This window comes from Rutidosis leptorrhynchoides, chromosome 4 (assembly GCF_046630445.1).
Source record: "Rutidosis leptorrhynchoides isolate AG116_Rl617_1_P2 chromosome 4, CSIRO_AGI_Rlap_v1, whole genome shotgun sequence".
NCBI lineage: Eukaryota > Viridiplantae > Streptophyta > Magnoliopsida > Asterales > Asteraceae > Rutidosis > Rutidosis leptorrhynchoides.
In genome coordinates this window covers 541,548,551-541,620,639 of record NC_092336.1, presented here as the reverse complement: position 1 = coordinate 541,620,639, position 72,089 = coordinate 541,548,551, and the positions used below count along the sequence as shown (strand labels likewise).

The window sequence follows — 72,089 nt, the reverse complement described above, 5'->3', positions numbered from 1 at the left end:
TGAGGATGAGAGGTTAATCGCTTCTTGATTTTGCAAGATGCCAAACAGGTTATGACTAATACTAAAGTCGAAATAATGATGGTGCTAATATCACTAGATGAGAATCTCTTGGAATAAGTCAGGACTTAGAGTTATGTAAGAAAGAGCATCGCTCCAACAGGTGTGGCAAATAAGATCCCTGGGGTAATGCAATAATTTTGAATGATTTAAGTGTTAGTGGATACCCGAAGGCTCTACATGACGTGGTAGTAAGTGCCTTCATCACATACATACACACACATGAATTTCTTAATTTCGACGGTTGTCAGTCTTCATGATGACTTGGATACGAATAAGCAACGAAAAATTTTATATAATAAGCAACGAAATTTTTATAGAAATTAGTTAAGGTGACAACGTAAGAAAAGAAACAAAGTTATTAGCAAACTAAGGTTATGTACAACACGTACCATTCAAGGTAAAACATCTTTTGAATAAAAGATTTGATTTGTAAAAGTGGAAGTAAAAGTTCATATGTATTAGTCAAAAAGAAGTAATTATTTACTTTATTTTATATAACGTATACGATTTCAAAAATTTGCACGAATGGCAAATAAAATAAATTTATTTTTATATAGCTTTGAGAGGATCGCACAGTAAAATAGTGTAAGTAAAATTTTGCAAACAAAATTTTCATATTTCGGAGGTTACAAGTTGGAAAAAGATTGATGAGAATCGAGTAAAAGACTTTTGAAACTTTCGGGTGATATTTGAGCAAAAATGTTACGAGGTAATGAAAACTGTTGAATTTAAATGTGGTTGATGACTATTAGTAGGGCATAAGTCCTTTGACCAAAAATGCTTAAGTGTGAAGTTGTTGCTTATAAGTGAGATACGAATTGGAGAGTATGAGGATGAGAATTAACCACCCATCGATTTTGGGAAAATTTCGAACTGGTATGACTAATATCGAAGTAGGAAGGATGATTGTGTAACTATCATCGAATAAGAAATCTCTCGAGATAAGTTAGGATTCAGATTCGCGTAAGAATGAGTATCAAATAAGATTCTTGGGTAGTCCTTAATATAGAATCTGAATTGTTGAAGTGACGGGATACAATTTCCTTTATGTATCGTCGTGCAAGTTTGTCCATTGTATCGGTTTCTTTCATGGCTAGAAAGTGAGCAGATTTGGTAAGACGGTCAACAATAACCCAGATAGTGTCCTAACCGCCTACCGTTTTTGGTAGCTTCGTGATGAAATCCATTGTTATTCCTTCCCATTTCCATTGTGGGATTTTAGGTTGTTGTCATGCAACTAATAAGGTTCAGCTTCGGGCTACTTCTCTCTCCGTAACAGTTTACCATCCTCGCGAGGTATACGAATAATCTTCTCACTATAAATAACTTCTGCTTTCATCCTTGAAAGCCAGTCCGTTCCAACTATTTAATCAAGCTTCCTAACTTGATGAGTATTAAGTTAATCATAATGTCCATTCCAGCCATTACTTCAAGCTTCCTAACTTGATGGGTGTTAGGTTAATCTTAAGGTTCATTCCAACCAAATCTTATTATACTATCGCGAAAAATTCTATCAACCTTCTCAGATAACATCTGCTTGTGCGTAGGTAACTAATCTTTTCCAACTACTACTTTAAATCTTCTAAGTTTTATTGACATGAGGTCATCTCCAATTGACCCACCTGTTAATTTTAAGGTACTACCTTAAATTATTCCTCTGCCAGCTTACCATTAGCTTGTCCTATAGAATACTTAACTCTCATGGTTGTTAATGGCTTATTAGTCATAACACTAAGGTTCTTAGATATAAGGTTTCTATCGTTCTAGTATTAAACAACTTTGAGACAATGAAACGTTGTGACAAAACGTTCCCTAACTAAAATCAGGATTCACGCGAGTCTCCATAGCTGAGATAACGATTTCTCTACCGCAAGTAAGTCCAAAGTTTTTCCTATATGAGAACTTTTTCCTATCTGAGAACTTTTTCCTTAAGTGTCCAGGGTGTCTGTATCTATATCAAATTTTCGTGTTATCAATCAAGGCCCTTCTGGTACAGTATCTAGGCTAAGTGGTTATTCTTTCCCCACCTCTAACAGACCATAATGCGTATACTCAAGTGGTTCCCATCAAAATTTTCTTTGAATCAATTCATATTCCTTATATAGTAACATTGGGAATTCTGTATGATTCACTTCAATATAATCACGCTGGCCTGGCATCATTATGATGTACTAAATCGTACGTTCATTTCAATATCACTCCATATGGTCAATGCAACGTGACCACTTCCAGTTCTACTCAATTTCATCTAACGGTGCTTTATCTATGCTATCTCAAGACAAAATCTACATAATAAATCTCACGGTTTCTCAGTGTAGGTGCGTAGGTTCCGTAGGTCATGCATCAGTGCCTAAATGTCCCGAAATTTCTTCAAGATGTTCGGGTTCAGGTAACGTCGTTGGGTTCCTTTCTGGAAATTCAATCTGGGTCTCGTGTCGAGTTGTACGTGTCACAAGTAGTAATACGATATGTCTTGAGGTGACTCCCAAGTCTTTGGGTATGGCTGAGCATCAGTAGAAGGCACTCTGACCTTTTGAAAGGAGATGTCCTCCCGACTTCTCCAATGCCAAAGAGTGTTGGGGACCTAAGTCCAGAAGTGTCGTTAGATCGTCGAGTAGTGGTGAAGAATGAAAGAGATAAGTGACGGTCATGAAAGCGCACGGGATACGGGTCATATCGTGGAAACTGAACAACCTTCAAATGTTCATACGTTGTACGTGACTAATTAGAGTGAGCTCGGGGTGCGGTTACTCTGACAAGTCCTCTCATATCTCCTCCTCCGAGGATCAACTTTAACGGGCGTGTAATCCGAGGGGTACTCCTTCTAGATTGCGTGAAGTAATGTTTCGATCTCTGAAACGGTGGATCAGTAGTAACAGGTGGATTACATTACTAGTTCTTAGGGTTAGACGAGTGGGAAAGTAGTTCAGAAAAACATCTGAACTGGGAAGGATAAGTTCTCCAAGTCGGTACAGCGAATAGCAGCCATGTAGCGAGCACGCAATCAGAAATAGTAACTACAGCAGCCTAGATCGTCTATAGCAGTACATAGCATGGCAATAATAACAGTATCAACGGAAGTAACGTGCAATCAAAAGCAGATGGTAGCATACAGTAGTGAGAATAAGCAAAAGCATACAACGAGTTTACATAGCAGTAAAAGGAAACAGTAGCATGCAGCAAGTTCATACATCAGTAGAAGTAAGCAGTGGCATGCAGTAGTAATAAGCAGTATGAAAATGTTGAATATTTGAGGTAGTGTATGATAAAATAAATTTTGCAATTTTTCATTTCTAGTTTAACTCGTTGCGAGCGAGAAGATATGACCCGTTGAATATTTGAGTGAAGTTTATTTATGATTATTTATGAAAATGTTGATTTAACAATTTACCCCCTGTTTTTTTGGTGGGGGGTGGGGGTGGGGGGGGGGGTTGAATTTTAATTTTTGAACAAAGTGTGGTGGGTTTTTTGATGAAATGAAATTTAGTAAAAGAAGAAGGTGGAAATGATGAAAATGTTCTTGATACTATTTTATCATTTTTGTTTAATAGTTAATATAGTAATATGTACAAAATATTATACACAAACTACAAAACAAAAAAAATTAGGTTCCAGTTTTTGAGCTTCATGTAATGCCAAGATACCAACTAACGGAATGTTTGACGGGCCGTGCCAATCTTCATCAAAACTGTGATTTATGCCAAACCCCTTGGAGGTGAATATTTCACGTGGTAGGGATTGGCCTTAATTAGTATTATACTATATACTAAATATGGACAACGCCCACGAATCATATCTCGCCACCTCGTCTGAAAACACTGCAGCAATCACTGTAGCTACTGTAGCATTTTAATTTTTTTTTATTTTTTTTTTGGGTTTTCCCTTTCCACAATGGAGTATAAATTTTTTTTTCTTTCCCTTACCACAATGGAGTATAAAATAAAAATCTTTTGGGTTTTCCCTTACCACAATGGAATATAAATATAAATCCATAGATAAATAAAGTTGCTTTGTATTTTGCAACTATAAATATACATATTATGTATATCGATATACAAACAAAAATTTGAGTCGAAAAACTATATATATATATATATATATATATATATATATATATATATATATATATATAGGGGTAGGATCAAGAGGGAAGTAACCAATCGGGGGGAAGCGGGGGGAAGCAAAAACTTTTTTTTTCATTTTTTGAAAAAACTTTGTTCACGAACATTATAGATGAGATGAAAACATGAACATTTAGTAGAGACACTTTGTGATAAATGTTTTTATTTTGGCGGAAAAATGCTCGAAGAAGTAATATATAACACTTATCGTATTTTTCGAGTGTATTTTGAGGTTTTAGCTATTGTGGTTTAGATATTAGGGTTTATAGGGTTTAGATATTAGGGTTTAGAAATTTAGGGTTTAGGGTTTAGATTTAGGGTTTAGATTTAGGAATTAGATTGAGTTTTTAACACGAACGGTTTAGAGTTTAGGATTTAGGGTTTAGGGTTTAGGGTTTAGGGTTTGGTGTTTTGGGTTTATTAAACATGAAAAAAAAACGTTCATATTCTTCACGAACAATATTATCTTGAATGTTATTTTTGTCAATCATTTTCCCGCCTAAATAATAACATTCATCATGAAGTGTCTCTTCTAAATGTTCATATTTTCGTCTGATCTTAATGCCGGAAAAAAAAATTTCAAAAAAAATGAAATTTTTTTTTTTGCTTCCCCCCACGATTGGTTACTTTCCCATTGATCCTGCCCTTATATATATATATATATATATATATATATATATATATATATATATATATATATATATATATATATATATATATATATATATATATATATATATATACATACATACATACATATACATCATAGCATAATTTTAAACAAACTAGATTAACTAAAATGAAGTCGTGTGGCTAAAAGGATTATACAACAGATCTAGAAACCTTCAATATTCCAAGTATTCATAACGAACTAATTTTAATTACCTAATTAGATATTAGACATTTAGTAGATGATAAGTACAAGAATAACAAGAAAAAGAAGGAGAAGGAGAATGGGGAATATGGGATGAGAGAAGGGAGAAAGAACACTGGAGAAATGAGTTAATAAATGGAAAAGTGATTTTGTTTATATAATATATAGTCTGATTAGGGTTTTTAGCAGACGGGCCAGCCAAGAGGCCCATTGGTGGGTTTTGGAGGTTAAAACGTTGGTCGAGTAATTGAACAAATGATTTCTTTGATTTTTCTTTAAAATATATAATTTGGTGTGCACAACAATACAACAACAAAACTCAATCCCACATGTATGGGTTATAGGAGAGGTGAGACGTAGATAATCCTTCATCTATCCTTGAATAAAGAAAAGTCGTTTCTTCACCCTAAGTGAAACACTCACAAAAGCAGAGAAAGTCATCTCTCTCTTTGACGGTTAGAGAGATTGCTTCCAAAGAGACATCCGACCAATATGAAACCAAACATATACAAATATTACATACAAAATAGAAAATTTGTTTACTTTTTTAAGTATTATAAAATATTGTTATATGTTACTCATCGGTCCAATATTAATAGTCTTTAGGTAAAAATACACAGTTTAAAACATTACATTCATTATATTATACTTTTTATTTACTTTACCATTTAATCACTTACTTTTACCTATATTTGTATCTTATATACAAAAGGTAATGATTATTTTTATCTATTTTTGGAAGTCGACTTATAATTTACCTTATTTTATAACCCGTTTATTTATTATTGATTAAGAAAAGTATTGAAATTATATGTGTATGTGGATTTGATCTCCGTAGCGAAGCACGGACCTCCAAAACTAGTTCGAATCTATGCTAGGAAATCCTAAAATCCCAAAATTCCTATTCCTGTGCCTAAAATAAGAAAGCCCAAACTTGTGCATTTAAGAAAGCCCAAACTTGTACATTTAAGCTACAAAGTTTAGACGAGTTGGACTTGGGCTCTAATACAGATTCCAATAGTTCGATCCTCCCGTCGTATATAAAACGTAAGCTTTTCATTCCCCCTAAATTTAATCCTTCTTTTTCTAGGGTTAGGGTTTTCATCACTCTCCCAAAATTTAAACAAAAAAATCCTGCAGATTAAACAACAACAATGTCGTCGTCGACAACTAAGGTGTTTGTTCTGAAAAGCTCCGACGGAGAAACCTTTGAAGTTGAAGAGGCGGTTGCGTTGCAATCACAAACGATTAAGCATATGATTGAAGATAATTGTGCTGATACTATTATTCCGATACCTAATGTTACTAGTAAGATCTTATCGATGGTAATTCAGTATTGTAAAATTCATGCGGAGTCACCTAAGAATGATAAAAAGTCCGAAGATGATTTGAAAACGTTTGATGCTGACTTTGTTCAAGTGGATCAGGATACGCTTTTTGACCTAATTTTGGTTCCTTTTTTTCCTTTATTTTCGCCGTTAGTTTTTTTTTTTTTAAAATTTTATTTCATTATTTATCGATTTATTTACTAGAATACTTATGATTGTTATATGTGTTTTGATGGTTTTTGGATATCAATTTCGTAATTATTACTGTATTGCGAGTTTTACAAACAGAGACACACACATATTGTTTATAAATACGAGTATTTGAATTATATTAATGGTAGAGGATTATATTACTGAATAATGTGCTGGTTTTTTGCTTTTGACTAAATTATTGTGTTGCTTGTGTTTGTTAAGGGTTTTTGTTGTTTGTTGTATAATGTGATTTTCTAACTCCATGTGCTGTATAATAATATTATATTTGTTACACGGTGTCTGAGACCTTATTACATTGTTTCACTCAACAAATAGTTAAATTTGCTGCATTTGTTCGTTAGGATAGAATTTGGTATGAAGCTTTGTTCGTTTTTTGTCTCTTATATGGGTACTGTAGTAAATTACGTCACCGAATAATGTGTTGGTGTTTGGGATGAATTGTGCTTAACTCCATATGTTGTATGGTATGTACTCTGTATGTGTTAAGCAGGATTAATATGAATGTGGGAGACCTCATTACACTGCTTCACTTAATTTCTGCTGTTGCATTGAATCTAGCAAAAAGTTATGTTTAATCCTAATGTCTGTGTCTTGTGCTTCTATGAACTTTTGTTATAATTTACTTTTCAATATGATAGTTAAGCATCAATTAGCATCAATGTCGTCTTTGCTCTATAAAAAAACACTGCGTGTGCGCACACATAATAGATGCGCACCCCACTTATTTTTGTCTAAGTCACTCGAACATATATTTATATACCTGCAGCATCTGGTAAGTTATATAGTTTATAGCAACTTTTTACATAGTTTTTGTGTACTGTTATTTCAATATTGTTTCGAGGTAGGTACTGACTTGCAATAACTGGGTTGATATTTGTCAATGTAGCTCTGTTGGTTGGATTGCATTTTGCTTATATATCCTTTTTTGTTTCAGGCTGCTAATTATCTGGACATCAAGAGCTTGCTGCATCTGACATGTCAAGGTGTGGCGGACCTGGTAAAGGGCAAGACCACTGAAGAGATTCGCAAACTTTTTAACATCAAGAATGATTTTACACCAGAGGAAGAAGAGGAGGTTCGCCTAGAGAATGCTTGGGCATTTGATTAAGTCCGATTTATCTATCTTTTAAGTAGTAAAGTAGGAGTATATAGTTTGAGTCTTATGTGCTTTCTTTAGCAAAATTTACAACTTCCTGAATGTGGTCTCTTTCGTATTCTAATGTACTCGATATTAAATTTGCTACCTTTTTGCCATATTTTCCGGAGGTTATGGCTTGTTTTTTTTATTTAACGTGTGGGGCGGTCAAACTTTTTACGAACCCGTTAACTCAACTTATTACCCACTGAATAAAACGTTATCTACGACTTTTAAGAAGTGGAACATAACTTTCTGATTTTCTTTTTGGGAAGTAACTGTTTAAATATGCTCTAAAAAACGATATTACAATATATGACCCGAGCACGAATCACGCACTACGCATGATGCGCGTTCATTGGTGTGTGACGCGTTTAACCGATTACTAAACTAGAAACAATCAGTTGGTAACACATCACACATTAACCAACTATATACATGTATGGTGTGTGTCGCCCGTTTACTTGGGCGTGTATTTCACTTTTAAAATTAACACACAGACAAGCACTCAAAGCGCGCACCTAATGACGATTTTTCAAAATTCGTTTGGTTCATCACTTTTCTTGCTTGTTACACTCTCGATCGCTGTTAACATTCAACCTACAACCTTGATTACACCTTTTTACCCTTGCTAACACGCAAAAACACAACATAAAATCCACTTTCACGTTTGTTGAGCGAAAATCCTTGCAATCCGAGGTATAAGAGTTTTTGATCAAGAAGTTGGACAATTGAACAATCTCTAGATAGGCTAACAATAATGTAAAACCACTTTTCTAAGTTTTTAATTCATTATTTGTTATAGACATTTCGTCGAACACTTGGTGTGCATATATGTATAAACCGTTATTAATTCATTATTTTTTTGTTGTTGTTCATGTTGTTTAAGACTTAAATTTGTTGTTTTATTGAATACAAACAAGAAAAACTATTTTTTGCTTCATACGACCCTTATAATAAACGCACTATGACCTACACGCACTACTCACCACGCACTATGCACCAAGCATGGTGCGTGTATAGTTTGTGCATGGCCTTGTACTACAGTTTATCTGTTTTTTTTCCTGTTTAATTTATGTTCTTTATGATTTGTTTTCAGAAATATTTACTGGCTAATGAAACCACACAAACAATACAGCTAAAAGATTGTCATCATAATAAATCATAATAAGAAGAGTTGATGACAGTATATTATAAAAAATTCATATAATGTTAATGCGGAATGTGTTGAATAATATAGTGTGGATACATGTGAACTAAAGGTGCCTACAATTGTGGAAGACAAATTTGAATTGACAACATTTACTACCATATAGTTGTCAACTTGATCACAACTAGCACATGGTTGTCAAGTTGTTTACAACTATCATATGGTTGTCAAGTTGTTTACAACTATTGCAACTTGTTTACAACTAACACATAGTTGTCAATTTATTTACTACTTCTTCCATTTTCAAGTAGTATAAATAGGACATCATACATGCACACTTATGCATCCCAAAATCAATTCTTGCTTCCTTGTATACTAAAGAGTTAATAGAGAGTTAGTGAGTGTTAATCTCTTAATTACAAGAGATATAAAGATCAGTGTTTATCCTTGTAATTAGAGAGAAGTGTAATTCCTATTATTCTTATTAGTGAGACGTTTCTTTCCTTGTCCGTGGTTTTTTATCATATTGGGGTTTTCCACGTTAAATCTCAGTGTTTCTATTATTGTCTTTATTTCAATTATTACTAGCGATTTGCTATAATTCGGTGTCACTTTTCTCAACAAGTGGTATCAGAGCTAGGTTCTTATATCTAGTGTGTATTAATCTACTTATCTAAGTAAGATTATTTTCACTCAATATAAGTTTTCAAGTACTATTTCTCGAAAAATAGTGTTGTCGAAAAGAAGATTGTAATTATAGCAATATATACGAAATTTGAAATTGAAAAGTTTAACGGGAGTAATTTCTCGTTATGGAAATTAAAGATGAAAGTTATCCTGAGAAAGGATAAGTGTTAGGCGGCAATCAGTGGACGGTTGAAATGACTCCAAACCGTTTAATTAAAAACCAATTAATTTATTATTATTATTTTTTAAAACAGGAGCGGCACTTTCAATGATAATATTGCATTTGTTACACGGTGTCTGAGACCTTATTACATTGTTTCACTCAACAAATAGTTAAATTTGCTGCATTTGTTCGTTAGGATAGAATTTGGTATGAAGCTTTGTCCGTTTTTTTTTAGTATGTACTCTGTATGTGTTAAGCAGGATTAATATGAATGTGTCTATAATATATCACTATATGGACTCTGTATGTTTAATCCTGATGTCTGTGTCATGTGCTTCTATGAACTTTTGTTATAATTTTACTTTTCAATATGATAGTTAGCATCAATGTCTATTTTGCTGTCAAAAAAACAGTGCGTGTGCGCATACATAATAGACGTACACCCCACTCATTATTGTCTAAGCCACTTAAACGTATATTTTAATACCTGCAGCACCTGCTAAGTTATATAGTTCTCATTATTGTCTAAGCCACTCAAACTTATATTTATATACCTGCAGCACCTGCTAAGTTATATAGCTGATAGCAACTTCTTATTTAGTTTTTATGTCCTGTTATTTTAATATTGTTTCGAGGTTGGTGCTAACTTGCAATAACTAGGTTGATATTTGTCAATGTAGCTCTCTTGGTTGGATTGCATTTTGCTTATGTATCCTTTTTTGTTTCAGGCTGCTAATTATCTGGACATCAAGAGCTTGCTGCATCTGACATGTCAAGGTGTGGCGGACCTGGTAAAGGGCAAGACCACTGAAGAGATTCGCAAAGGAAGAAGAGGAGGTTCGCCTGGAGAATGCTTGGGCATTTGATTAAGTCCGATTTATCTATCTTTTAAGTAGTAAAGTAGGAGTATAAAGTTCGAGTCTTCTGTGCTTTCTTTTGCAAAGCTTACAAATTCCTGAATGTGGTCGTATTCTAATGTATTAAGACAAAATTTCGTCGTTGGTTACTCAACTTCCTATCAAACTTTGTTGGTGACTTTAAAATTTTTTTTTTTTTTTTTGACTTCGTTGATCTCGAATTGTCAAAAAATCTCACGGGATGATCAGATAACGAAAGTTAATTTTTTCTTGTTAAGTTATAACACGTGTACAGAACGTGAGGGTGTTTTAGTCCGTCCACATTTATCCTTTTTAAGAAACAAGCACACTTCATACTCAAATATGAAACAAACAAGATCTAATACAAACACAACCGCATCCATATTATAAAACAAGATGTAACAAACAACTCATTCATTACCCATATTTAATATTTTAATTTATAAGCTTTGAAGGAGTCTCAAAAATGAAAACCCACGAATGAACCTACTAAATGCAAATAAAACCCGGAAGAAATTTGAAACAACAAAAATTGAAATCTACATTAAATTGCAAATCTAGGTAGTAGTTATACAAGTGACGGTGTATTTAGGAAGGAATAGAGAGTCTGGAAAGAAGAAAGATGCTGGAAAAGGAAAATAACGAATTTAAGAAAACAGGAAGGAAGTTAGACCACTTCTTACGAGGCGTTAAATGGGCACCGTTAGTTGACGTGTAAAAACTGACTGGAACTGACGGCCGTTAATGGGGCGTCAGTTTCCGTTAAATCGAGGCGTTAGTTACAAATTTGACATAGGAGATGGATTTCGTTAGTAACGCGTGTAACAAGCTCATTGGGCCACATTTCCACTTCAACTCCAACGGCTATAATGCCGTTAACATACTTATTTATTTATTTATTTATTTTTAATATATAATTTATATATATAAATACCCCATCTCCCACCCGTTTTATACACACCAAATCAACCTTTTCTCTCAATTTTTATACAATATAATCTAAATATTATGGCATCCTTTTTACTTGGTTCCGATTCTGATTCGGAGGATCTTCTAATTATCCAACTTATACAAGAAATGGACGAAGAATCTGAAGTCGAGTCCGTGCCTCGTATTCCTAGAGTTCGAAATTACATTCACAGAGATCGCGAGTCAGCTGCGACACGATTGTGGAACGATTACTTTGCTGAGCCACCAATTTTTCCGGCGAAGAAATTTAAACGTCGTTTTCGTATGAGAATAAATTTATTCCTCCGAATTACGCAAGGTATATCATCATTTGCTAATAACTCTACGTATCTTGTTCCCGAGCATTTTGATTTTTTTATAGAACGTCAAGATGCTACCGGTAGGCAATCGTTTACTATTTTACAAAAATGTACTTCGGCTATACGTCAAATGGCGTATGGAACCGTCCTCGATATGTTCGATGAATATTTACATATGATTTAGTCGAGCATATATGGAATCTTCTGGCTTCTTTTCGAACTACGAATTAGTTTTTCTTTATGTTATCTTTTTTAACTATTTTTATTTCCTTTGTATTTTTTATATTTTTTAAGTTTTTTTTTATTTAATGAATTTTCTATTTTAAGTTTTATTAAATAATGTGTTAGAAATATAAAGAAAATGTAAAAAATAAAAACTGGTGGACCCTACTGAAAACTAACACAAAAAACTGACACTCACTATTAAAAAAGGTCAGAAACTGACCCTGCTGACTCACAGGCAATTTGTACTTTTTAGGCAAAAAGTGCAGAAACTGTCTGTGACGTCACATGCACTGTAAGAAGTAGTCTTACGTATTGCTCCGTGTTTGTACTATTAATGAGATGATGTGGATTGCCAGATCATAATTCCATATAAGCTTGTAAAATATGCAAGACTGTCTCAACAATTTAAAGGCCTGAAACGAAAATAAAAATGGGCTCACATATACGTTATAATTTTTTACTATGCATAAACAATAATACTCCAATTTATCTATTTATTTATTTACATTGTATTTAACTATTAAAAACAAGGTAATTTAACTTTAATTGACAATTTTTTATTTGATTAATTAAATATTATTGAGAAAAATATTTACATAGTCAAAATTTTGGGCATTTCTAAATTTTTGGGTCCTAGGCGGTTGCCTATATTGTCTATTCTCGAAGACACCTCTGAAATATGTTTTGTAAACCTTAGACCACTCCCAACAACACGCCATACACCATGTCTTCAACACCTTCATCCGATGGTGCCGATGGCAATCATTCCGCCTTCGAGCCGCCCTCCACCGCCCTCGGCCTCCTCGCCCTGGCTCATTTTCTCACGAAGCATAATCGATGACATTCAAATTCTGTTTATTTGCACAATTTTGTTTATCTTTTCTGAGTGTCAAGCTCCTTTAATAGAGTATGTTCTATTATATATATATATATATATATATATATATATATATATATATATATATATATATATATATATGATGAATGTATATATAGAAATGAAAGAAGATGAAGCTATAGTGCATATATAAATTATAAATTATAAAATATATTATATATTACTTCGTATAGTATAAATGAGTGGTCTAGAATAAATAATAAATATTTAAATATTATACTTTTCCCTAGAACATGCTTTAATAAAAAACTCTCAAATATTATATACTATATAAATATAAATCATTCGAATCATTACAACAACATAAGTTAAAAATATAATTATAATAATAATAATAATAATAATAATAATAATAATAATAATAAAATTTGAGAAAGTATGTTATGGTTGACAATGATAGTGTCATGGGAGGAAGTGGTGAGGAAGGTGGAGAGAGAAAGCTGATGTACCGCTGAGGAAGTGGTGAGGAAACCCGTCATGGTTGGGAGTGGTCTTATATAGACGTAGAATTTCACTTGTTTCTTAAACGTGGATGGACTAAAATACCCTACGTGCTCTACACGTGTTATAACTTAACGAAAAAGGTAACTTTCGTTATCTTCAAGGTTATCTGTGAGATATGTTGATAGTTTGAGGTTAACGAAGTCAAAAAAAATTTTAAGGTCACCTACGACGTCTAATACGAAGTTGAAGGACCAATGACAACATTTTGTCATGTATTAATTTTGCTACCTTTTTGCCATATTTTCGGAGGTTGTGACTTTTTTTTATTTAATGTTTGGGGTAGTCAAACTTTTTACCAACCCGTTAACTCAAACTTATTACCCAATGAATAAAACGTTATCTACGACTTTTAAGAAGTGGAACATAACTTTCAGATTTTCTTTTGGGAATTTGGTCAAAATGTCCTCATTTTCGAAGCTGTTTAACAATATGCTCTAAAAAAATCGGGACTACAATGATGCGTGTGCATTGATGCGTGATGCGTGTAACCAATCACTAAACTAGAAACAATCGGTTGGTAGCGCATCAAGCACTAACTAACCATACACACGCATTGTGCGTGTTGCACGTTTACTTAGGCATGTATTCCACTTTTGAAACTCACACACACACAAACATTCAAAACACGCACCTTACGGCGATTTTTCCAAATTCGTTCGGTTCATCACTCTTTTTGCTTGTTACACTCTCAATCGTTGTTAACACTCAACCTACAACCTTGATTACACCATTTTACCTTTGTTAACACGCAAACACACAACATAAAAGCAACTTCTGCATTCGTTGAGTTAAAATCCTTACAATCCGAGGTATACGAGTTTTCGATCAAATAGTTGGAAAATTAAACAACCTCGTAAAATCATTTTTCTAAGTTTTTAATTCATTATTTGTTATAGACATTTCGTTGAGAACACTTGATTTGCATATATGTATAAACCGTTTTTCGTTAAAATGCGTGGGTGTATGTAACATATATGTATGGTATGTATTGTTTATCCGTTGTCCATGTTGTTTAGGCTTATATTGTTGTGTGATTGAATACAAATCAAGAAAACCTATTTTTTGCTCGATACGATCCTTCTAATAAACACACTATGGCCTACACGCACCACACACTACTCACCACGCACTATGTACCAAGCATGGTGCGTGTATAGTTTGTGCACGGCCTGGTCACTACACTTTATCTGTTTATATGTGTGTTTACTGTTTGATTTATGTTCTTTATGATTTGTTTTCAGGAATATTTACCGGCTACTCTTACCCTCAAGAATAGTTTGGCTATAATAAGAAGCACAGCAATTCGGTTGTGACTTAAACACAACGACCTATATTTAAACAGATGATTTTCGAGCTAGGGTTAGATGTCCGATCTCCATACAATGACCCGGGCTATGTACATGCAATGCTTCAAAAGAAGCTCAGACGGGCCACTAGGGCCAGTGCCCATGCAGCTGAAGAAGGTGATCTTTGGTATACGTTGTCCCGTAAGCATACTACGAGGTTTGGGAAATGATAGTTTTGTTTGATGACATGATTTAGATTCAATTCAGTGCTATTACCGACATGAACCACTACATTCCTGCGAAGTTTGAGGGGACCAAGCCTCCCATTAGAGTTCGGTGTTTCCCCGAACGTGACACCGATAGAAAATTGACCGTTTGTGATCTCAATGCCCGTTTTGAGGATGATAAAGTAGTGATGAGGATCGCGTCAGGCTAGCTATTATCTTCATTGTAGAGATAACGTTTATGGGTAAACAGTCGCATTATAAGGTTGACGATGCTTAGCTACATATGATCGAGGATTTAAATGGTTCGGGCCATTATCCATGGGCTTCTCGTATATGGGATTTTACTTACAAGTGTATAGCAAACCCTTGGAAAAGGGAAGACGATGTTGATAGTCAGATCGAGCGGGTGCTCGTTAAGGATATGACCTACACATTGAGAGGGATCGTTTGGGCGTTTAAGGTACAAATTTCTATATGCCTTGTATGTTTTATACTATTCTTTGACTATAATTCCTAAATTTATTGATAAAATACAGACTTGGATTTGGGTGATATACCAAAACCAACCACGCGTACAACCTTATGCCAAGAAGGAAGATGATGGGATTTTAAGGTCATTATACTGAAAGCAGCTGAAGAAGGCACTCAAATTATAACTTGTAAATTCACGGCATTAAAATATAAAATACAATTAATTATTATTGTAATGTTTTATTCAATAAATATAATTAATAAGTAAACAAATCAGTAGATTTTAATGTAATTAATATTTTAATATAAGTTTTAATTATTACAGAGTAATACATTTTGGAAACAGCTGCTGCATAAAATTTGAAATCCGAATTGACTGTTTAGTTAGGATATTTAGGGATACATGAGTCATTATAAGCTCTTTGTCAACAAATCTCTTTTATATATAATAACAAAACCTAAAATAGATTATCTAAATAAGAAAGAATTAATCCTAGCCATCAAAAAAGATAATCTACACTAATCTGAACCATCAATTTTTCTTAAACTTGATTATGACATCATAATTCACTCCATGAATTGTTTGATTACCAAAACACCTTTGAAACACAAAACTAGCGGGACAACATGGTAAAATAAGGGATCTGTAGAATTGAATTCATTCACAACCAAACAATAGTAAAAACACCCTATTTTCCTCTCAAAAAACCCTAACTTCAAAATCCAATTGGAAACAAATTCAGAGCTATTAGATCTCTACACACATATACAAATCTGATGTTGTTTTTAATTTTCATTCTATATAGTTTAAGCAAACAGTTGGATTGCAAACAAAGAAAATGATGTTGGTTTTTAATTTCATTACAAATATTGTAAGGAAGATGGGTCATTTCAATTCACGGTATGCTTTGTTTCTAACAGGTTGTTTGAAAGGTTTACTAAGAAGAGAAATAGTTTGAATTTATAAAATGTTTCTAACAGGTTTAAAAGTCACCAAAGTGTATTAATATTATTAATCTCTAAACTAACCTGTATTAAAACTTAGATTAGTTATGTGTAATTTCCTTAATCATATTGAAGATAAATCATGACCTAGATTGACCCATTAAGTGTTGTGTTTGTTATTCCAAGAGGATGTGGCTAAATTTCTTACAAAATTTGCTGATGTAGCTAGGATTTTCATGAGGACTATGCAATGAAAGGATTCCAATAAGTCTTAAGTTTGTTAGAATCATTGAAAATAGACTAAAGAAAATGCACCAGAAAAGTGGGTAAGAAACTTATCTTCTTATTACACTAATTCATTTATAGGTCAAAATATTACACACGAACATGTACTTTTTAAATGCTTACAGTTACTTTATTCAGCGTGTTTTTCACTTATTATGAAGTTCAAACAAAGATGCTGGCAGCCAAACTTCATCGTACCTACAATCGGAATTTGAAAAATTGTTCTTGCAGTCAGATTGGTTAACATCTCAAATTAGCAGTACGTAAGGTAACAGGTAAGTAAACTACGTCAAGGTTCAAAATTCTTTAATCTTTTGAGAGTTAATCGTAATGATCTGTACGTTTAGTTCAAGTTGTGGTATCTTTCGGTAACAGTTAATTTTATTATTTGTGTATGTTTGAAAATTATTATGTGAATTGACGTTGTGGTCTATTAAATCAGGAACTTTTGAGGAAGTTTAAGAATGTCAAGAATATAAATGGTTGGATGTTGAGCATTGAGCAACAATGAGGAAATGCTGCTCATTTTATGTTAGAATTGTAGTGTATTTAGATTAAGTTATTAGTTTCAATTTAGATGTATTATAATGTTTATGATGTTGAGGGGGTGTTTTAGAAATTATAATGGAGAAGAGTTTTAGAAAGTTGAGTTTTTATTACTTGAAATTGTGTTGAGAGTTTTGTACATAGATTTTGCAAGGCCTCTTGGCTATTTATAGACTCCAATGAGTCGGTCATGAAGCTTCTAGCTACTACTAGTTTGTAACACCGGCCATTTTTTTTTTAAATACACAGCGGAAGACTTTATTAACAAACACAATATAAGTCACGTCATTACGTTTAAGTTTACACAACGGTGTTACGTTATCACAAAACATTATTTATACAAAAGTCCACATCAGAGTTGGGTTGTCAAACATGTCTTCTGCAATAGCACCTTTCCCGACTAGCAGTACCTAAACCTGCAAGGGGAGAATATGTGGGGGATTAGCGCACCGCTAAGTGAATGGAATCTATCTAACAGATATAGCTTAAGTCACACACAAGCTATATACTAACAATAACACATGCTAACTATCAACTAGCATACAATAAGACAATACGAGGATCAGCGGCTTGTACGAGCACACGACTCCTAGCTGATCGGACTTGAGTCTACCGATAGTCCCTGCTACTCAATTCACAGTATAGTTATCCAGATGCAGGGGATTCATCATTCACACTATACTCTACAATCAGTAGCCTATGGACCCAACCTCCCCTAGGCACGGTTGACCTCATACGGACTCTAACCTCTCCTAGGCACGGTCTCGAGTCCCCAGTCTCCCTAGGCCCGACTGGTGCCATTCACACAGTGTACACATAATTCACATACAACATCAGGCATACTATATTATTCTAACATGACAATTTCTACACTATGCATGGTAAAAGATTCAACTACAGTAGCATGATATGCTACTTAAACTCTATCCGGAGATAGACCCACTCACCAATTACCAGCAACTGCTCAGTTATTATTTCTGAGCTTCCTCCTTGTCCTTATAACCTGAGAACAACACAAACAAAGTTAATGTACATATCCAATAAATAATATAATCATTTCATACAATTAAGTAGGTCATAACACCATATATTCATAATTTTATGAGTCTACATCATGACTCCATTCAATAATGGCATACAGGTGCGTGCAAAACATGACATACACACTAAAACTCCTTTTCTGGCCTAAAAATAGTTTGATCTAGTTTCTTAAAAGTTCACCATTGAAAAGTATTCTTTATTACGATTCTAACGATAGTTTATTCATCAAAAAAGGAGTTACGTTTTGAAAGTTACGTCCGTTTCAATTTCATCAAAGTACTGTAGCAAATAGTGACACTGTAGCAACTCGGTACTGTAGCAAATAGTGATACTGTAGCAACTCGGGTACTGTAGCAAATAGTGACACTGTAGCAAATAGTGACACTGTAGCAAATAGTGACACTGTAGCAAATAGTGACACTGTAGCAGATACCGAACACTGTAGCAAATAGTGACACTGTAGCAAAATACTGTAGCAACTGGTTCGAACACATTCGCTGATTTCGTGATTTTTTCCCCAAAAACTCGATTTTTGAGCGATTTTGATCAAATTTTAAGCACATGGAAGCTACTAAACATATATACAACCTATTTCTAACATCAATTAACACATACAAACACATAATATGAAGATTCAAGCACAAAATTCATCAAAAACCCATTTACACCCAAAACCCAATTTCTATGAATTAAAGCACGAATTCAAGCTAACAAACCTGGATAAATGATCACAAGGATGATATGAATAAATCCTTAAAGCCTCATAATCCAATTTAAGACTTAGATCAATTAGGGTTTGAGATGAGATAAGTTTGGTACGTACTTATTTGAGAAAAGTCTAGAAATGAGAAAATAGAAGCAGTTTACACTCTTAAGTGGGTATTAAAACCCATACCCCACAACACACGGGTATTTACCAGTTATCTTATCTGATAATCTTTCGTATCTCCTTAGGCGGTCCTAACGGAGTCCAAATTAAATAAACCAACATGTTCTGGGACCCTTGTCACAAACTGGTCACAACATAATTATAATAAAATACTAATAAAATAATTAAAATAAAAGCACTTAAGACTAAGCACAAACCCTAAGGGCAAAATAGGCAACTTACAACTAGCCCGGGTTTCAGTCTGTTACAAATCCACCCCCTTAAGAAGATTCCGTCCTCGGAATCCGGTCTTGGTCAAACAAATGAGGGTAACGTTTTCTCATCAACTCGTCCGTTTCCCACGTAAGATTAGAACCCAAACTGTGTTTCCACTCAATCAACACCATCGGAATCTTTTTCTTTCTCAGCTTAGTCACCTTTTGGTCAACCACACGGACCGGCTCTTCCACCAATTTCTTATTCAAATCGACCCTTAAATCTTCTAAAGGAAGAAGTTGTGTTTCATCGTCGACTTTACACTTACGAAGATAACATACGTTGAATGTATTATGAATACCAGCTAACTCTGGCGGAAGATCTAACACCACAGTCTGATCATTCAACACTTCACTGATCGGAAACGGACCAATAAATCTCGATGCTAACTTACCACGTTTACCGAATCTGATAACCCCTTTCCACGGCGAAACTTTCAGATACACTCGTTCACCCACATTAAAGGTTACCGGACGTCTACGCGGATCAGCATACATTTTCTGCCTATCTCTAGCGGCTTTCAACTTTTCTCTCGCAATTGCAACTTTTTCGGCTGTCATTTGAACAATTTCGGGACCTGCAAACAGTTTCTCCCCGGCTTCTAACCAACAAGTCGGAGTTCTGCAACGACGACCGTATAACATTTCATAGGGCGGCATCCCTATACTCGAATGATATGAATTATTATACGCAAATTCGACCAACGGCAAATGTGTATCCCACGAACCACCGTATTCTAACACACAAGCCCTTAACATATCCTCCAAAGTCTGTATCGTTCTTTCACTCTGACCGTCTGTCTGAGGATGATAAGCTGTACTTAAATTCACACGTGTACCCAAATTCTGTTGAAGACTATTCCAAAAATTCGACACAAATCTGGAATCTCTGTCTGAAACGATCGATAATGGCACACCATGTCGACTAACTATCTCGTTTATATACAATTCGGCTAACTCACTTAACGAAGCTGTTTCACGAGTAGCAAGAAAATGAGCACTTTTAGTTAGGCGATCCACTATTACCCAAATCATATCATGTCTTTTCTGAGTTCGAGGTAATTTGGTCACAAAATCCATCGTTATATGTTCCCATTTCCACTCTGGAATCTGTAACTGACGTAACGAACCATAAGGTTTATGATGTTCGGCCTTTACTTGAGCACATATATGACACTTTTCGACATAACGAGCGATATCTGATTTCATTGTTGGCCACCAATACACTGTTTTCAAATCATGATACATCTTATTACTACCCGGATGTACTGTCAATCTGGATTTGTGAGCTTCCGTCATGATTAAATCCCTTAAATATCCAAGCTTAGGCACCCAAACACGATTGTTTAAGGTCTTTAGTCCACGTGAGTCATCAATTAAGTCCACTTTTTGTTTGGTCATTTGTTCAGATTTAATATGTTCGTCCTCTAAAGCACAGGCCTGAATGGTTTTTAAGCTGTTAATCAAATCTGAAGTTATATTCAAACGAAGAAATTTCACATTTTCACTTGACTTTTTACGACTTAGCGCATCTGCAACCACATTTGCCTTACCCGGATGGTATTTAATTTCACAATCGTAATCTTTGATCAACTCTTGCCATCGTATCTAACGCATATTCAATTCTTTCTATGAGAAGATATACTGCAAACTCTTGTGATCTGTACATATAACACAATGGGTTCCATACAAATAGTGTCTCCACAGTTTCAAAGCAAACACTACTGCAGCCATTTCAAGATCATGCACTGGATAATTCTTCTCATGAACTTTCAACTGTCGCGAGGCGTAGGCGATTACTTTATCTCTTTGCATTAATACACAACCCAACCCAGCATATGATGCATCACAGTATACCACGAAGTTGTCTGAACCTTCTGGTAAAGCTAACACTGGTGCCTGACACAGTAGCTGTTTCAAAATCTGAAAAGCCTTTTCCTGTTCATCAGTCCATCGAAAGGCTACATCTTTACGAGTCAACTTAGTCAACGGACCCGCTATTTTCGAGAAATCCTTGATAAATCTGCGATAATAACCGGCTAATCCCAGAAAACTCTTAATCTCAGTCGGAGTCTTCGGAGAATTCCAATTCATTACCGCTTCTATCTTTGTCGGATCAACTTTTATACCTTCGGCACAAATCACATGACCCAAAAACTGCACTTCACGTAACCAAAATTCACACTTTGAAAATTTTGCAAATAGTTGTTCACGTTTCAACATGTTGAAAACCTGTCTCAGATGTTCAGCATGTTCACTTTTGGTCTTTGAATACACTAGTATATCATCTATAAACACAATCACAAACTTATCTAAGAACGGGCGACACACTCTATTCATTAGATCCATGAAGATTGCTGGCGCATTCGTCAACCCAAACGGCATGACAAGAAATTCATAATGACCATACCTTGTTCTGAACGCTGTTTTCGGTATATCTGATTCAACAACACGAACCTGATGATATCCGGATCGTAAGTCTATCTTAGAAAAGAATGAAGCACCCTGTAACTGATCGAACAAATCGTCTATTCGAGGTAACGGATACTTATTCTTCACTGTTCTTTTGTTCAATTCACGATAATCAATACACATATGCATTGACCCATCTTTCTTTTTAACAAACAATACCGGAGCACCCCACGGTGAAGAACTCGGTCGGATAAACCCACGATCTAATAGTTCTTGAATCTGTGACATCATTTCACGGATTTCAGACGGCGCTAATCGGTATGGAGCTTTTGCAACTGGAGTTGTTCCAGGAACCAATTCAATCTTATATTCAACTTCCCTTACCGGCGGCAGACCTGGTAACTCATCTGGGAACAGTTCGGGAAATTCTGATACTATCGGAATATCAGCCACTTTTTTCTTTTCTTTCTTCGCATCAATCACATATGCAAGAAATGATTCACAACCCTTTGCCATCAACTTTTTCGCTTTCATCATGGTTATCAACAGAAAATTATACCCTCCCCGCTCCCCTCGGGCCACAACACGGGTTCCATCGATCGAACGAAAGGTAATCATTTTCCTATCACACTTAATATTAGCCCTAAGCGAGCTCAACCAATCCATTCCTAGTACTACATCAAAGCTAGGAATAGGTAACACTAAACAAGTCACCGGGAAAGACTTCCCTTCAATCTCTATACAAACCCCAGTCACATAGGTTGTGACGGGTGTGGTCTTACCATCAGCTACTTCTACACTAACCGGCTTGGGTAACACAGTAGCTGGTAAATTCAACTTAGCACAGAAATCTAGGGACATAAAACACCTATTGGCACCACAATCAAACAATACGCGAGCAGGTATTGAGTTGATTAGAAACATACCGGTGATTACTTCGTCGGTTGCCACAGCATTTTCCACCGACATCTGAAAAGCTCTAGCCTCTGCTGTTGGAGGGTTCTTCCTCTTCTGCCCACTCGAGGCAGTTAACCCTCCAGCTGATGCTGAACACGCCCCTGACCCTACCCCAGAACTACCACTCTTCGACGGACAACTAATTGCACGATGCCCTGGTTTGTGACAACTCCAACACACACTATTTGGATACGGGCATGCTGAAGACTCATGCCCAACAACACCACACTTTAAGCATCTTCTTGTAGCCTCAGAACACTGACCACTGTGAGAAGATCGACACGTGTGACACCAATTCCCTTTACCTGATCCATATCCAGTACTACTCTGACCACTTTTACCCTTCGATTTAAACCCACTAGACTTCTTGAATTTAGATCCTGATTGACCAGATACTTGCCCACCTTGTTGTAGCACATTACCAAACATTCTGTTTCTGGCAGCCTGAACATCACTTTCTACCATCTTAGCCATCACAACAGCTTGAGACAATGATGTAGATGTTCTAACAAAAGTTCTGTACTCAGGCAGAATGATATTAACAAAATGCTGGATACGAGACGCTTCGTCTGGCACCCATTGTTGTACAAACCTCAGTTTATCCATAAACTTCTCTACTACCTCATCGATCGTCATTTGAGGTGTCATCTTCATTTCAAGAAACTCAGTCTTGATTCGGTTCATATCAAATGGATTACAATATTGTTCACACACCTTCCCATGAAACTGCTCCCATGTGATCATACTCACTTGCTCTTTTGGTATACTAGAAATCAAAGAATCCCACCAAATCATAGCCCTACCTTTCAACAGTCTACTAGCATATGTTACCTTCAGCTCGGGTTCACACTAACACGCTTCAAATACCCTTTCAACTTCTCGCAACCAATTGAGAGTTATAGTCGGATCAGTACTTCCAGAGAACTCGGAGGGTTTGCAATCACGAAAGTTCTTATACGTACATCTTTTGGGTGGTTGCATGTAAGGTTGATGGAACATTTGCATTTGGTAAGGATTCATCATCATGAGATTTTGGTAAGTAAAGGTGTTTTGTGGTGGCATATAATATTGGTTAGGTATTTGATTCTGAAACTGGTTCTGGGGCACATTAGGTATCGTTTGGGATTGCGCGGTTGGGAATCCAGGTGGTGTATCATCATTTCCAGAATGCCTCGCCAATTCAAGCTCATTAATTTTGTCCTCGGCCTCTTTTTGCTTGCTTTCTAACTGAAGGATGTAACTACTCTGATCATCATCTGACTCAACACCTTCTTCTGGTGCTCTGAATGTTCCGGGGTTAGATGGGCCAGTTGCATTTCTATCAGCCATACATGTGCTACAAAACAGCTCACACAAAAGCTTAGTGGATAACAGTTAGTTCGATCACAACTAACACACGTATATCCTATTTTCACTTAGCCCCCACTCCCACAGACATGTTTGACTTGCCTCAGGGTTTGGGAACAAAATACGCGCACGTATTTGCTGCCAAGCCATGCTCTGATACCAACTTGTAACACCGGCCATTTTTTTTTTTAAATACACAGCGAAAGACTTTATTAACAAACACAATATAAGTCACGTCATTACGTTTAAGTTTACACAACGGTGTTACGTTATCACAAAACATTATTTATACAAAAGTCCACATCAGAGTTGGGTTGTCAAACATGTCTTCTGCAATAGCACCTTTCCCGACTAGCAGTACCTAAACCTGCAAGGGAAGAATATGTGGGGGATTAGCGCACCGCTAAGTGAATGGAATCTATCTAACAGATATAGCTTAAGTCACACACAAGCTATATACTAACAACAACACATGCTAACTATCAACTAGCATACAATAAGACAATACGAGGATCGGCGGCTTGTACGAGCACACAACTCCTAGCTGATCGGACTTGAGTCTACCGATAGTCCCTGCTACTCAATTCACAGTATAGTTATCCAGATGCAGGGGATGCATCATTCACACAATACTCTACAATCAGTAGCCTATGGACCCAACCTCCCCTAGGCACGGTTGACCTCATACGGACTCTAACCTCTCCTAGGCACGGTCTCGAGTCCCCAGTCTCCCTAGGCCCGATTGGTGCCATTCACACAGTGTACACATAATTCACATACAACATCAGGCATACTATATTATTCTAACATGACAATTTCTACACTATGCATGGTAAAAGAGTCAACCACAATAGCATGATATGCTACTTAAACTCTATCCGGAGATAGACCCACTCACCAATTACCAGCAACTACTCAGTTATTATTTCTGAGCTTCCTCCTTGTCCTTATAACCTGAGAACAATACAAACAAAGTTAATGTACATATCCAATAAATAATATAATCATTTCATACAATTAAGTAGGTCATAACACCATATATTCATAATTTTATGAGTCTACATCATGACTCCATTCAATAATGGCATACAGGTGCGTGCAAAACATGACATACACACTAAAACTCCTTTTCTGGCCTAAAAACAGTTTGATCTAGTTTCTTAAAAGTTCACCATTGAAAAGTATTCTTTATTACGATTCTAACGATAGTTTATTCATCAAAAACGGAGTTACGTTTTGAAAGTTACGTCCGTTTCAATTTCATCAAAGTACTGTAGCAAATAGTGACACTGTAGCAACTCGGTACTGTAGCAAATAGTGACACTGTAGCAACTCGGGGGCACTGTAGCAACTCGGTACTGTAGCAAATAGTGACACTGTAGCAAATAGTGACACTGTAGCAACTAGTGACACTGTAGCAGATACCGAACACTGTAGCAAATAGTGACACTGTAGCAACATACTGTAGCAACTGGTTCGAACACATTCGCTGATTTCGTGATTTTTTCCCCAAAAACTCGATTTTTGAGCGATTTTGATCAAATTTTAAGCACATGGAAGCTACTAAACATATATACAACCTATTTCTAACATCAATTAACACATACAAACACATAATATGAAGATTCAAGCTCAAAATTCATCAAAAACCCATTTACACCCAAAACTCAATTTCTATGAATTAAAGCACGAATTCAAGCTAACAAACCTGGATAAATGATCACAAGGATGATATGAATAAATCCTTAAAGCCTCATAATCCAATTTAAGACTTAGATCAATTAGGGTTTGAGATGAGATAAGTTTGGTACGTACTTATTTGAGAAAAGTCTAGAAATGAGAAAATAGAAGCAGTTTACACTCTTAAGTGGGTATTAAAACCCATACCCCACAACACACGGGTATTTACCAGTTATTTTATCTGATAACCTTTCGTATCTCCTTAGGCGGTCCTAACGGAGTCCAAATTAAATAAACCAACATGTTCTGGGACCCTTGTCACAAACTGGTCACAACACAATTATAATAAAATACTAATAAAATAATTAAAATAAAAGCACTTAAGACTAAGCATAAACCCTAAGGGCAAAATAGGCAACTTACAACTAGCCCGGGTTTCAGTCTGTTACATAGTTCATGTAGCAACTTCTAGTAATTACTTTACAAATATCTACTACTAGTTCTAGTTAATTCTAATAAATATCTACTAAATACAATTAGTTAATTCTAGATTGCTCTATAAATACATTAATATTTCAACACTCCTCCTTAATGTATTTCGATGTTACTCCGAGCATGTTACGTAGGAACTCGAACTTGGGTCTTGGTAGTGCTTAAGTGAAAATATCTGCAATCTGCTCCTCAGTTTTGCAGTATTTTAATTCGATATCTTTTTTGGCACAGCTTTCTCGCAGAAAGTGATATTTGATGTCAATATGTTTTGTTCTGCCATGGAACACTGGATTCTTTGCCATCGCGATTGCAGACTTGTTGTCGCAATATATCTTTGTAGCTTCGTCTTGTTTCTCGCCCATATCTTCTAGTATTCTTCTTAGCCATATAGCTTGATTAGCTGAGTTTGCAGCTGCGACGTACTCGGCTTCTGCTGACGATTGTGCCACCGTTTCTTGTTTCTTTGATGTCCAAGAGAATACACCAGATCCAAGTGTGAATGTGTATCCTGAAGTACTTTTCATGTCATTCACCGATCCGGCCCAATCACTATCTGTGTATCCATGAAGCTTTGAGTCTGTAGTGGGCTTGTACCATATTCCATAGTCCATGGTACCTTGCAAATATCTTAATATTATTTTAGAAGCTCCAAAATGTATTTGAGTAGGGTTTTTCATGTACCTGGATAGCAGACTCGTTGCGTACATGATGTCTGGTCTTGTTGCTGTTAGATATAGTAGACTTCCAATGAGACTTCTGAATCTTGAAGCGTCTGCTTTCTCCGATCCATCTTCTTGTCTCATTTTCTCATTGACAACTAGTGGTGTGGCTACGGTTTTACAACCGTATAGTTTAAACTTTTTTAGGAGATTTTCCGTATATTTCTTTTGGCATATAAAGATGCCTTCATTTTCTTGACTAATTTCAATGCCAAGAAAATAGCGCATCAAACCAAGGTCGCTCATCTCGAACGTTTTCATCATGTCTTCTTTAAACTCTTGTATCATTCTCTCATTGTTTCCAGTATATATAAGATCATCGACATACAAGGAAATAATGAGAGTGTCAGAGTTACCTTGGGTTTTGATGTAGAGTGTAGGCTCACTTTGACTCCTCCTGAATCCTGAACTTGTGAAGTAGCTGTCAATTCGACTGTACCATGCATGTGGCGCTTGTTTAAGTCCATATAAGGCTTTCTTGAGCTTCAGGACTTGGTCTTCTTTTCCTTTTTGAATGAACCCTTGTGGTTGCTCTACATATATTTCTTCTTCGAGATACCCATTTAGAAAGGCTGATTTCACATCTAGTTGGTGAATCTTCCACCTTCGTTGAGCTGCTAGTGCCACAAGTGCTCGTATAGTATCCAGTCATGCTACAGGTGCGTAGGTTTCGGTGTAGTCGACTCCTGGTTGTTGCGAGTAGCCTTTAGCAACTAGCCTTGATTTGTGTTTTTGCATAGAACCATCAGGGTTGAGTTTTGTTTTGTAAACCCACTTAACTCTAATTATTTCTTTATTTTCTGAAGGATCAACTAACACCCATGTGTTGTTTTTCTCGATCATTTTAATTTCTTCGTTCATAGCTGTCACCCATTTTTCATCTTTGGCTGCAACTTCATAGCTTTCAGGTTCTATAGTTGTGAAGTTGCAAGTCTCGTACACCTCTGCTAACATTTTAACTCTTCCCGGTGTTGACTCCGGACTTGATTCTTCTTGTGCTAACGGTAATCTTGTTGATGGAGAAGTTGGTGTAGCAGGGCTTGTTTCACCGGTACTTTCTTGTTGTTCAGAATGCTCAACTTGTAGTGGTTGTTGGGCTGGAGTTTCCATAGATATCCGAGGCAGATATGTTTGTTTTTCAACTTTGTCCTTTTCCCAGTTCCAAGAAGCGTCTCCATCAAACTCCACGTCTCGACTGATCACGATGTTATTAGTCTTCAGGTTATAGACTCGGTAGCCTTTAGACTGTGTGCTGTAGCCCAAGAATATTCCTTTTTCTGATTTTTCTTGGAGCTTGTGACGTTTCTCCTTAGGAATGTGGATGTAGCAAATACTCCCAAATACTCGTAGATGTTTCGCTGATGGTTTCTTCCCACTCCATGACTCTATTGGAGTCTTGTTTTCTACAGCTTTCGTGGGACATCGATTTAGTATATAGACAGCCGTGTATACAGCTTCAGCCCAGAAACTGTTTGGAAGGCCTTTTTCATGTATCATTGTTTTGGCCATTTCCATAACAGTTCTATTTTTGCGTTCAGAGACGCCATTCTGCTCTGGAGCGTAACCAACAGTGAGTTGATGTTTAACACCTTCATCTTCGCAAAATTTATTGAATTGTGTAGAGGTGTATTCTTTCCCTCTATCACTCCTTAGTGTTTTTATATAACAACCACTACTTTTTTCTACGAAGTTCTTGAACTTCTTAAATACCGAAAATACTTCTGATTTTTCACGCATGAAATAAACCCACGTCATTCTAGAATAGTCATCGATGAAGAGAATAAAGTACCTGTTTTGGTTAAGAGACGGGGTCCTCATTGGTCCACATACGTCGGTGTGCACCAGCTCTAGTATACCTTTCACTCTCCGGGCTTTGTCACGAGGGAAAGGTTTTCGATGTTGCTTGCCCATCATACAGCTTTCACACGTGTCAGTGATCTCTTCTATGTTCGGCAAGTTTCTCATCATATTCTTCTGTTGGAGGATTTTTAGTGCGTGAAAGTTAAAGTGGCCAAATCTTCGATGCCATAGCCATGATTCTTCAACTTGTACTTTCATGGCTGTGTCTATGATATACTGCCAGTGAAGTGGAAAGTTGCGGTTCTCCATTGGCACTTCAGCTATTAATTTGTAGTTGTTTTTCTTGTCACGAATAACACATGAATTTTCTTCGAAGAGTAAAGAGTAGCCGTGCTCCATCATTTGTCCAACACTTAGCAAGTTACTTGCTAAGCTTGGTACTAGAAGAACGTCATTAATAGATCGAGTGGCGTTATTAGTTTGAACAGTAATTGTACCTTTGCCTTTAGTTTCAACAAGCGCTCCATTCCCTAGTTTGACGCGGGACTTTAAGGACGTGTTGATACTATCAAATAACTTTTCATCTCCTGTCATGTGGTTGCTGCACCCACTGTCGATCAACCAAGTATCGTCCCTCTGTTTATTTGCGACATGGCAGGCATAGAATAGCTGATTTTTGTTCTCCGGTATATCTTCACTTTCTTCCGTGAAGTTAGCTCGATGATTTTGTTTTAAACGGCAATCTTTTTCAAGATGCCCAAATCTTTTGCAATTATTGCATTGTGGCTTCCCTTTGTGGAAACAATCTTTCTCCAAGTGGTTTGTCTTTTTGCAGATACCACATGGAGGATAGTTTTTTCTTCCCTGATCAAACCCGGTTCTGGGTTTTTCTCCTCCTCTCGACTTTACTTCGAGATTTCTTTTCCCCTCATTATTAGATTTCTGAGACCTTATTTTGAGTTTAGACTGAAACACACTTTCAAGTGAGTTTTCACTGCATCGACTCAGTCTAGCCTCGTATGCTTCTAGAGAGCCAACTAATTCCGTTACTGACAGAGTCTCGATGTCTTTTGACTCTTCAATAGCGGTAATGACATGATCGTATTTTTCGGTCATACTGATAAGTATCTTTTCTACGATCCTTTTGTCAGTTATATTATCTCCATAGGCTCTCATTTGATTTACTATTTCTTTAATTCTAGAATAGTAATCTTTTACGGTCTCAGTCTCTTTCATATTTAAATTTTCAAAATCCCGTCTTAGAGTTAGTAGTTTGACGGATCTTACCTTGACGTTTCCTTGAAATTCTTCTTGAAGGATCTTCCACTCCTCTTTGGCTGTCGTAGCTCCCATGATTCGTGGAAAGATAGACGGAGTCAAAGCTTGTTGGATGTAGCCCAGAGCGGCGGCATTTCTTACAACATTTTTGTTGTATTTTTCTTGTTCTTCCGCGGACAGAGTTCCGGCATCTTTCGGAGTTGTAAACCCGACTTCGACAATATCCCATAAGCTTTGTGCTTGGAAATATGTCTTCATTCGGATACTCCAAAAATCATAGTTGTCGCCATCAAAGATGGGGACGGGAATATTGTACGCACCAACGGTAGTCATGGTGTACTCGAACGAACGCCCAAACGGCTCTGATACCACTTGTTAGAATTGTAGTGTATTTAGATTAAGTTATTAGTTTCAATTTAGATGTATTATAATGTTTATGATGTTGAGGGGTGTTTTAGAAATTATAATGGAGAAGAGTTTTAGAAAGTTGAGTTTTTATTACTTGAAATTGTGTTGAGAGTTTTGTACATAGATTTTGCAAGGCCTCTTGGCTATTTATAGACTCCAATGAGTCGGTCATGAAGCTTCTAGCTACTACTAGTTCATGTAGCAACTTCTAGTAATTACTTTACAAATATCTACTACTAGTTCTAGTTAATTCTAATAAATATCTACTAAATACAATTAGTTAATTCTAGATTGCTCTAGAAATACATTAATATTTCAACATTTTATTCGATGTTGTTGCTGTTGTTGTCTATTTTGTTATTAAATGCATTATGTTTGCTATTGAACATATGTGAGTAAGCACAGTGGGTTTATTGACGATTAGTTATAGCATGTAAAACGTACTCAGACGTTGGATATAATGCGGGTAATCTTTATCCACCTTGCTTTTTACTCCCCCCATTTATAAAATAAAATCCAGATTTTGAGTTTTGTGATCAAATTTGATTATGTAAGTTACATAAATTTGAAGAGTACTTCTTTTCATATCAAATGTCAGAAGTATACTTCTTCATTTTGGTCTCAAATATAAAGCTTCTATACTTGGGTTCTGTGGTAGGGCTAGATAATCTATGAAAGAGGGGTGAAGTGGCAAAATTTTTAAAATTAGCAAAATTGTATTGCGCAAGTTATATAATTTAATCTTTTGCTAAAATATATTTGTTTATATAAAGATACAATATACAAGAAAGGGATAGAGGAGACTGCTTTGGCATCATTGGCCATACAAGTGGTATTTCAACCCATTATGATTTACTTATGAATGAGTTGATATGAGTTATGCATTATCTCAAATCGGTGAAATTGATGAGATAAGTTTCTTGACTGGAAACCAATTAGTTGAGTTGAATGGGTCTAAGGTAGCCAATGTATTACTTATAAATGCTATCCATATTTTTTAGGGGGGATTATTGAGGGGTTAATATTTGTATAGGTATCCAGACAATCGTTCTGAACTACCAGCAGCACTAAAAGCACTATAGGAACTCAAACCTATTCTACCGTTTCATTACGGTTTATATAGAAACAAACAACTAGCTGCTTAAACTATGATAATGTAGTAATCGTATATAATGTATAATGTCGTAGAATGCATCGAAATAAACTTCTGAGGTCTCCGCAACATCAATGAAAACGAGCCCAGAGTCTCTAGAGTCTGTAAACTTCACGTGTATCTGTGGGTTTTTCCACGTTGTTTGTTCATCTAAATGTATGGATTTTTTTTTGGTAATATTGCTTATCGGTTGTCCTCGTGTTACTTTCGACAAGGTAATACAGTTTATTATTGATTGTATTTTTTTCCCATTCAAGGTTGCTTTTACAGTCATGTATATTTATGTAGTCTGCTATATTTCTTATTTTTTTTTTTCCAGATTTCGTAGGTGTGTGTTTTGTTGTTGACAGTAATAGTTGCTATTTTCTTCTTCATTTTTGTTGGTTTTGGTTGATAGATGTTATATGTTGTAATGTTTAATTCGTTTTTTTCTTTTCAGGTTGTTGCTGAGGTTTTTATAGGAGTGCAAAACAATAGTTTCTGTGTTATTCTTAAATAAAGCAGCAACCGTCAAAACTTTTTTGGTAAGTTATAAACAAGTCCTTTTCTTTTTAATCACAAGAATTTGAAAGAAACTTGAGATAGTGTATTTCCTACGAGTCTACCCAGTTGCTAAACCTCCTATATTTATAGTTATTATTAGTTTTTTTTTTTAATTAACGATTAGTTTATTAGGTATTTCTTCATTATAACAAGATCTGGATGATTGGTAATGTTTGACTAAAGCAATGCAATTTCATATTTTTTTAATCTTATTTAATCATTGTTTTTCAATCATTTTGTGTTCTGTGATTTGGTATGATCATAATCGTTTGTTAAATAGGTGTGTCTTCCAAAATATGTTAAAATATATTAGCTAAAAAGAAATCGCTTTTTCGAGTATTAGTGTTTTTCACTTTCTGTTATATTTTTTTCTAAGTTACAACTTGTTTGTTTTATTATCGGTAATTCAACATTAGTACTTAAACTATTTTGGATTTTGGTTTCTTATTAATCAACCAAATATCATTATATAAAATATACTACGTAACTATTCTGATAAATGAATTTTAATTCATGCGGTTCTTAAGCTAGTATTAGTTAATAAGTTATTAAAAATAAAAGATCCACGGCTGAAAATTTAATATGGAAAATTATATTTAATGTTCCAGTTTCAATTCGAGTACGTAATAAAAGTTTCTTATCACATGATAGTAATAAAATTAATTTAAAAAATATATATATATAGAACATGGATATAGATTTTGCTAAACAAAAGTTTAAATTAATTGGTAATGTTAATTTTAATTTTTAGTTTCTGCCTTTTTTTTTTTTTTTTTTTTTTCTTTTTTTTTTTTAACTCAGTCGTGGAGACATTAAGCGGTCTATAAAAGCGCATGCCAAAAGCGTAACCTTTTCATTCACCCAAAAATTAGTCTTCTTTTGCTAGGGTTAATAGGGTTACCTTCAATTTCCATAAACATAATATAAAAAAATCCTGCAGCAGATTAAACAACAACGATGTCGTCGTCAACAACTAAGGTGATCGTTCTGAAAAGCTCCGACGGAGAAACGTTTGAAGTTGAAGAGGCGATTGCGTTGCAATCACAAACGATTAAGCATATGATTGAAGATGATTGTGCTAATACTATTATTCCGTTACCTAATGTGACTACTAAGATCTTATCCAAGGTAATTGAGTATTGTAAAAGACATGATGAGGAGTCAATTAAGAATGATGATAAAGAAGCCGAAGTTGATCTTAAAGCGTTTGATGCTGACTTTGTTCAAGTGGATCAGGATACGCTTTTTGACCTAATCTTGGTTCGTTTTTTTTTCTCTATTTTCGCACTCTGTTCTTTTTATTTTATTTTATGATTGTTAAATTATGTGTGTTTTGATGGTTTTCGGATATTAAATTTGCAATTCTTAGTGTTACGAGTCGGATACACACACACACACACACTCTGTTTATTACTCCGTAATATCTAAATTTTATAAATATCAGAGGACTATTCACTAATATTGTTTTGATTTTTTGCTTTTGACTAAGTTGTTTGTTGCTTGTTTGTCAAGGGCTCAGGGGTTTTGTTGTATAATGTATTTTTTTTTTACTCTGTATGATGTATAATACTGTAATTGTTACACGGTACGTGTCTGAGAACTTATCACATTGATTCACTTAAAAAGTTAAATTTGCTGCATCTGTTAGGGGGTAGGATAGAGTTTGGTATATGAAGCTTAATTAAGTTGGTTGTGGCTCTTCATAGTAGTAAATCATGTCACTGAATAATGTGTTGGTGTTTGGCGTGACTTGAGAGTAAGTAAACTATGTTTTTTGCTGGTGGTTGTCAAGCGCTTTTATTAATGTTTGCTGTATGATGTTTACTACTAGAATTTTATTGTAGGTTTGTTATGTTTTTCATGGTTTATAATGTAAGTGGTTGGTATGTTTTTGATTTCAGGCTGCTAATTATCTGAACATCAAGAGCTTGTTGGATCTAACATGCCAAACAGTGGCGGACATGATAAAGGGGAAGTCCCCCGAAGAGATTCGCAAGACGTTTAACATCAAGAATGATTATACTCCAGAAGAAGAAGAGGAGGTTCGTAGAGAGAATGCTTGGGCATTTGAGTAATTCCGATTTAGTTATTATCTATTAAATAGTACTCGTAACAAGGAGTATATAATTGGGGTCTTCTCAACTTTCTTTAGCAAAACTTACAATTTCCCGAATGTGGTCTTTTTAGTATTCTAATGTTTTATTTTTGCTACCTTTTTGTTCATATGTTCGGCAGTTATGACTTGATTTTTTAGTTAATGCATGTTTGTGGCAATTAAACTTTTTAAAGACTAATTAACTCTAACTTATTATCCACTGAACAGACGTTAACTACAACTTTTAAGAAGAAGTGGAACATAACCATCTTAGATCGAATAAACTACTATTTTAATTTAAGATGTTTATTTATAACCATCTTTAATAGTTTATGCCTGACAAAAATTTATAGAAGATGGTTTAAACGAACATAATTTAAGAAAACAAGATAAAAATATCTTTATAGTAGAGGTATATAAAGAAAAAGAAAAAATAGTACTTGATAACATTTGTATTTATAAACTGCACAAAAAAAAATTGTTAAATGGTTATTGTTTATGATCCATACACATTTACTATATATAGGTAACTAGAAATAGGTCCAGATTGAGCGTTGTTGCAATATGAACGTTACTTTGCATTCGATATCATCATCAATAGAAGAAGCAGATGTTCCACTTCTTATGCTTACATGTATTAGATGCGGTAGATAGTAACTTTGTTAGCAACAATTGCAAGGACCGAATGTAGCCTAATTAAGTACATTACGGTATCATATTATTATAACTCAATAGGGAGAGAATGAAAACACAAAAATAATACAGTTAAAAGATTGTCATCATAATAAGAAGAGTTGATGATAGTAAATTATATAAAATGCATATAATGTTAATGCGGAATGTACTATGCAAAACATAAAATAACATGTCAACACAACGGTAAGTATTCACTGAGCAAAATAAGAAACAGTGATGTAACTTTGGTTTTGGCAGCAATAGAAAACTCAAACGGTAATCGTTTTCCATGAAACTTGATCATAACGTTGTTTAAGGAGCATGTAAATCTGATCGTATGTACAAAGGACAATTCCTACCAAAACTCTGTATTTTTACATCTTTTGAAGCATCATATCATATATCATGTAATTGTTAGGGTGCAAACCTATCCCACATAGGAGAGAGATAAAAACAAATGTATGTATATAAGTCTAAGGGAAAGTCCCTCTAATACCAATTGGTTTTAGAAAAGGATGGACTCTTGAGCTTATATTGCAGGACATTGTGTTTGGGCTATGCGATCTTACAACTGGTATCAGAGCATAAGGTTTCGTTAAGGGAACGATGGCGGAAGACGGAAAGTTTAGAATCGACCGATTCGATGGGAGAGACTTTGGCTTCTGGAAGATGCAAATTGAAGATTACTTGTATCAAAAGAAGCTACATCAACCTCTGTTAGAGACCAAGCCCGAAAGCATGAGCGATGCCAATTGGACGCTTTTGGATCGTCAAGCTTTGGGTGCGACGTTGTGAATGAGAAGACGACGTTTGCTTGCTTGAAAGCGCTCTCTAACATGTATGAGAAACCTACCGCTTCTAATAAGGTTTTTCTCATGCGACAATTGTTCAATACGAAGATGAAGGAAGGTACGAGTGCAACGGATCATATCAACGAGTTCAACAACATCATATCGAGGTTAGCATCGGTATATATTGTGTTTGATGATGAGTTAAAGGCACTAATCTTGCTTTCATCATTACCGGAAAGTTGGTCGGGTACGGTTACCGCAGTTAGTAGCGCTCTACGGGAACTACTAAGCTAGCGTTTGAAGCAATAAGGGATTTGATTCTTGGTGAAGATACTCGTAGGAGAAACTCGGGGGAATCGACATACGGTTCTTTGTTAAGTACCGACAACCGTGGTAGGAAATTTGATCGCGGTGAGAAGAAGGGTAGAAAGAAGTCTAAGAAGAGGTATCCATCGAAAGATAGAAGTGAAGCTGTTTGTTGGGGTTGCAATCAAAAAGGACACTTTCAAAGGAATTGTAAAAATGGTCCGGCGAAAGGTGTGAACTTGACCGAGGAAGAAAGTGATGATGCACTTTTATGTAGTGTTGAAAATTCTATGGAGTCTTGGATTTTGGATTCGGGAGCTTCGTTTCATGCTACTCCTGTCAAAAGCATGATGAAGAATTTTCGTTCATATCAAGGCAAGGTGAGATTAGCGGACGACAAACAACTCAATATAGAGGGCATTGGAGATGTTGTATTGAAGACTACTCTTGGCTCTAATTGGACCTTGAAAAACGTAAGGTACATTCCTAAATTAAAAAGGAAACTTATTTCGGTTGGTCAATTAGATGATGAAGGTAACGCGGTTACTTTTGAAAACCGCCAATGGAAGGTGGTTAAGGGTAGTTGTGTCGTGGCTCGTGGACATAAAAGGGGAACTCTTTATATGGTTGAAGTGTTTGATGAAGACACGGTGGTTGCTACGGTTAATGTTGAGTCTGAATCAACTCTATGGCACCGAAGACTCGGGCATATGAGTGAGAAGGGTATGAAGATGCTTGTTTCGAGTGGGAGAATTCCGGATTTGAAAAACGTAGAACTTGGGTTTTGCGAACCATGTGATATGGGAAGCAAAAGAAGGTGACTTTTGAGAAATCGGGAAATGCTCTTAAGTTGGAGAAATTGGAGCTTGTTCATACGGATGTATTTGGTCCAACGAATGTAGAATCACATAGAGGTTCTCGCTATTATGTCACCTTCATTGACGACTCCACTCGAAAGGTATGGGTTTATTTTCTTAAAGCTAAATCTGATGTATTTAATACATTTGTGAAGTGGAAAGCTATGGTAGAAAATGAGACTAACTTGAAGGTCAAGTGCTTGAAGTCGGTTAATGGAGGGGAATATGGTTGTCTTGAGTTTAATGACCATTGTGCAAAGCTCGGTATTAGAATGTTAAAAACGGTACCGGAGACACCGCAACACAATGGGGTCGCCGAACGTATGAATCGTACGTTAAATAAAAGGGCTAAGAGTATGAGACTACATGCCGGTTTGCCTAAGATGTTTTGGGTAGATGCGGTTAATATAGCGGCTTATTTGATTAACAGGGGACCCTCAACACCGTTGGGTTTCCGAATTCCCGAGGAAGAATGGCAAGGTAAGAAGGTGAGTTATGGTCACCTTAGGATCTTTGGGTGTAATGCATATGTGAAGACCAAAGATGCGGATAGAGACAAGCTTGAAGCTAAGTCAAAGAAGTGTATTTTCATAGGCTACGGGTCGGATGAAATGGGTTATCGTTGTTGGGATAACGAGGCTATAAAAGTAATTCGTTCTCGCGATGTTACTTTTGATGAAGATTCGGTCTATGGCAAACCGGAAACGGGGAGTCCTAAACCGGGTCATGTTACTTTTGACGATGTTTCTATTGATGATCTTACAGGTTCTAGTAGGAGTACGGGAAACAATGAATTGCCAATGAACGGTGAGGCGTCGAAAAATGCTAATGATGGGGATGGTTCAGAAAGCGGTGATGATTTCGAACATAGTGCGAGTTCTAGTGATGAGGAGGATGCAAATGAAACCGGTCCAACCATTTCGGTTACTCCTACACTAAGACGCTCGACTAGAGTGCCCAAACCTAATCCTAGGTATTCTCCATCAGCAAACTACTTGCTCTATACCGAGAATGGTGAACCCGAAAGTTACTTTGAGGCAAGGAAGACAAAAGAATCCATACAATGGGAGCTTGCCATGAAAGAAGAGATGGGGTCACTTGAGAAGAATAAAACTTGGTCACTAGTGAAGTTACCTCATGATAAAAGGGCGTTGCAAAGTAAATGGGTGTATCGAATCAAGAATGAGTTGGATGGCAAGAAAAGGTACAAGGCTCGTTTGGTAGTCAAAGGCTTTCAACAAAAGGAAGGGGTTGACTACAAAGAGATATTTTCACCAGTAGTTAAAATGACTACTATCCATTTGGTACTTTCTATGGTTGCATCTGAAGACTTACATCTAGAGCAACTAGATGTGAAGACCGCATTCTTGCATGGTGATCTTGTTGAAGAGATCTACATGAGGCAACCCGAGGGCTTTGAGGTAAAGGATAAAGAGAAGTGGGTTTGTAAGCTAAAGAAAAGTTTGTATGGATTGAAGCAAGCACCTCGGCAATGGTACTTGAAGTTTGATGATTTTATGAAGAAGATTGGTTTCTTAAGATGTGAAGCGGATCACTGTTGCTACTTGAAGAAACTCAAGTCTTCTTATATAATCTTATTGTTGTATGTTGATGACATGTTACTTGCAGGTTCCAACATGTCCGAAATTAACAAGTTGAAGGGATTACTTTCCCATGAGTTCGAGATGAAAGATCTTGGTGGTGCTAGGAAAATACTTGGCATGAGTATTGTGCGTGATCGTGTGAAGGGTACTCTATACTTGTCTCAATCCAAATATATTGAGAAAGTTGTAGAGAGGTTTAACATGGAAAATTCAAAGGCTCGTTCTATGCCTTTGGGTAGCACGATAAAGCTATCGAAAAGTCAATCACCTAAAACGGAAGAAGACAAAATAGAGATGGAAAAGGTTCCATATGCATCGGCCGTGGGTAGTGTTATGTATGCCATAGTTTGTACAAGACCCGATATTGCTCACGCAGTGGGAGTTGTAAGTCGTTATATGTCTAATCCGGGGAAAGAGCATTGGGAAGCGGTTAAATGGTTACTTCGTTATTTGAAAAGTACTTCTAATATGGGATTGTGCTTCTCTAAAAGCAATGTCATACTTAGAGGTTATGCGGATGCTAATTTGGGTGGATGTGACGATTCGGGAAAAAGCACTACGGGTTATGTTTTCACAATAGGAAAGACGGCGGTTAGTTGGATGTCTCGACTACAAAAGAGTGTTGCTTTATCAACCACCGAAGCCGAATATATGGCTATTGCAGAAGCTTATAAAGAGCTTGTTTGGTTGAAAAACTTCTTAGGTGAGTTGGGTAAAAGACAAGACTATTGCGTCTTGAATTGTGATAATCAAAGTGCGGTTCATATTGGGAAGAATCCGGTGTTTCATAGTCGTACGAAATACATCAAGATAAGGTATCATTTTATTCGACAACATATAAATGATGGTACTTTATTATTGGAGAAAATCCTTGGTACGAAGAATCCTGCTGATATGTTTACTAAGGTTGTTACGACAGAGAAATTGAGGTTTTGCATTACCTCAATTGGTCTTCTAATGAATTGATGAGAGACGACTCCAACTAGAGAATTACAGAGTTAATATTCTAACAAGTAGTGTTGAAGACCTTGTATCGAAAGTCTGCTCATCCGAAGTATGTGTTGAGTGTGCGTGTCCCAAATGGAGTTTGGCGGTATAATGGTGGTTTAACGTTCTTGGTTAGATCGTTGATATTTTGGGTTGACGAAGGTTGGGTTTGTTCAAAGTCTCCAAGTGGGAGATTGTTGGAGATATGGAGAACTTTAAACAATTAGAGGGAAGATTCCAGGAAACTCACAAGAAGCTTCCACGAAGTTGTTAGGAAACTCACATGTAGCTTCTACGAAGTTGTTAGGAAACTCACATGTAGCTTCCACGAAGTTGTGAGGAAATTCACATGTAGCCTCCATGAAGCTGTCAGGAAACTCACATGAAGCTTCAAGGAATTGTTTTTAGCTTACTCCTTAAATCATTCTATAAATAGACCCTCTTGTAACTCATTGTAAACACACCACAAATATTCAGTAAATACATTCTCTAGTTGGTCCGTGGACTAAAGCAATCACAACGATTGCATATAACCACGTTATCTCTTGTGTCGATTTACATTTCTTGCATTTATAATCTTTCGTTCATTAAGTGGGTTAGTAATCTTGTAGAATTACTATCGGTGAGTGATCTTGTTGAATCACTTGCGTTGTTTTGGGTCCTAATATCCTTACAGTAATACTATAAAATTAGTGACAATTGAATAACTAAATGAAAATGAAAACTTGAAATTACATACCATTTGAACATAATGTAAAAATGGGGCTGTTGAATTAAAAATTGCCCATTTTGGCACGTGTTGTTTCGGAGGAGAAGATGATTTATATGTTGTTTCTTAAATATTTTACCTAAAAAGAAGTTAAGTTCAACAAAACATCAATATACGAACAAAAACTCTACAAATGAAACAATGTAACGATTATAACATACACTCATATCAAAAATTTTAATTTTCTCATGTCACCACATCTTATGTTATCTTGCAAAGCATAATAAGACATACAACAACATAAGGAAACCAATTTTAGCTCTACACTTATTCACAAAACATCATAATATAGCACTAATGACAAAAAATGAACAAAGAAATCAATGATAAAGTTTCTAACATAAACTCAATTCAAGATACTAAAGTGTTTTCCTAAACACATACAACTTTTTTTTTTTTTTGAAAAACAAGTAATTTCCAATAATAACCACTGAAATATTTACACACGGTCTCTCAATGATAGCCACTAAACCACATAGAACAATGCTACTCCTGATGACAATCTCAACCGAAATGTTTTAACCTATGCCATCCCTATTTTGCAGCATGACATAGAACCCCGGATTAATAAGCCATTGGCTCCACTCTAAATTACTTTTCTTGAGACGTTTAGAAATCCATTGAGAACTTTTAAGTTACACTTCATCGAAAATGGTAGCATGGTTCCAACTAGACTTGGCAAACACTTTCTTGTTCCTCGCGTTCCAAATTAAGTACTTGTCGCCTGCCATATGGATTTACCATTTGAAGATTTAATCGAGTTTGGAGTGCAGGATAGTGTTGCATTCAAGGAAGATGTATCAATGTCCTTGTCCCATCGTCTTGCCATCTTTTTCCATATGTTGTTGCATTCAAGACTCTCTTGTCAAGTTCAATTCTTACCGGAATTCTTTGTAATAGCGATCTCCAAATAAAAATGTTGACCTTTTGTGGAATTGCTTTATTTATAGCAGTTTCGGATATCGAAGGATGAATTGTGAGCCTTCACTGATCAATTATTGTAGCAAGTGATTTGGTAGTGAACACGCTGTCGTTACTGAGCTTCCAAGACCATTCGTCCGATGATTTACCACTAGGCCTAAATGAGGATAACAAGTTGGTTAAGGTTTTTAGATCGCCCAATGATCAACCTCTAGGCGGACGAGACCAATCCCATCTAAAGTTGCTGCATCAGTGAATACTATACGGTATTTGACGGTTGCCTCTTTATTAACTTCAAGTGCAAATAGCCTTTCGAATTGATTTTTTAAAATTCCATGCCCTGTCCAGTCTTCATTCCAAAATAGCGTTTCTGCACCCTCCCCTATTTGTTTCAGAAATGAACCTGAGAAATCTTACCCGAAAGAATCGATTCTTTTGCCTGCTTGAATGATATGTCGCCATGTTGTTCCAATGTTTGGGAACCTGCAATTGTTAGTTAAAGAGAGCCCTCCCTCTTTCCCGTATATACTAGATATGACCTTCACCCAATATGAATCTTTTTCGGTTTTAAACCGTTACCACCACTTCTCGAGAAGTGCAAGATTTTTAGACTCAAGGCTCCCGATGTTTACATACCCAAAACTGACTACAACTCTAAAAACAAGTAAGCACTAACTGTAAAAATTTGATTATATATCAAAACACTTTTAGTAATAAAGTACAATAAAATTTCAAAAATATTTGAAGCGGTCTTTTTAAAATACCAAGCTATCTTAAAAGTAGATATGAAAAGTAAACATGGAGTGTAACATGCCAAGTTATCTTAATAGTAGATGACAAAAAGTATGCAAGTCCAACATGGTCAAATAATAGAACATCACCATGTTAATGGTCAAGAATGATAACTTGAAGATGAAATATTAATAAATCTAGACATCTCACTATCTCAAAATGAAATATTAAGACTCAATATCCTCAAAAATAGCCTTTCAAAAAAAAAATATCCTCAAAAATATTTACTTATATATCTAATTATATACAAAGCAACATTCACGGTTCTAAATTTCAACGTTGGGTGATGTTAAAAATGAGAAATTTAAGATGGTCAAGAATGATAGTTTGAAAATGAGCAGTATTTCATGTTCGAGATTCATTAGAGTTGACTGGATTCATGATGTATGTAATCCAAATAACAATGTCTTAATAAAATTTGGTCAAATGGCCCAAAAAGTTAACAAAAGTTACCCAATTTGACGATCAAGGTAACCCCCAATTTGCACAAGCCCGAAAAGGTTTTCAGTTTTATTTTTGCACAAGAAAAGGATTACGTGTTTAAAAATTTTAAAATTGAAATAATCTTCGTCAAATTCATTAACGATCGTTAGTAAAAAATACATGATTGGTCCCTTAAGTTGCTTAAAAATTTCACCCATAATCCTCTTCATCATTTTCATTCCCATTATTATCTTCATCCTATGATTTCTTAATTCATCGCTTTCTCAAAATCATCAAAATCAAAATCAAAGTTAAACTAAAATGAAAACCCCCAAAATCTCAAAAACGTAAAAACATAAAATTAAATGTAACTTTAATTAAAGTAAAAACTAAAATCGACGGAATCAAATATCCATATCAACGTGAAGTATTATCCAAAATTATAAGTAAATTTATATAAACTAGAAACAATATGGAATGAGAGACAAAACATCATGAATTGCAGGGTGCATAGATATATTACAAACAGGGCATCCAACAATTCATTAACACTTGTTTTAGGAGTCAAACTATATTCGAATTATTAATAAACCACAGGAAACACCGACTTCGAATCATGAAGAGATTTGGGTTCATATTATCAAACCGAGAGTTACAAAACAGTTCCAAGATGAACATTGATTTTTCGATTTAGAGAATTTTAGGACATGATCTCTTCATCAAATATGTTTCAAAACCTTCACTTATCACTCGTTGATCATTACCTTAACCAGAAACAACTTGTACACTTCGAATTCGATCATGAACAATTAGTTTGACTTTTTATCCGAAACTTTGACCTCGAAATTCGTGCTCAATTTTTCAAATTAAGAGCTGCGACTTTGCAGGTAGATACACGAGATAATTTGCAACAACTTTGCATTTTTACATTTAGATGTAACATTCCAGATTGCTCCGGAACTTAAATTGGTCACGATGAAGATGAATGAGGGACTCGAGGTCAAACACTTCGGATTTGTTGTTGTTAACCTAAATTGATGATGCAAGAAGCTTAGGAATCTGACCAAAATCACGTTTCTAACTTCAGTCTGCTGAACGAATCATCAATAAAGGGAATCAGTCAATGAAACTTTGTAGAAGCTTTCAAAAAATAATTTAGAAACGATTATGTTATGTTTAAGCTTAGAATCTGAAAGTAAGGGACGAGTTTGCAGGTCATGAACTCCGGCCAGTTTGCAGGTCTTGTGCTCCGATTGCAGGTCATGAACTCCGACTTTTTTGTACATGGACCAATTTGAGTTCAGGGACCTGTGGGTGCAATTATTTCTCGAACTTTAGGGACTAATTTTGTATTTTTGACTAACGACCATTAATGAACTTGACGAAGATTACCTCGATTTTAAATTTTTTTGACGAATATTACCTCAAGTTTAAATTTTTTTTAACACGTAATCCTTTTACTGCGCAAAAATAAAATTGAAATCTTTTTGGGCTTGTTCAAATTGGGGGTTACCTTGATTGTGAAATTGGATAACTTATGTTACCTTTTCGGGCCATTTGCCCATAAAATTTCTATATTTCACCATTGGTCACCACTGAAAATATTTAAATCATCATGACCTCTTACAACCTTTGCACTACCATTTCCATTTCTTATAGGATTAACAACAACTACTTGAACATGAAGAGATGATAAAGGAGTAAACACATGTACCGCAGAAGAAATAAACCGAAACGTAAAGTCAATCGGACCAACATTATTATGGGCGAAAGAAACAGCATCAACAACAGACACATCAGAATTATAACAACTATTGAAACGATTAGCATGCTGCAAATGATAGCTAAGCCAAAATATGAAAGAGTCCTCGAGACATTGGTTATCTACTTATCGTTTTGCGTTGAGGTCATGCATCCGGGATATAGGTGGGGCCTCTACACTACAGAAAATATCACCTATAGCGGCGCTAAAATAGCGCCACTTTTGGGTATGAAAGCGCCGCTGTAGATCTATTGTGGCGCTTTTGTGGCGTTTTTTCGAACGCTACTTAAACCTCGCCGCTTTAGATATTTTGTGGCGCTTTTTGTGGCACTTTTCAGTGGGACCCACAACCTTTTTATTAAAAGATAAAGGAAATTAAATTAGCATTTAGTGGCGCAAATTTGTGAGGCAACAGGCGCCACAATTAATTTTATATAAATAATTATTAATTATAAAGAAATTATTATGTGACGAACTTTTAGTGACGCAAAAAAGCGCCACTTTTGACGTTAATTTTATTTAATTTTTTATATAAATAATAATTAAGCTGACCTTTTGTAGCGCAACAAGCGCCACAATTAATTTTCTAGTAGTGCTAGTTGTGTTAGGTACGGGACACTAGAGTGTCCAATTGGCACTTCGGTGTATAGATGATTTCAAGGCATACGAGAATATACTACCCACCCCAACATTATCAGAAGAGTCACCGGGAACACTATAACTGCCATTGTGTCGTTTCTTTCTATTCGATATAATGTAAATCAATACTAATGAGAGACAACATTAAAATTAAGTGACAAATTAAAACCTTTTCATTCTCCTTAAATTGCGTTGAGGTCATGCTCGACATAATGTAACCTTTTCATTCTCCTTAAATTTAATCCTTCTTTTTCTAAGGTTGGGGTATTCATCACTTTCCCAAAATATAAGCAAAAAATCCCGCAGATTAAACAATGATGTCGTCGTCAACAACTAAGGTGATCGTTCTGAAAAGCTCCGACGGAGAAACGTTTGAAGTTGAAGAGGCGGTTGCGTTGCAATCACAAACGATTAAGCGAATGATTGAAGATGATCGTGCTGATAATATTATTCCGTTACATAATGTCACTGGTAACATCTTATCGATGGTAATTATGTATTGTAAAAAACATGCGGAGTCACCTAAGAATGATGATAAAAAAGCCGTCGAGCTTAAAGTGTTTGATGTTGAATTCGTTAAAGTGGATCAAGGGACGCTTTTTGACCTAATCATGGTTTGCTCTTTTCTCTATTTTCGCATTTAGTTCTTTTTTATTTTATGTCATTATTTATCGATTCATTTACTATACCACTTATGATTATGATTATTATGTGCTTTTTGATGGTTTATGGATATGTATATTAGTTCCGTAATGATTAGTGCTGCGGGTTTTACAAACAGAGACACACACATATTGTTTATTAAGGAGTAATTTCTAACTTAATTAATGGTAGAGGAATATGTCACTGAATAATGTGTTTGTTTTTTGCTTATTGACTAAACTATTCTGTTACTTGTGTTTGTCAAGGGCTTTTGTTGTTTGCTGTATAACGTGTTTTTTACTCTATATGACGTGTTGTGTGGTCGGAGACCATATTAGTTTTATATAATCCTGATGTCTGTGTCTTGTGCTTCTATAAACTTTTGCTTAAGTTAGGTCTCAATATGTTAGCATTTGTTTACAGTTCTTTTAGCCTATCGAGATTCATTATTCAATATCTACTTGTCATTTGGTTAACATTTGTGGTTACATTTTATACTTTGGTCATTTTCTAAATTCATTTGGCTTCACTTTTGTTTTTGCTTACAGATTATTTAATTGCACATCTTCATCTCATTTGGTCACGATGCTTATATGGTTTATATTTGCAGTTTACTACTAGAATTTTATTATAGATTTGTTATGTTTTTCATGGTTTATAATGTTAGGTGGTTGGTAAATTTATTTTTTTTTTTTTTTTTTTCAGGCTGCTAATAATCTGGACATCAAAAGCTTGATGGATCTGACATGCCAAACAGTGGCGGACATGTTAAAGGGCAAGACCCCGGAAGAGATTAGCAAAACCTTTGACATTAAGAATGATTTTACTCCAGAGGAACAAGAGATGATTCGCAAAGAGCACGCTTGGGCATTTGGCTAATTCTGATTTATTTATCTTTAAAGTAGTAAGTAGGAGTATATTCTAACGGTTTGATTATGCTACCTTTCTGCCATATGTTAGGAGTTTATGACTCGTTTTGTTAATCGGATATAGTTGTATTTTCGTTTGATGGTTCTGATACGCGTGATTTGGTATTCCTTCATATTGTTCTTGTAAAGGACCACTATTAAGATTTTGCACTTAATCAAACGATATTTGATGATACTTTCAAGTTTCAACCCGAATCCGGATCTTATCAACTCGAATGTTGACTATGTATTCCCCAATGACCTGATCTGTCGTATACCCGGTGAAAATCTTGATAACAAAAGTAAAAAGACTTGGTGTTCGTCTTAAACTCTTAATCACAATGTCAAAAGACTTCGTGTTCGTCCTATACCAGCAAAACTCTTAATAACTAAAGTCAAAAGACGTCGTGTTTATCGGATGCTAGTTCTAACACCCCCTTTCAAACAAGGAACGTGAGGCCACATTCATTGCTAAATAATAAGTCTTAATTTAGTCCCTAAACCTGAAAATTTCTAATCTTGTAGGTCTTTAAGTCATCTTCAATTCTTGAAGCTCTCGCAATCATTCCAGAATTTCTAACAGATATAAACAAAATAATAATATCGTTTTAAACAATAATAAGAGTGAAGAGTGAAAGGAAATAAATAAAGTTTTTCTTTCTTTTAAAAATCTCTATAAAATACCATCACAAAATCAGAGTAAAATGAAATATGGCTGAAGCCACAATGTGTTGGATTATTTATACTGAGTACACCGACATAACATAATATTAGAATCACACACTGGTGTAAGAACATATCACAAATCATATATCACATGTCACAATCAAACACTAGTCACGACTCCAGATGCCTTCCTAAATCGGAATGTGTGTATGTCACCACACCAAAACATCTGTCTATGATGCATCCATATGCCTCCACGATAAATCAAAACGCTCTTTTTTTTAGAACATCTGAAAATTTTATTAGATAACCCTAGCAAGAAGCTACGGAAACAATAAGCATACAAAGATTACAACGACTTTTGTAGTCAAACGTTCCAACTAATACATTTATGACCTATATTTCAATACCAATTAAATGACATGTCGTGAATGAAATGAAAGAGCCCATTTTTTTTGGAAAGGATAAGAACTAAAAATAACACTATTCTGAAGCTCCCATAACGTCCAAAGCGAGCTCACAAAAAATACCAAAATTTTGTTCTTTGAATCTTCATTCATCCTTAAATTATCGACCCACGAGTTGAGTTCTTGCCATGATACAAAGTGTGGAATATCACGGTCCATGTTGAGCCAAAGTTCCACCTTCCTCCAAAAATCGATTGCTACCGTGCAATGAAAGAACACATGTTCTGTTGATTCAATGTCTCAACGATAAAAAACACAACCAATATCTTCTATCTCCAACACATTTTTTGCGACAGTTTTAACCTTGTTGGTAACCTTTCTAATGCATGTCTCCAGAAAAAAAATATCAACTTGACGCGGAATGTAATCATACCATCTAGTAGAATTAGCAGCCGTAGGAAGAATTATCTCATCAATAACAGCGCGAGAAGCAGCTACCGTGAATGACCCGTTAGCGGAAAGTTTCCATGACCACCGATTATCATGCTCATTTAACGTGATACTCCCGATTTTGTTTACCAGTTCGACCAATGAGTGATTATTTTTGCTGCCCAATTAATCACGGGTCCAAAACCAATTCATGATCCATTAACCCCTCGATCCTCCACCTTACATTGTGGCTCAGTATCAAGGTGAAACAAAAGTGGATAACGAGTGCTAGGATCTAGACGCCGCCCCAATCATCTTGCCAAAATAGAATATCTCTTCCATTCCCACGTTTCCTGTACAAGGCCGGTAAACTGAGGAATGATACTAGTCTGTTGAGAAATAGCATATATTTTGAGAATGTTTGCCCACACTCCTTTTTGACGAGGTTATAAGTCGACCACACTGGTATTTGAACCGTGGATTGACTTAAATTTTTTATCCCATTTTACGTTCGGTTGGTTTACGATCCTCCAAATCCACTTGAATGTAATTGCAATGATAAATGCCCGCAAATTACCAATAATCCCTAAACCTCCTTTTTGAGAGAGGCTAAGATAACATTCCAACTCACCCAATGAATTTTCTAGAGTCCCAGAAGAGCCCCAAAAGAATCCGGCACGAATGGATTCAAGTTCAAAATAATGGCATCCCAAAACTGATTTTACAAGAATGAGGCGTCCACATATAGAAATCATCTTTCCATGCCGAAAACTTTTTGTTGAATTTATAGATGATTGAATTCCAGCTCACAATTAGATTCATATTAGAACCCAATGGGAATCCAAGATATTGAAAGGGGAATGATCCTTTCAAACAACCTACTTCTGCCACCCAAGAAACGACTTTCGCATTCGAAACACCCAGGCCGAAAATTTGTGATTTCACCACATTTATGTTGAGACCCGATCGTACCCGAAATAAATCCAACACTTGCAAAATTTTATTAAAACTTTGTTTATCCCATTCGGCTACTGCCACCACATCATTGGCGAAGAGTAAATTAGAAATCAAAGTTTCCTCGTCCAACTCTAGCTCCCTTAATGGCCCGTTCATCAACTTTCTCTTTTAGTAACAAGGTTAGCCTTCCATTATGATTAGGAATAAGAAAGGACACGATGGGTCTCCCTGATGTAAACCGCATTTCAAAGTGAACTCGCTGGTCGGGCTCTTGATAATGATAACCGATGTTCTTGCGGACATGAGTCACATGATCATCCAATCACTCCAACTACGACTAAATCCCTTTTTGAACATCATAACAATCAAGAAATCCCATCTGATCGATTCATACATCTTTTCAAAATCAATTTTAAAGATCAACAGCTTCTTGTGCTTCTCTTTATACCATTACATTGTTTCAGATAAAATTAAGAGACCATCCATAAATATAAATTAAATTGGGAATGTTAGTTTTTATTTATAAGCAAATCAATGTGATCGACAAAAATTGTTTATAATAAGCAAATCAAGGAAAAACTTAAAGTTGAACAAAATTGTAGATACAAATTAAGTATTATAAAAAGACTAAATATAACTTAAGTTCAAACGATTACTAAAAAAAGATAATTGATAACTTCACGTCGGATATATAGTTGTAGTGTGAGTTTTTGATGATAGATCAATATCATTTAGCTAAATATGTCTCTGACGTTCCCATAAATGCAACCAATCCTTTGAAGTAGTCATTTAGTGTCAACATTGAAACATCTTATTGTTTTTCTATAAGTATACTTCTCATATCTCTTAAACTTTTTCACAGAGTTTATCACCCTAAATAATCAATCAAATTTTGTATTTGACTTTTTCAATGTAACCGATGATATTATAGATATAAAGTGTATTTTTTGGTTTACATGTTCTATAAAATCTATCAGAATGATAAATTTTTCTGTTAAATTTGACATATGGCTTGCAAAATTTGCGGGTTCAAGTAATCAAGTTAGTGTAAAACCATCTTCATAATACAAAAATAACAATACTCAATCTTACAACTATGAGGTATGATAAGATCATCTTCATCATAATAACACAAATGTATGAGGCAAGTCGTGCGAAATCAATAAAAATCAAAAACTGCCATCATAAAATTTGTAAAATAACAATATACTGTGTAAAAAAGAAACAATTGATAACAAGATTGATCCCTTTGAAACCCATTCCTCGGCAAGCACATGTATGGTAATTAAAACCCATGTTTTACCATCTTTAAAGTTATGAGTGGCATTCTCTTGCTGAATCAATTAATTCAAACTCATTAGATATACATATTGATTAAGAATATAACTAAATAGATTTATTTGGAAGATCAATTTGCTACTGTAAAAACATAGTTTTTGTGATCACAATCAATTCTTTAACATTAACACCACGTAGGAAGAAGACGTGATATATTAGTGGTTTTTATAAATTATTTTTAATGGTCGAAGAACATAATATCTGATGAGTAATCTACTGTGATGACCCGTCTAAATCCATTTTGACGAATACATCATTCATCGATTTCATAGTGAGGTACTGACATGATACGTTTTGTAAACATTGCATTCTTTTGAAAAGGCACACCATAAATGAATATCAATTTCCAAGGTTTTCGACATCTGATGATTTATACATATAGACAATCACCGTAAATAATAGTTTACCATAATACATCCGTTGTCAATGCAGTCAAAATAAGATACATGGTGATAATTTTGTGAATGCAAAGTTTTCTAGAATAAAGCATGTATGACTCCATGCACATAGCTTGTATAACGTATAAGCAAACAGCGAAAGACTTCTAGGGACCTGAGAATAAACATGCTTAAAAGTGTCAACACAAAGGTTGGTGAGTTCATAGTGTTAATGTTGCGCAAAATCTGTATATAAAGGTGGATCACAAGATTTTAGTTGTTTCATCCAGAAACGTTTATCAAAATATTCTACAAGATTGAGCACCCTGGTAACTAAGATTTAACGTTATAATAAGTACCCCTGTTTTAACATACATGCAACCAACATGTACAATACACGCAATCCAACGTGTACTAACCTGAAATAGCATACGTCTGTTTTATAGTTCAGGCTACGGTTTCTATACCTGGAACAGACGGGGATGTCAAGCCCTATGGATCCATATATAACTACTCAGGCCCACCAGTTCTTATAACCGGCAGTTACTAGTTACTAAAGCTAAAAAATTTTCGGTTCAAACTCGGTGTAGAATTTAGTATGTACTTGTATCCATTACGTTTAAAATAAAGTGCATGTATTCTCAGCCTAAAAATATAGGTTGCAAAAAAAGGGAGCAAATGAAACTCACCTTTGCAGCACATAAGGTCATTCACCGAAATGTGACCGAAACTCGAAATGCAAAATAATCGTAGATCTCAACCTAGAGAACATATGTTGGTCAATGCATGTAACATCCCGTTTTTCTTCATACATGTCTGAGGTACTTGATTGATCTTTAGAATGTTCATACTTGGTTGTATAATAGTATAAAGATGATTGTACGATGAGTGCATGAAGTGTACCAAGCGTACACGTGTTGCTTGTTCGAATGTCGAAGAAAACTGGACGTTGTTTGAGTTACATGATGTGTACGTACCTTTTCGATCCCAAATAAAGTTTGAGTTGACATTTCAAAACCTTACCATTAGAAAGGAAATCTTATTACGTTTCCAACGATATTTGATTCATCGAAAACGGAGTTACGGTCAAAAAGTTATGGCCAAAACAAGTTTGCTGAAGTTCGGATGAAACAGGCAATTGTCACGGCGCGACAAATTGCTCCGCGGCGCGACAAATGCCTATGTTGAAGGTCAGAAAGCTTGAAAAACATGTTCTAAAATCACCCTTTGGGCCACGGCGCGACAAATTGCTCCGCGGCGCGACAATAGGCACGATCTGGTGCTGTTCAGCCTTTTAATGAGTTAAATGAAGGGCAAAGTTGGTATTTCACATATGGACGGGTTTTTGGCCATAAAACTGATCCCAATCTTATCCAAACCTCATTCTCTTCATTCTCCTTCCCTCCCACTCACACACCAAACCCTAGAGAGAGAGTAAAGGGTTTAGAGAGAGAAAGCTCAAATCGGGGAAGAAGAAGAGTGTTTTGGGTCGGGTCACAAGAGTTAAAGTTGTTCTCCTCGTTCACGGCTACGTTGTGGTAGTAATGGTATGTTCTAATTCCGAAATTCATCTTTATGATTTAATATTCAAGTTAGGGTTTTTAGATTTTTAGTTGTAAAACCCATTTAGATGATGAAGTGGGTTTATGGAAACTAGTTATTTTTGATACATGGCGGGTTTTGGGTTGATTGACATTTTGGCCATGATTAGGCTTTGGTTTTGGGTGTACTCACTTAGTTTAGTGATTTTGGAAGCGTTGGAACCCTTTTTGGGTGTATTTGAGTTGACTAATTTTGTAATGGGTCAAAATTAGGGTTTATGTGTCAAAATGGGTTTTGAGTCAAGTTTTGGTGAATTAAGTATGTAAATACTTGTTTTAGGTGTTATTTGGTGTTTTGGTAATATAATCACTAGTCGTTAGTGATTTTGGGCGTTTTTGAGACTTAGGTCAAAATGGGTCGACTTTGATTGGGTCAAATTTGGTAATGACACTAAATTGAATTAAATGGATGTTAAACACTTTTTGTTAAGTGTTAAATGGCATTTTTGAATGAAAGTGAACGTGAGAAATGATTTCGGGTTGAAATTGGTATTTTAACCATAAAGTCAAACTTGGTCAACCATGAAACGGGTTTTTGGGCAATATACAAGATAGTATGCATTTAATGGCTAAAGTTGATGTATTTGGGTATTTCGGGAACGCGGGAACTAGTCTCGTTAGTTTTGGACCTTCGGGTGTCGTTAAATGTATAAAAAGGTGTATTTTGCACTTAGGTGTCTAAATGGGTGGATTGTGGAGGTAGGTATAAACCCTTGGTTAAGGGTGTTTGCGTCAAATTCTCTTGAAGGGAATGTGTGTTGATTGTGTGAATACCTATATGTATATTATAGGTAAAAGCTTGCTCGGTTGCGTTTGGTGGCGACTTTACATACATGACTTGTGCATGCATCTCGAGGTGAGTGGAATAATTATGCGTGTACGTATATAATGTATTTATTTGTGTGATATGAATGTGGAATTGTCACGGTGTTCAAGACACCACATTCTAAGTAACGAGTAGCATTGTCGCGGTGCTCAAGACACTACTCATTGTTTGATTGACATGTGGTATTGTCGCGGTGTTCAAGACATCACATTGTCATGGGAGTGGAATTGTCGCGGTGTTCAAGACACCACTCATTGTTTTGATTGACATGTGGAATCGTCGCGGTGTTCAAGACGCCACATTGTCATGGGGGTGAGTTAGTCGCGGTGTTCAAGACATCACCCGGGGGATTAGTGATTACGCGGTGTTTAAGTAACACTAATGGATGTTATGAACTCCGATGGTCTTTCAAGTACCGTTCCCTTGTACGATTGGTTAACCATGGTTGAGTGAATTTGTATTTAGCATATTAAATTGTGAACTATATGCTATTGTTGTTGCTAGCTTCTTGTGAATTGTGGATAGTAGTTTATGCATGATGTTTGCATGGCTGTCGAATTGCTAGCTTGTATGCGGTATTGTGTAAGTGTTTGCAAGTAAGTAGATTATATATGTATATATATAATTATTGCATTCACTAAGCGTTAGCTTACCCCTCTCGTTGTTTACCTTTTTACAGGTATTGTGATTGTGAAGCTAGCTAGTTGATAGACTAGTTGCGTAGTAGCGCTTGGGCTCTATGGGGTAGCTTTCGGATATGGATGTAGATTGGGGATTTTGTAGATCCTCGGGATTATGCTCTTGGTATCGGGTTGGGCTATTGTGTCTTAACCGTGGTGTTGTATAAATGTTTCGAGGTCGCATCGTTTGGTTGTGTCGAGTCAAACCTTGTATGTGAAATACATTCTCGTAAGGATGTATGGTGTCATTGTAAACCAAGAGTCGAGATAAAATGTTTAACGTGTTATTATGATAAATTGTATATGGATAACTATTTCGAAATGGTTTGTATACTTGGGTGATATTGGGACCTAACAAAAAAAAAAAAAAAAGTACTCCGTTTTTGGTTAAACGGTTTGGGGTTGTTTCAAGTGGTATCAGAGCATAGTCTAAGGGAATTAGGTGACCTTGGAATAGGTGCCTAGTCTTAGACTTTTGACGGATGTGCGTTATTTGCGGGACTTGTAGGAATACGGGTCGGATTGAGATTTGTTAGTGCCTTAGAGTAGGTGACTAACTAGGACTTATTTTTGTCAAAAGTGTGATTATATGGGGCCTTATTTCGTGTGTGAATTAGTGCCTTAGATAGCTAGTGCCTAATGTAAGTAGGCGAACGTGGACATTGTTTTAGTGATAGTCACCTAGGATGTAGGTTGACTTGTGGTTGCAGTGTACTTGTGTACATTTATTATTATATTGTATATAGGTGTATATATATATACAGGTATCTTTTGTGTGGTATCCTAGGAATGAATCTATTAGAGAGATTCGTATGTTTGACGGTTTTGAGTGATCAAGTTCACGTAAGGACTTTGGTCATTCGGGTACTAGAATTTATCGCGTGTTATTTTGTGTGAATGTTGCGTCAGTCCGGGTAAAGTACTTTGCGTGACCGTGTGGAAATGGTAAGGTACACATTTGTAATAATGACCGATCACCATTATTACGAAAGTGTATCTTGACACTAAGCATAACATGACAAGTACCGAACGGAGGAAACGTGGCATGGTTGGGGTAGAACGGGACGAATTAGGAATCTTCTATTGGTTCCTAGGGTATAGTAGTCTCGAGTGATGTGCTTGTTGTCACATCAGGTTCTTTGTGAGTCGGGAAGTGTACGATGGATTCGGTTAGTTAAGTGAGCGAGCCAACTCACGACTTTGGTGCGTGCTTAGTCACCCTGGGTAGTGGGTGCACTGTTGAGATTGTTATTGGTTTTAGTTACCCATCGTAACTGGGACGACGAAATTACTCTTGTGTGTGTGCGACGAGGACTTGAATTCTGTAATGGAATGCGACAAGTTTAATGATTGTAGTTTTGAGTTACACTCGGTAGAGTGTGTGGTTAGAGAATCGTGTTAGGATTCTTGTTGTGTGTGTCGCCTTGGAATTGGCGAATCGGGGAGTCCTTGGGTCATTAAACTCATGGGAGTGGGACCCGTATGACGATGGTTGCGTTAGTGTGTTGTTGATTATAGGGCAACATTCTTAAGGGAATACCCCTTGTAGTAGTGGTTTTATCGAGGTGTAGAAAGGATGTAAGACTTGGTGTTTCCAAGCATCCCCTTAGTGATTGGATGAAAGGTTTCGTTAGGCTATGTTGTTTTGGCCTTGTGGTGTGTGTAGCGTGTGATCGCTAGAAACTTTCAAGAAGACAATAAACTGTAAGGTTTGTCGGATAGGTGTGACTTCGAGTTATTATTGTGGTAAAATGGGTGACATTGGGTGTATGAAACCCAAAGATCGAGTTTCTAAATTTCGGTAGATTGTGGTGGGAGTCTGCATGACACTGCGTCAGGTGCCTTCTTATACCTGCTAGTGTAATGTTCAACTCCGGTGATGGTGTGATCACTCTGTGCTTAGGGTGCCCGTGAGATGCCCTTAGAAGTAGCGGAGATTACAACAGTGATCGACGAGTGATTGTAATTCGACGGTTAAGAAAGTCGGAGTTTAAGAGCATTTCGGTAAATACTTCTTGGGAAGTGACTGATGAGCGAATCTTGTTGCTCTTAAGTGTTATATGGGTGAAGATAACCGGTGAGCTGGTAATGGAGTTCATGGACGGTTAGGCCGAAGGTTAAGATGAAGTGTTGATATTGCGGTCGATGCAATTATTGTGTCGGATTGGTCACTCTTCTCCATGGGAGTGAGCAATTGTTGGTAAGGGTTCGTTGCGTGGAAGGTCGGGCGATCTCGACTGAGATGTACGATTGATTAATCGGAATGACGTATGCTTAGGCATAGAGACGTATGTGGGACTTTGGCGGATTTCGCCTTGCGAACGATTAAGGCAGTCGATTGTGATTTGTGGTATGAAGGTGCGAAGTCGTCGCGTGTACGACACCTCCGGTAATTTTGTATGACGGCTCTGAGAGCCTAAAGTGAATTTGCAGTGATTCGGTGTTTATGATTAGTGATGAGAATGATCATGTGTGTTGTGGAATGGTAATTCCGCGGGATGTTATCATCTTTGCGGTAAGAATGTGGAGCTAGATCCTAAGTGGGGGAGTTTTTACTGCCACCCGAGGAAGCTCCCGTGGTACTAGATCAAGTGAAGTGTAAGACCTCTTAAGTAAGGTGGTCGTGTAGTACCAAGGTGCAGTATGAGACCAAGTGTGAAGTTTGAGATCACGGAAGTGAGAGAATGTAATTGTTATTGTGGGTGCTCTCGTGATAATAATTTGGGTAGATGTGAAACTCGGATAGTACTGTCAAGTGAGTACGAGTTCGAGATGACAGTGAATACTGTATTTTCCCTGTCGGGAAACGTGATCGTGAGAATTTTCAGTGGATTATTCCACTTTGTGGATGGTTGTGAGGCGGGGAGCGCCGGTTCTGTTTGTCTCACGTCGAGACACGCGGTTGTTGTTTGTTTGCGAGAGTGTGTTCCCTAGTGATGCGACCCGTTGGTTGCATGGAAATGTCAAGGCCATCCTTTATGGACGGTCTAGGTAGTAGGGTTCACCCGACGTCGGTGAATATTTTAAGGGTCGTGTGACGAATTGCGAATTGTCGGGATAATAATTCGCCATTGACAGGATTCTAGTACACGAATAGTTTCCATGCTAGTACTAAGGAGCCGTAGGGTATGGATGCGTTGTAGGGTTTGGAGGAGAAACCCTGTGTCGAGTGTTGATGATTTTCCTAGTTCGTGGTGTATTATTGTCGTCCTGGATTAATCCAGAGACTGGTGATCGTGTGCGGATCGATCGATGGGAAAGTTTGTGTTCCCTAGAGTGATTATTTTGGTGATACCGAAATTTCTTCGTTGAAGGAATAATCCGGTTGCGGAAATGAGGAAGGTTGGTTCTTGAAATAGAGAACATACTTGATTGACCGGTTGAGTGTTGCGTTATGGACTGTTAAAGTGCAGAGTTTTAATGGAGGCAGCTTGAACGTTGAGCGCGTGAAATATCGCTTGTTGCGGTAATGCACGCTAGGGATTATTAGCGTGTGGTGAAAACTTCGGATTAATGGAAATTGTTAATGGAATTGTTGCAGACATCGAGTTTGGATGTGTGTCGGAGGACTATAGAGTGTAGGTTCGGATTAGTTAAGTGACTAGGATCACGAGGACGTGATTGAATTTAAGTGGGGGAGAGTTGTAACATCCCGTTTTTCTTCATACATGTCTGAGGTACTTGATTGATCTTTAGAATGTTCATACTTGGTTGTATAATAGTATAAAGATGATTGTACGATGAGTGCATGAAGTGTACCAAGCGTACACGTGTTGCTTGTTCGAATGTCGAAGAAAACTGGACGTTGTTTGAGTTACATGATGTGTACGTACCTTTTCGATCCCAAATAAAGTTTGAGTTGACATTTCAAAACCTTACCATTAGAAAGGAAATCTTATTACGTTTCCAACGATATTTGATTCATCGAAAACGGAGTTACGGTCAAAAAGTTATGGCCAAAACAAGTTTGCTGAAGTTCGGATGAAACAGGCAATTGTCACGGCGCGACAAATTGCTCCGCGGCGCGACAAATGCCTATGTTGAAGGTCAGAAAGCTTGAAAAACATGTTCTAAAATCACCCTTTGGGCCACGGCGCGACAAATTGCTCCGCGGCGCGACAATAGGCACGATCTGGTGCTGTTCAGCCTTTTAATGAGTTAAATGAAGGGCAAAGTTGGTATTTCACATATGGACGGGTTTTTGGCCATAAAACTGATCCCAATCTTATCCAAACCTCATTCTCTTCATTCTCCTTCCCTCCCACTCACACACCAAACCCTAGAGAGAGAGTAAAGGGTTTAGAGAGAGAAAGCTCAAATCGGGGAAGAAGAAGAGTGTTTTGGGTCGGGTCACAAGAGTTAAAGTTGTTCTCCTCGTTCACGGCTACGTTGTGGTAGTAATGGTATGTTCTAATTCCGAAATTCATCTTTATGATTTAATATTCAAGTTAGGGTTTTTAGATTTTTAGTTGTAAAACCCATTTAGATGATGAAGTGGGTTTATGGAAACTAGTTATTTTTGATACATGGCGGGTTTTGGGTTGATTGACGTTTTGGCCATGATTAGGCTTTGGTTTTGGGTGTACTCACTTAGTTTAGTGATTTTGGAAGCGTTGGAACCCTTTTTGGGTGTATTTGAGTTGACTAATTTTGTAATGGGTCAAAATTAGGGTTTATGTGTCAAAATGGGTTTTGAGTCAAGTTTTGGTGAATTAAGTATGTAAATACTTGTTTTAGGTGTTATTTGGTGTTTTGGTAATATAATCACTAGTCGTTAGTGATTTTGGGCGTTTTTGAGACTTAGGTCAAAATGGGTCGACTTTGATTGGGTCAAATTTGGTAATGACACTAAATTGAATTAAATGGATGTTAAACACTTTTTGTTAAGTGTTAAATGGCATTTTTGAATGAAAGTGAACATGAGAAATGATTTCGGGTTGAAATTGGTATTTTAACCATAAAGTCAAACTTGGTCAACCATGAAACGGGTTTTTGGGCAATATACAAGATAGTATGCATTTAATGGCTAAAGTTGATGTATTTGGGTATTTCGGGAACGCGGGAACTAGTCTCGTTAGTTTTGGACCTTCGGGTGTCGTTAAATGTATAAAAAGGTGTATTTTGCACTTAGGTGTCTAAATGGGTGGATTGTGGAGGTAGGTATAAACCCTTGGTTAAGGGTGTTTGCGTCAAATTCTCTTGAAGGGAATGTGTGTTGATTGTGTGAATACCTATATGTATATTATAGGTAAAAGCTTGCTCGGTTGCGTTTGGTGGCGACTTTACATACATGACTTGTGCATGCATCTCGAGGTGAGTGGAATAATTATGCGTGTACGTATATAATGTATTTATTTGTGTGATATGAATGTGGAATTGTCACGGTGTTCAAGACACCACATTCTAAGTAACGAGTAGCATTGTCGCGGTGCTCAAGACACTACTCATTGTTTGATTGACATGTGGTATTGTCGCGGTGTTCAAGACATCACATTGTCATGGGAGTGGAATTGTCGCGGTGTTCAAGACACCACTCATTGTTTTGATTGACATGTGGAATCGTCGCGGTGTTCAAGACGCCACATTGTCATGGGGGTGAGTTAGTCGCGGTGTTCAAGACATCACCCGGGGGATTAGTGATTACGCGGTGTTTAAGTAACACTAATGGATGTTATGAACTCCGATGGTCTTTCAAGTACCGTTCCCTTGTACGATTGGTTAACCATGGTTGAGTGAATTTGTATTTAGCATATTAAATTGTGAACTATATGCTATTGTTGTTGCTAGCTTCTTGTGAATTGTGGATAGTAGTTTATGCATGATGTTTGCATGGCTGTCGAATTGCTAGCTTGTATGCGGTATTGTGTAAGTGTTTGCAAGTAAGTAGATTATATATGTATATGTATAATTATTGCATTCACTAAGCGTTAGCTTACCCCTCTCGTTGTTTACCTTTTTACAGGTATTGTGATTGTGAAGCTAGCTAGTTGATAGACTAGTTGCGTAGTAGCGCTTGGGCTCTATGGGGTAGCTTTCGGATATGGATGTAGATTGGGGATTTTGTAGATCCTCGGGATTATGCTCTTGGTATCGGGTTGGGCTATTGTGTCTTAACCGTGGTGTTGTATAAATGTTTCGAGGTCGCATCGTTTGGTTGTGTCGAGTCAAACCTTGTATGTGAAATACATTCTCGTAAGGATGTATGGTGTCATTGTAAACCAAGAGTCGAGATAAAATGTTTAACGTGTTATTATGATAAATTGTATATGGATAACTATTTCGAAATGGTTTGTATACTTGGGTGATATTGGGACCTAACAAAAAAAAAAAAAAAGTACTCCGTTTTTGGTTAAACGGTTTGGGGTTGTTTCAATGCATGTCTAACAAGCTAGGTCGGGTCATGGTGTATCACAATCCTAATGCTCGAGACCGACATGCAAAAGTTAACAAAAGTCATCTCAACAGTCAACCTGACCCAATATGATCTTTAAATCTATACATGTTTATTATCATAGTATAAATCTTGATAATTGAACGAATTTATAGTTTATCAAACTCAAAATATTATTTATTTCAGGAGCTATATTATATTTGAATTATCATGGCAATCGAAAATATTTTATTATTTCACATAGCTTTTCAATACTTGTAAAATCAGATTATAGTGTTTATAAAGCTTTCCAATACATAGCTTTAATATTATATTTTATCACTTCGTAAAATCTATATATATTTTCATTTTGAAATAGCGTTTTACTGTAGCAAAATAATTTTTACTGTAGCAAATAGTAGTTTTCGAAAACACTGTAGCTTTTCGGGTACTGTAGCAATTCGAAAATACTGTAGCAAATTAGTGTTTTACTTGTTCATCTTAAACGTTTTAGTTAACTTATCTAAATATCAATCGAATCAATAAACGAATGTTACTATTGTTTACTAAATAACTTGAAATTATATATATGTATATATCTTTATTTAATATACATAAATTAGTTTTTAAATACACATTGCAAGTTATTTATAATTAATTTTAATAATTAAAATTCCAACTTATTGTATATATATTTATATATATATCTATTTACAAATAGATGTTCGTGAATCGTTGGTCAATAGTCAAAGGTTAACTGAATATATAACATTAGTTCAAAATTTTTGAGAATCAATATTACAGACTTTGCTTATCGTGTCGGATATATATAAAGATCAAGTTTAAATTTGGTCGGAAATTTTCGAGTTGTCACATCTAAATTACAAAACGTGATTGAAATCCTTACTTGACAGGCTCTTTCTTTTTTCGAATTTCAGTAGGAAATTCTTGAAATCGGATTTGACGAATTGATAAATCGAAATTGATGAATTTATGGAATCGTAAGATGAAATTTAGGGTTAGTATGTATAAAAATATAAAAAAATAGTGTCAATAAACATGAACAACGAATTTAAATGGCCATGTAAATTGTAACTTGCAAAGTTGTTTCAGCTGATCATACGCGTTCTAGGTTGCCCAAAGTGCATTTCTCTTGCATTAGACCTACTAAATAATACTTTAAAAAGTTAGTCAATTATCAAATTAATAAAATCCATGTAATCATATTTGACGATAACTTAATAAATTTTTGTCTATGTCAACCCAACCCGTGGTAACATACAAGAAGAGCACATAAACTACGCCAATTTATCGACATTATAAACCTCAACCTCAAGTAAGAAACCATTATACTAACAATTTTGCAACTAAAAAATTGTAACTACAACCCCTAAAAAAAATCACTGAATTTCATCTTTCACATCGAGTGACAATGTCGTACAACTAACACTATGGAATGACCAACCAACCAGTTTCGACATCGTTACTTACAATTAGCTCCAAGGGCCAGTTATTATCGCGGCAAGGGCATGCTGGGCCCGCGATAACAACGGTAAAAACATCTAATTACATCCACTACTAAACAAAAGACAAACCTATTCAAATCTTCCCAACAGAATCGCAACATGACATTCCACCATGCCTACAGGTTACATACTTATACTTATCATTCATATTAGCATTCTATTCGCATGTGATTATCATTGCTCTGTCTATAACATATTAGAATCACGTTTAGATTAACATTAGGAGACTACTGAAGAAATCAACCATCAACCATCAACCATCATATTGAGTTAATAAATTCAAACCTTTCGAGAATGGAATTGAAAACAAGAAGATAACACTTCACATCCGAATAATTCAAATAAAAAAGATTACTATTGGAATCAGTTCATAGCACTTCAATATCATTATTTTGTAGTATTAGAGTTTATTTACATCTTTTTATCTTACTCTTTTGAATCGTCATACCATATTGATAAAGAGAAAATGATGCTTCAACGAAGACCGTGTAATTTAGACATACGAACATACAAATTTGATTACCCAATATATCATTTGTTACCTTTATACATAGTAAGCCTACAGTGAAGCAGGATCCTACAATCAAAAGCATGTGACAGTTAAATAAACATAAAATTACAACATTACAACGAATAAAATGATTGTAGCAAATAGCACCAATAACAAACAATCAACAGACATTGAAAGAAACACATATACAAAACCTGATGACCGCACACAATAGTGAAAACGAAGCAGACGGAGACAGTAACAATCGCCAAAAGAAACCATTGAAGAACACGGAAAGGAACACAGCAACATAAGACGATAAAAGAAAAGTCACATTAAAAGTCTAAATTAAACAAAAAAAATTGCGTAATTGAACAAAAAAAATAACCAAGAGTAAGCATATAAACCCTAAATCAAGCAAAGAACATTAGCGTTCGAGAACCCAAAATTACCTGGAAAAACCACAACCATCGCAGTAAGCAATGGAGTAGTCTAGAAAATAAAACTACAACGAATCAGTAAGTGTTTGATTTGTATATTTCTTGGGGATGGTTCTTTTTTTGTTGTGACTTTAAGGTTTTGAATTCCTTATCGGGTAATGTTTACAATTTACAATGTAGATAAACTTATTTGGAAAATAGAGATGATGAATTGACGTTATATAATACAATCATTTTGGGTTTTTGCAGGGTGAAAGTGTTAGAAATAGGAGGTTATGTGTATATTATTTATGGAAGAGAGAATTGATGATTTAGATGTTTGATTGATCTTGAAGGCTTTGTTTATTACTTGATTTGCTTGATTACAAATGAGGGGTGAAGCCCTCTATTTATACTACTCAATGGAGTAGTCTAGAATACTACATCATCTACTAATATCTAGATACTTTCTAAGTATTATCTAGATATTTCCTAAGTATTATCTTAGATATTTTACAAGATTGTTCTACACATTTTGAGTACTACATATTACAAGAAGTTTCTAGATATTGGACTACAATTTTGATCCATATACTTGTATACTTGCAAGCCCAAATCCAAAACGCATAGCCCAAAAACAAGTTTAGTTTCCAACAGCCCCCCTTAAACTTGATTTTGTCACTCCGAGCATATTTCGTAATCGATGAAACGTCGAGTGTTTTAGAGGCTTTGTGAAAATATCAGCAACTTGGTCAAGTGACTTCGCGTACTTTATCTGCACCTCTTTATTTGTAACACACTCCCTTATGTAATGGTATTTTGTATTGATGTGTTTGCTTCGATCATGGAACACTAGATTCTTTGCTAGAGCAATCGCAGACTTGTTATCCACATATATCTCCGTAGCTTCCTTTTGGAAAAACTTAAGTTCATTTAGTAACTTCCTGAGCCATATTGCATGACAGGTGCACGATGTTGCTGCTACAAACTCTGCTTCACACGTTGACAGAGTCATAATGGGTTGCTTCTTCGAGCTCCATGTGAACGCCATATCTCCCATATAGAACACGAAACCACTCGTACTCTTACGATCATCTATGTCTCCAGCCCAATCACTATCACTGTATCCAACTGTCTTGAAGTGATCAGAAGGCGAATAAAACAGGCCATAGTCAATCGTACCTTTGATGTAGCGAAGTATCCTCTTGGCCGCCTTCAAGTGATTTATTGTAGGTGCTTCCATGTATCGACTTACTAGTCCAACTCCGTAGAGAATATCTGGCCTCGTGCAGGTTAGGTACCTCAGACTTCCAACTAAACTCTTATATTGTGTTGGGTCCACCAAGTATCCTTCATCATCTTTTGACAATTTGAGATTGCAATCCACCGGTGTGTTCATTGACTTGCAGTCATTCATCTTAAACTTCTTGAGCACCTCATTCGCATAACCTTCTTGGGATATGAATATTCCTTCTTTCTTTTGTTTTACCTCGATCCCAAGATAGTAAGCCATAAGACCAATGTCGGTCATCTCGAACTCCCGAACCATTGCTTTCTTGAACTCCTCAAACATTTTGGGATTACTACTGGTGAATATCAAGTCATCCACGTATAGGCACACAATCATAACATCTCCATTATTGCTAACTTTGGTGTAGAGGGCATGCTCATGGGGGCATTTCGTAAAGTCATTCTGCTGAAAATACTTGTCTATCCTGCTATTCCATGCCCGAGGCGCTTGCTTCAACCCGTATAAGGCCTTTTTCAATTTTAGCACCTTATTCTCTTGGCCTTTCACGATGTATCCCAAAGGTTATTCTATATAGACTTCTTCTTCTAAGTGGCCATTAAGGAACGCGGATTTGACATCCATTTGATAAATCTTCCAATTATGTTGAGCCGCAAGTGAGATTATCAATCTTATAGTTTCTAGACGAGCGACGGGAGCAAATACCTCGTCATAGTCTATGCTGGATCGTTGACTATATCCCTTCTCCACCAACCTTGCCTTATATCTTTCAACTTCACCTTTGGAATTCTTCTTGGCTTTGTACACCTATTTTACACCAATAGCCTTATGTCCCTTTGGTAGTGTGGCAAGATCCCACGTATTATTCTACTCGATTGCTTGAATCTCTTCGTCCATAGCACGTTTCCACTTTTGGATTTTTGTTGCGTCTTCATAACTTATTGGCTCACAATCGGCAAGAAGGCAGAACAATGATAGATCCTCCATAGGCTGGGTTACCTCGTACAACTCCCTAATGCTCCTTGTGTGATGTTGTAGCCTACTTGATTCTCCTCCTGATGTTGGTGTCACTTCATTAGGTGTAGTGGTTGGAGTACATGGAGAGTGCGGAGATGGTGTACTAGAAGGGTCTTGAACTTCTAGATATTCTTCGTTCCTTGCAGTACTTTCGAATGGATAAGGGAGAAAGTCGTAGTTCTCCTCTTCGGGAACATTCCAATCCCATGTTTCTTCTACATCGAACACCACATCTCGACTTGAGATTACTTTACCGGTCTTGGGATTGTATAACTTGTAACCCTTCGAACTTGAGTCATAGCCCACGAATATGAGTTTCTCGCTTTTATCGTCGAGCTTCATCCTCTTCTGATCTGGCACATGAGCATATGCCACACTTCCGAACACTCGAAGGTGTGAGATGCCGGGCTTCCTTCCACTCCAAGCTTCAATGGGCATTTTGTTCTTAACGCTTCTAGTGGGCGAGCGATTTGCTAGATAGATCGCACAGTCCACTGCCTCAGCCCAAAACTCCTTAGGCATCCTTTTGCTCTTTAACATACTCCGGGCCATATCAAGAATGGTCCTATTTTTTCTTTCCGCAACACCATTTTGTTGAGGTGAATACGGAAGAGTTAGAGGACGTCGTAACCCATTGTTGTCGCAGAATTCCTTGAATTCCTTGGATGTGAAATCTCCTCCACGATCGGATCTCAACGCCTTTATGGTGAGACCACTTTGATTCTCCACAAATGCTTTAAACTTCTTGAACATTCCAAAAACTTCCGACTTCCCTTTGAGAAAATAGACCCATGTCTTTCGACTAAAATCATCAATGAATAGAAGAAAATATCTATTTTTACCGAAAGACGGTGGGCTTATGGGTCCACACACATCCGTGTGAATAAGCTCTAGAGGTTTCTTCACTCTACTAGAAGCTTCTGTTGGAAAACTGTTTCGGAAGTGCTTTCCTAGAAGACATCCCTCACATATTTGATCCGGATGATTAATTGGAGGCAAACCCTTCACCATTCCTTTACTTGATAATAATTTTAAGCCTCCAAAATTTAAGTGCCCGTATCTCATGTGCCAAAGCCAAGAATTATCTTTGAAACATGCTTTTAAACATCTTGGAATGTCATGTTGAATATTTAGCATGAACATCCTATTCGTTGACATTGGCACCTTAGCAATCAAACCTCCTTTTTGGTCTCTTAAAGAAAGGGTACGATTTATCATGTAATCATAGCCTTTCACTAAAAGTTGTCCAATACTCAGTATATTCGTCTTCATATTGGGCACATAATACACGTTAGAGATAAATTGATGCCTTCCATTTTTCAAGAGGATGAGAATCTTACCTTTGCCTTTAACCGGGACTTTAGAGGAATCTCCGAAGGTGATATTTCCACTAATTACCTCGTCTAACTCCACAAACATGTTTTTGTCACCGCACATATGGTTTCTTGCACCCGTGTCGAGATACCACAAATTTGATTCTCCGTTATCTTCACCTTTGCATGCTAGTAACAAAGTGTTTTTCACGGCTTCGGTATCTTCTTGCACTAAATTTGCTCTTTCTTGCACGTTGTTTGACTTCTCGCATTCCGAAGCATAGTGGCCAAATTTATGACAATTATAGCATTTGGTTTGAGAATTGTCATACCTTGGCCTTCTACTTGTGCAGCCTCTCCCGCGACCTCTTGTCGGGTGAAAATTTTGACTTCTTTCTTCATTTCTGTAAGAACTATAACCTCCACGTTTGATATATCCTTGTCCTCGTCCTCGGCCACGTACTTGACCATGACCTCGTTGACTCGTTTGATGAGTCTTTTCACTGCTCTCTTTCTTGAAAGAGAGTTTTTCTTGTAAAGCTTGCTCCAAAGGCTCCTTATTTTTCTTATTGAACCTCTCTTCATGAGCTTGTAGTGAACCCATGAGTTCATCGATAGTCATTGATTCTAGATCTTTAGATTCTTCGATGGCTACGACTATATAGTAGAAATTTGAATTTAATGATCTAAGAATCTTCTCAATGACTCTTACATCACTTAGAGTTTCACCATTCCTCTTTAATTGATTGACAACCGCCAAGACTCTTGTAAAATAATCAGAAATTGATTCCGAGTGTTTCTTATTTAAGGATTCGAACTCACCTCGTAGTGTTTGTAGTCGAACCTTTTTCACCTTATCATCTCCCTTATAAGAATTCTCCAAGATCTCCCATGCTTTCTTGGCGGTGGTTGCACTTGCAATTTTCTCAAAAGCTCCATCATCTACACTTTGTTGGATGATGGAAAGAGCCTTTTGATCGTTCGTCTTCATTAATTTTTTCTCCTTGCTGAGAGGACCTTTTTCTGCAGGTTCCTCATAGCCTTCCTCCACAATCTCCCATAAGTCTTGTCCACCTAGGAAGGTCTTCATTTGGATGTTCCATCGATCATAATTATCCTTTGTGAGGCAAGGAAACGTGATGACATTGTTGGCCATCATCTTGTCGAACCAAGCTCTGATACCAATTTGTTAGAAATAGGAGGTTATGTGTATATTATTTGTGGAAGAGAGGATTGATGATTTAGATGTTTGATTGATCTTGAAGGCTTTGTTTATTACTTGATTTGCTTGATTACAAATGAGGGGTGAAGCCCTCTATTTATACTACTCAATGGAGTAGTCTAGAATACTACATCATCTACTAATATCTAGATATTTTCTAAGTATTATCTAGATATTTCCTAAGTATTATCTTAGATATTTTACAAGATTGTTCTACACATTTTGAGTACTACATATTACAAGAAGTTTCTAGATATTGGACTACAATTTTGATCCATATACTTGTATACTTGCAAGCCCAAATCCAAAACGCATAGTCCAAAAACAAGTTTAGTTTCCAACAGAAAGTAGTTGGTTGGCCTCCAGTTAGATTTTTACGCAGCTAGATTGGTGTTGCAAAAAAAAAAAAATTCATAAATTTTGCATTATAAGTTTTTTTGGGAGTAAGTGCGTAACTTTATTGCTCACTTATGCTTTCTTATTTACTATTGTTGTGGCATTTTTAAGGCATACAACTCAAGTAGTTGAGGACCTGTAAATGGTAACCCACATTTTTAAACTTTTGATGGCCATTTCGAATGGGTATTGTTACATTTGAATGTAAGGGTTTTTATCTTTTTTGTTGATTTTGAGGTTTAATGGAACAAGATTGTGATTTATAGGGGTAAAAGCTTCTGTGGAAAGCTAGATGTCTTGTGAAAGAAGAACCATATGAAATTCATCTAGACACACTTGGCTGTTCTGGTGGGCCTAAAGCGAGGTTAAGAGTTCTAAATAACGTAAGACCTATAGTTTTCCTATAATTTAATTGGTGCTCGTAATGTTTGTATTTTTATGTAGTTGATTGGTATATTTTTGCGGACACAACTTTTTAAGAACATGAAGTTTTTGCAGACATATAACTTTTTAAGAACACGATTTCCTAAATAACTTTTTACGAACATGAATTTAAATGCCTGTAGAGGTAGATGTTTAATATTAATATATAATATGTCACAATTGTATTGACTCGCTCTTTGGTACATATTATTACAGTAGTATTTAGTTGCTCAAATTATGTTTCTATGATATGATGACTTAATTTTGTGGATTATTTATGTTTGTTGTTACTGGGCTGTAGATACTATTTTGGATATAGTGAAGATTATGCAGGAGATATGTGGCAACAATGTAAGTTAAATTAATATCATCAACTGTTGATTAATTCAAATAATTGTATTACTTTATACTTATTGTTTTGATGAATAGTTGTTTGTTGTATTAGTCATCCAACTTCTTTGAGTAAATGGGTCGGATAGGGATGAATCATGCAACAAGTGTGTTTGAAGAATATTATTAAGATGAAGCCTATAAGGTCTGTTCTTACATACTTCTTACGTTTCTTTTCTGTTTGATCAAATGCAGGTGCTCAAAGTAAGCATGATTAGTTTTTATGAGAGGTCATGAAAAGGTGTTTGATGAAATGTCCGAGACGCTTAATTATTATTCTCACCTATAAGGTCTGTTCTTACATACCTCTTAGGTGAATTTACATTTTGCTTCTAAAAAGTGTCTGCTGCTATATTTGAGTTCTTAAGATAATATGCAAATGTATATTAGGTATGAAAACACTAACTGTAAAGATTCTAGTTGTGAGGAAATTGAGTGGTTTGTATAAGAATAGTGTGTTAAATAGGATATCAGCTATAATGATTTACTCCAATGAGAGAGAACAAAATCAAGTATCATTTTTTAAAGTATTCAGTTGAAGCATACTTCAAAATGGGTCACATAGCCAATTCTAAATGGGTCGCAAATGAGAGAGAACAAATCTAATGGTGTAATATATTTCTGAAGATTACTTTTGATAATTACAACCGTAGGTAGATTTAATTACAACCATCAATGTCGTTCATTTATTACATATTTAAGTATTGATTTATAAATGTGGGTCACATAGCCAATTCTAAATGGGTCGCAAATGAGAGAGAACAAATCTAATGGTGTAATATATTTCTGAAGATTACTTGTGATAATTACAACCGTAGGTAGATTTAATTACAACCATCAATGTCGTTCATTTATTACATATTTAAGTATTGATTTATAAATGGGATGATTTTGTGTGACTTAAAAGATTTTCAGACTCATACTTCAACTTTTTTTTCCTTAACTTTGTAATAGTTTCAGTGAAGCTTTTGATTTGTAATAGTTAGGGTTTAGAAAGTAAGATTGTAATAGTTGTGTTGATATTTTTCTGGACCCGTTTACATTGTTTATAATTCTACATGATGAATAACAGTATTACCATGTTAAATTTTTATATATTATATATTAGAAGTTTAGTCTAACCACATGTATCTTGCTACTTAGTTTATGATGGTGTTGAGGAAACTATGCCAGGAACATGTAAATGGTAGAAAGCTATTTAAATATGATTTTTATGAAACAACCATTTTTTATATTATTTGCACTTGGTAATGTGAGGAAAAGGGTATAAAAACGGAACTGTTAAAAAAAGATTACACTTTTACTCATTTTGTTGAAGAGCTTTGTTATTTTATTTTATGCTTAGTTGTTGTTGCTGTAAGTTTTGATTGTTGATTATTTTGCTTCATGGTTTAAGGCGATAAGCGGATTTGAACTGAAAATGGGGATTAGCGTGCAACTAGACACACAATTGGGTTCATTTTGGATTCTTCAAGTGAAAATGGGGATAAGCAGGTTTCCTACTTGATCATTGTATGATTTTTTTAGTCTTCAACTGTTAAACACATAATTGGGTTCATTTTGGTTTCTAAAGTGTTAGTGGTTTTTGTGGTTATCTCAACATATTACTCAACAATCTTAGTATAGGTACTTATTTGACTCATTATATTAGAGATATGTAGATAAAGATATACATTTATATAAGATCCACATTTTGGATATATAACATTTGTCAACTATAACATATCATTTAACAATTGCTCTTTTACAAACCCGTAATTCTACGGGTCTCTTCACTAGTAAACCATAAATCATACAAAGAACAATATTGTTCGCTATGAGAAATCGATTCTAGTTGAAGGATCAACAGAAGGACGTCGTAGAAGAATAACAACAATTTTTGTAAACAACTGGATGATTCAGTGTTTAGAAAACCTAATAATGAAGATACCTCAATCTCGTTTTTTTTTTTTTTTTTTTTTTTTTTTTTTTTTTTGATTCAATGTTTAGAAAACAGAACAATGAAGATTGGAGAGTAGGGGTTTTTCAATCGTAAAAAGTGTGTGAATTCCCAATTTCTTTCATGCTGATGAAAGGGTTAATAAACCCTAATTTGTATCTCAAATAACGAAAAATCGTAAAAAAAAAAAATCACCCCAAACCCTAATATTGCAATAGCTAAACACTAGAAGCAAGAATGTAAACCCTAATTCCCAATGTTGATGAGAGAAGAAGACGATGAAATCATAAGAAAAATATTAGAACAACTAAACTTTGTTTTTCAAATAACGATTATGCTACAGCAACGATTGGTCAACGAAATCGACCCACTATTTGCGATTGATTTGTGAAGATGATACATGTATAAGGAAGCGATTTTAGAGAGGTAGCCTAATTGATGTGTTCAGCAAGTGGATGAACAAATATATGTGATTACCAGTGAAATGACCCGTGAAACCACGAGTTTGTTTAAACGAAACAGTTTAATGATATATTTTAGGTATTAATTGAACGTAAATGTTAAAGTTATTTAGTTTAATGACCCGTGGAATCACAGAGTCCGACTAAGAAAGTCGTCAGCTGAACATTTCATCAAACACCTAAAATGCATATTAAACAATCAACATCCAATCATAAGAGATGATATTGATTGTCATTTTATTTTAAAAGTATAAATTAAAATATAAATTTAGAATTTGTTTCCTTTGGCCTAGCTTTTATACCTTCTCGTACTCAATTCAAAATAATTAATTAAAATAATTCAAAATTATTTAATTTTAATAATTAAAATAATTATTAATAAGATTTAATAATAATAATTAATTAAAAAGATTTAAATTTAATTCAAAATTATTTAAATTAATGACATCACCCACCATGTTTAGATTTTTTTCTTTTTCTTTTTGATTTTGTCTTAACAAAGAAATTAGCCTAAAAATGACATCATCATTGTAGGATTTTAATATTAACTATAGATAGATGTTTAGAGGCCGCGTCTAATTTAGGGGTTGGATATTGAGTTTTAAAATTATATTTAATATTTAAATATTTAATGGTCTAGATTAAGTGTAACTCCTTAACATTTGATTGATCTAATGATGGAAATAAAATTTTTTAATAAAATAATAATTTCACGTTTTATACCTCTGAAAAAGTTGTAGATTGAAACATAGTTTAAGGGGTGATTTTAGAATTTTTTTTGGATTGTCGTTTGAAAAGCCAAAAAATGTCTAATACGACAAAATTTCTGATCTTAATTAGTATATAGGATTAAATTAGAAGTTGAGTTTTTTTTTTTTGAACGGCAAGTTTTACATCAGTGTATCATTTATTTCAACGACACTCATCATTTGCACACACACACGCATTCAGGAGGAAACCCGAATCGCACTACAGGAACCCAATTCTATAACCATCCCGAGGGGCAGACAGATCAGGTTTGAATCCTGAATGGATTCAGAAGAAAACCCCCTCGGGTTAATCTGGATATCCATATTTCAGGTAGATTAATTAATAGGATGTGCAGAGCGATACTCGAACTCATGACCTAACCCCCAGCCTCAATGTAGTGACCCGAAATTTTCCATGTTTATATATATTAATTGA

The 72,089-nt window shown here is 35.8% G+C and overlaps 3 protein-coding genes and 1 long non-coding RNA gene across 4 annotated transcripts; all 4 read left to right on the top strand.

Annotated features, from left to right (window-relative positions):
* Nucleotides 1–6,209: 6,209 nt before the first annotated feature.
* LOC139845104 (SKP1-like protein 1B) lies at nucleotides 6,210–7,854 on the top strand. The gene is made up of 2 exons (XM_071835327.1): nucleotides 6,210–6,506; nucleotides 7,531–7,854. Exons 1-2 carry the CDS (start codon nucleotides 6,210–6,212, stop codon nucleotides 7,702–7,704), a joined length of 471 nt encoding a protein of 156 aa, XP_071691428.1. The 3' UTR covers nucleotides 7,705–7,854.
* Nucleotides 7,855–33,194: 25,340 nt separating this feature from the next.
* On the top strand, nucleotides 33,195–34,312 carry LOC139845103 (SKP1-like protein 1B). Its single transcript, XM_071835326.1, has 2 exons — nucleotides 33,195–33,497; nucleotides 34,139–34,312. The coding sequence occupies exons 1-2, from the start codon at nucleotides 33,195–33,197 to the stop codon at nucleotides 34,310–34,312; spliced, it is 477 nt and encodes a 158-aa protein (XP_071691427.1).
* Nucleotides 34,313–45,175: 10,863 nt separating this feature from the next.
* On the top strand, nucleotides 45,176–46,379 carry LOC139845101 (SKP1-like protein 1B). The gene is made up of 2 exons (XM_071835322.1): nucleotides 45,176–45,472; nucleotides 46,206–46,379. The coding sequence occupies exons 1-2, from the start codon at nucleotides 45,176–45,178 to the stop codon at nucleotides 46,377–46,379; spliced, it is 471 nt and encodes a 156-aa protein (XP_071691423.1).
* A 21,265-nt stretch (nucleotides 46,380–67,644) lies between these two features.
* LOC139904422 (uncharacterized) lies at nucleotides 67,645–70,166 on the top strand. Its single transcript, XR_011778789.1, has 4 exons — nucleotides 67,645–68,074; nucleotides 68,416–68,465; nucleotides 68,700–68,794; nucleotides 69,901–70,166. It is a non-coding gene; the product is annotated as an uncharacterized lncRNA (long non-coding RNA).
* Nucleotides 70,167–72,089: the final 1,923 nt, after the last annotated feature.

Excerpts from the sequence above, each read along its gene's own strand:
- LOC139845104 (XM_071835327.1), top strand. The coding sequence starts at position 6,210 with ATGTCGTCGTCGACAACTAAGGTGTTTGTTCTGAAAAGCTCCGACGGA. Across the intron at positions 6,507-7,530 it reads CGCTTTTTGACCTAATTTTG|GCTGCTAATTATCTGGACAT; the intron begins GTTCCTTTTTTT and ends TTTTTGTTTCAG.
- LOC139845103 (XM_071835326.1), top strand. The coding sequence starts at position 33,195 with ATGTCGTCGTCAACAACTAAGGTGATCGTTCTGAAAAGCTCCGACGGA. Across the intron at positions 33,498-34,138 it reads CGCTTTTTGACCTAATCTTG|GCTGCTAATTATCTGAACAT; the intron begins GTTCGTTTTTTT and ends TTTTGATTTCAG.
- LOC139845101 (XM_071835322.1), top strand. The coding sequence starts at position 45,176 with ATGTCGTCGTCAACAACTAAGGTGATCGTTCTGAAAAGCTCCGACGGA. Across the intron at positions 45,473-46,205 it reads CGCTTTTTGACCTAATCATG|GCTGCTAATAATCTGGACAT; the intron begins GTTTGCTCTTTT and ends TTTTTTTTTCAG.